Source organism: Bubalus kerabau, chromosome X, assembly GCF_029407905.1.
Source record: "Bubalus kerabau isolate K-KA32 ecotype Philippines breed swamp buffalo chromosome X, PCC_UOA_SB_1v2, whole genome shotgun sequence".
In the NCBI taxonomy this organism is placed as follows: domain Eukaryota; kingdom Metazoa; phylum Chordata; class Mammalia; order Artiodactyla; family Bovidae; genus Bubalus; species Bubalus kerabau.
The window spans coordinates 46180838-46252401 of record NC_073647.1 but is presented as its reverse complement, the minus strand read 5'-3'; the positions used below and the strand labels follow the sequence as shown (position 1 = coordinate 46252401).

Sequence of the window (71564 nt, the reverse complement as noted above, 5' to 3'; positions counted from 1 at the left end):
GACTATGCCAAAGCCTTTGACTGTGTGGATCAGAATAAACTGTGGAAAATTCCGAAAGAGATGGGAATACCAGGCTACCTGACCTGCCTCTTGAGAAACCTGTATGCAAGTCAGGAAGCAACAGTTAGAACTGGACATGGAACAACAGACTGGTTCCAAATAGGAAAAGCATATGTCAAGGCTGCATATTGTCACCCTGCTTATTTAACTTATATACAGAATGCATCATGAGAACGCTGGGCTGGAAGAAGCACAAGCTGGAATCAAGATTGCCAGGAGAAATATCAATAACCTCAGATATGCAGATGACGCCAACCTTATGGCAGAAAGTGAAGAAGAACTAAAGAGCCTCTTGATGAAAGTGAAAGAGGAGAGTGGAAAAGTTGGCTTAAAGCTCAACATTCAGAAAACTAAGATCATGGCATCCGGTCTTATCACTTCATGGCAAATAGATGGGTAAACAGTGGAAACAGTGGCTGACTTTATTTTTGGGGACTCCAAAATCACTGCAGATGGTGACTGCAGCCATGAAATTATAAAAACACTTACTCGCTGGAAGAAAAGTTATGACAAAACTAGACAGCATATTAAAAAGTAGAGACATTACTTCACAGACAAAGGTCCGTCTAGTTAATGCTATGGTTTTCCCAGTAGTCATGTATGGATGTGAGACTTGGACTATAAAGAAAGTGGAGCACCGAAGAACTGATGTTTTTGAACTGTGGTGTTGGATAAGATTCTTGAGAGTCCCTTGGACTGCAAGGAGGTCCAACCAATCCATCCTAAAGGAGATCAGTCCTGAATGTTCATTGAAAGGACTGATGTTGAAGCTGAAACTCCAATACTTTGGCCACGTGATGCAAAGGGTTGACTCATTTGAAAAGACCCTGATGATGGGAAAGATTGAAGGCAGAAGGAGAAAGGGAAGACAGAGGATGAGATGGTTGGATGGCATCACCGACTCAGTGGACATGATTTTGGGTAAACTGTGGGAGTTGGTGGTGAACAGGAAAGCCTGGCATTCTGTGGTCCATGGGGTCACAAAAATTCGGTCACAACTGAACTGAACTGGATTTGTGACTGAACTGAACTGAACTGGATTTGTCCCAAGAGGCTGACTGTGTAACTGGGAGAGAGGAAAAATGGACCAGGTGAAAGGAAGAAAGGATATAGCCAGACACAGTGCAATGCCTCGGGAGAACTTTGGCCAAGAGGACACTGATTGCTACAGAGAGGATGTGGGAAAGCTCGGAGATGCAGTCCAAACTGAGCTGAGTAAACCACAAGAGGAGACATGGAAGCAGGCGTGTTCCCTGAGTCTGTCTCCATTCTTTAACAGCATGAGTTCATGAAGCTGAGCAGACAAATTGAGCCCAGGAGGGAGCACTGGCAGACAGAGGATCAGCGTCTGAGAGCAAACTTCTGGCTAAGGGCACACTGTGTGGAGCCAGTGCTGTGGAGAAAGGAGAGGGCCACCTGTAGGCTCTGAGTGAGTGGCAAAGGTAGTCGGTTGGCATAGAGAGTGCCTTTATAAAATAAGGAGCTAACATTCAAAAACCAGGAGATCTCTTACTGAACTTCAGCTTTTTTGGCCATTCTGGACAAATCAAAAGGCCTGGCACCTGGACTGCACACCCTCCTATTGTGAGTGGCAGCTCCTCCTGGGCTAGATCATGCCCTCTCCGTGTGTTCTAGCCCCCTCACTCCCTGTGGTTTGCACCCGCTGACCTCACTTCAGGTTGCCTGCCAGGGCCCTGGAGCAGCAGGGTCACTGTCACTTGGCTGAGTCTCATGGTTAGTCAGAGGACTAAAAAGGACAACAGGTTCTGTGCATAAATCTTGTCACTACAATTTTACTACTTGTTACCTTATCTTCCTCATCTGTTAAGAGGGTGTACTAGTATACTCAATTATATAGCAACCACTCAGTATATGTAATTTGCTTAGCATAGCATCTGGACCCATCAGTTGAGTTAAGTTGCTCAGTCCTGTCCAACTCTTTGTGACCCCATAGACTGCAGAACACCAGGCTTCCCTGCCCTTCACCAACTCCCAGGGCTTGGTCAAACTCATGTCCATCGACTCAGTGATGCCATCCAAGCATCTCATCCTCTGTCACCCCCTTCTCCTGCCTTTCAGTGTTTCCTATCATCAGGGTTTTGTTTTTGTTTTTGTTTTCCAAAGAGTCAGTTCTTTGTATCAGGTGACATAGTACTGGAGTTTCAGCTTCAACATCAGTCCTTACAATGAATTTAGGACTGATTTCCTTTAGGATTGATTGGTTGGATCTCCTTGCAGTCTAAGGGACTTTCAGGAGTCTTCTCCAGCACCACAGTTTAAAAGTATCAGTTATTCAGCCTTCAGCCTTCTTTATGATCCAATTCTTACATCCATACATGACTACTGGCAAAATCATAACTTTGACTAGACAGACCTATGTCAGCAAAAAGTGTCTCTGCTTTTTACTATGTGGTTTAGATTGGTCATAGCTTTTCTTCTGAGGAGCAAATGTCTTTTAATTTCATGGCTGCAGTCACCATCTGAAGTGATTTTTGGAGTCCAAGAAAATGAAATATCTCACTGGTTCCATTGTTTCCCCATCTTTTTGCCATGAAGAGATGGGCCCGGATGCCATGATCTTACTTTTTTGAATGTGGAGTTTTTAGCCAGCTTTTTTACCCTCCTCTTTTACTTTCACCAAGATGCTCCTCAGCTCCTCTTTGTTTTCTGTCATAAGGTTTGTGTCATCTGCCTATCTGAGGTAATTGATATTTCTCCCAGCAATGTTGCTATGCCAATAGCAAACTGCTTAAAAACAGTCCCCAGAACCCCAGAGGGACATGATAGCAAGCCGGTGACAATGAAGCACTTTCTTCTGCCCTTGTCAGCCAAGGGTAGGTCCCAAAAGCAGATGAAAGACCCCAGCATAATTTTCCTGGTTGCCTTCCCCATAACATCGTTGTGCACCAAGTTTATCCCAGCCTTTCAACTCACGGAACCCTCCCTGCTTGCCTAGTGACTGTGCACTGTTACTACACTCAACATACAGATGTGAAACCTGAGGCTGAAAAGGGTCAGCCTGACGAAAAGGGTCATCACTGGCTCAAGATCTAAAACCCTGGCTTCTGAGTCACGATGCCACAATGCTAAAGACAAACTCAGGCAAGGTCACTTATCTGGACTGCTCAGACCTGCACTGTGAGGCTGATGGCCATATACCCTCATGGATAACTGGGGTACCTCAAGGGTCACTGGGGCACAGAAGCCGGCTGGGGTGGGCAAGCAAGAGACAGCTTCCAGATCATGGGCTGACCGGAAACCACAATTTTGCTCAGGGAAAACCTGGCCTTTGTAATTTAGGGTCCAGGTTAATCCTAAGAAACTGATGAGCTACCAAGCATGGAGCAAGTGAGCCCCCACTGCCACTTCCTAAAGGCAGCTTTCCATCCTGTCCAAAGTTAATGCACAGGTTTCTCAGAGACAGAGGAGGCTGCCCAGCAGGGCAAGAAGCACCAGCAGCAGCACAAAGCCCTTTCTGCTCATCTCCTCTACCTGCATTTCCTATTGGTCCTTGAGAAGTGTGCTATGAAGGCAAGTCAACCATGTGAGCCTAATGCTGCTGAGCTTCTGGTGGCATTGCCTGTATCTCAAAACCAGAGACTCCTGAATCACGTTAACATTCCAGAATTATGTGGGTCGAACAAGGTTTTCTGGGGCTGTATTGGGAGACTGCACAGGGCTCCAGATGTCCTGAAACAAGATGGTAGACAGGTTTCCAGAATTACAAATTAGTGAATACACGTGCTTGCCAAGGGTCCTTCTTTTCAGCTCTAGGTTCCACCCATTTCCACCACAGAAGACCATGGTTTGTACCAAAAGACACCACATCCTGAGGCTGTTTGGCAGACGGTGGGGTGTTTAGTTATCCAGGTTGACCTGGGGCTGGCCCACGGTCCTGCCTGTCCCAAGAAGGGCATCCCTCTAGGCTGAAGGCTGGAGGAAGGTAACACATCCTCTACCCCTGGGCCTCTGGCCGTCCTCTGAAAGGGTTCGCTCTTAAGGGACTAGGATCACTTGTTCCTAATGCTTTGTCCAAAAGCCTTGGGGGCCACGAGAATTTACAGATTTAGAAATCATTGACAGGGACACAAAGATCATCAACACCCCGGCAGGGGCTGGCAAACATTGACATGGCAGCAGTGAACCATGTGACTGTTAATACCAAGTGGGCTCAGTTCAGTTCAGTCACTCAGTAGTGTCCAACTCTTTGTGACCCCATGAAGCGCAGGACACCAGGCCTCCCTGTCCATTATCAACTCCCAGAGTTTACCCAAACTCATGTCCATTGAGTCGTTGATGCCATCCAACCATCTCATCCTCTGTTGTCCCCTTCTCCTCCTTCCCCCAATCCCTCCCAGCATCAGGGTCTTTTCCAATGAGTTAACACTTCACATGAGGTGGCCAAAGTATTGGAGTTTCAGTTTCAGCATCAATCCTTCCAATGAACACCCAGGACTGATCTCCTTTAGGATGGACTGGTTGGATCTCCTTGCAGTCCAAGGGACTCTTAAGAGTCTTCTCCAACACCACAGTTCAAAACACATGTATGCCTGTGGTGGACTCATGTTGATGTATGGCAAAACCAATACAATACTGTAAAGTAATCAGCCTCCAATTAAAATAAATAAATTTATAATTTTTTATAAAAGCATCAATTCTTCGGTGCTCAGCTTTCTTCACCGTCCACCTCTCACATCCATACATGACCACTGGAAAAACCATAGCCTTGACTAGACGGACCTTTGTTGGCAAAGTAATGTCTCTGCTTTTTAATATGCTATCTAGGTTGGCCATAAATTTCCTTCCAAGGTGTAAGTGTCTTTTAATTTTATGGCTGCAATCACCATCTGCAGTGATTTTGGAGCCCCCCCAAAATAAATTCTGACACTGTTTCCTCTGTTTCCCCATCTATTTCCCATGAAGTGATGAGACAAGATGACATGATCTTAGTTTTCTCAATGTTGAGCTTTAAGCCAACTTTTTCACTCTCCTCTTTCACTTTCATTAAGAAGCTTTTTAGTTCCTCTTCACTTTCTGCCGTCAGGGTGGTGTCATCTGCATATCTGAGGTTATTGATATTTCCCCCGGCACTCTTGATTCCAGCTTGTGCTTCTTCCAGCCCAGCGTTTCTCATGATATACCCTGCATATAGGTTAAATAAGCAGCGTGACAATATACAGCCTTGATGTACTCACTCCTTTTCCTATTTGGAACCAGTCTGTTGTTCCATGTCCAGTTCTAACTGTTGCTCCCTGACCTGCATACAGATTTCTCAAGAGGCAGGTCAGGTGGTCTGGTATGCCCATCTCTTTCAGAATTTTCCACAATTTATTGTGATCCACACAGTCAAAGGCTTTGGCATACTCAATAAATTTGGCCATGAAATACAGAATGAAGCAAAGCAAAGGCTAAAAAAGTTTTGCCAAGAGAACTCACTGGTTATAGCAAACACCCTCTTCCAACAAGACAAGAGAAGACTACACATGAACATCACCAGATGCTCAACACTGAAATGAGATTAATTATATTCTTTGCAGCCAAAGATGGAAAATTGCCGGGGTCCATTCCCGGTGGATCCAGGGAAATTCAAAGGGGAGACAGCTTTGGCGAACTGGATACAATAGCTTTAATTAAATATTAATTAGAGGTATAAAGAGTAATAGAATAAGGATAGCTCAGTAGGAAAATTCAGTGGAGAAAAGAGGCTGAATAACTTGGTTTATGTGGAAAGCTAATAAAATTCCAAAATAAGGAATGTATGTCACCTACATAGGCCACAGGCGTCCTCCCATTCTCCTGAAGGAGAGGAGACACTAAGGCCTCCCTGGTCAGATCTTAGAAGCCCAGGCATAATTAGTAGGCTTGACGAGCCTCCACATTCCAGATGGGGATTCAGCCAGAAGGTGAGAGAAAGAATGACATGGGGAGACCAGTCTTTCGAGGAACTGATCCCATTTTTTTATTTTTCCAGGGTCTGTTTTTATACACTGAGATGTTATACAAAAGTCACCCAGGGTCAGCAGTCCTGGCTTTTATTAAAGTCAGGTGCTTCACACAGATGTATACAGAGGTCTTAGGGGTGTTACATCATCTTCTGGCCAGGGGGCCTGCTGACAATTTATGACCCTCTCCTTGTGACAGCAGTCAGTCAAACAGAACACTTATTTCTCCAGGGGTGATTATTCTTAAAACAGATGCCACCTTCCGAAGGCACCAGATAAAGTTACATTCCTATAGGGTGAAGGTGCAGTGGGTTTTAATTAAGGAAAGAATTTGCTTAGCCTAAGGTCTGACGTGATTAATATCAAAGGTTAATACTTATTTCTTCTATATATTCATTAATGTGTATAAGGGCAGGGGATGTGGAGACTTAGCAGCAAACATTGGCTCAACAAATGAAAAACCCTTCACCGATACAATTTCTAATCAGCCCACTATACTATACTAATAGTTTTCTAACTTCTCTAAAAAACCTGTCTTTAGGAGGTTTAAAGCATCTCATGCCTCTCACGGTTGAGAGGCTGTGAACAATCACATGTGGCCGGACAAGCCTGTCAGGCAGGCTAGAGAACCTTCAGAGGAGTTTGTAGGTTGAAACACTCCTATCAGGCCCAGGAATTATTATTAACTGGAGCTCTTAAGTTAACTCCTTCTCCGAAAGAGGTGGTGGGGGACAGCCCCCCGTAAAGTCAGAGGTGTAGGTGAGAGCACAAGGTAGTAACGTAGGCAGACACTAGATTTGGGGGTAGATGCTCGAGAATTTCCAGAGGGACTCCTGAGGCTCGATCCCACCTTGGCGTATGTCAAACCTCCTTCCTCATGACCTTTGCCACAGGCGGAGTTCCTCACACTAGCTCCCCGCAGAGAAGCGCTATACAGTCAGCAAAAACAAGACTGGGAGTTGACTGTGGCTCAGATCATGAACTCCTTATTGTCAAATCCAGACTTAAATTGAAGAAAGTAGGGAAAACCACTAGACCATGCAGTTATGACCTAAATCAAATCCCTTATGATTATACAGTGGAAGTGAGAAATAGATTTAAGGGACTAGATCTGATAGACAGAGTGCCTGATGAACTATGGGCAGAGGCTCGTGGATTCAACAGGTGTGGCTGAACCTCAAAGACACTGAACGTTCCACCAAGGCAGGATTGACCCACTGGCATTGGATGTCTTCTTGGGAAAACATGCATCACTGACATGAAGGCCAGAGAGACTGGGAGGCAGGCCCCAGAAGACTGGGACATCCAAGACGTCTCTGAACTTCTGAGCCTACAACAGCAGCCCACCTCTCCCACCCCATAAAGAGCTGGTGCCCCCACCCTCAAGGGAGCAAACTGGACCAGAGGCCTCCCTCACAGGTGCCCTCCATCCCAGGAAGCAGGGGAGCTGGCTGCCCTGATCTGTGGCAGGACACACGGTACTGCCATGGTGAGAACCAAGGAAGCATGGGAAGAGCTGGTCACCTACTGCCCGGCCGCCAAGAAGAGTGAAGTCACTGTACAACACAGGTCGGGCTTATCCGGCCTGGTGATGGAGGAAGATGGACGACACACCCCTCCATCCATCCCTGCTGCCCAGGGACGGCAGCAGAGGCCTTGGGGTTGCACTGAGCTGCCTGGAGCCAGGGACCATGAAGAGGGCTGCCACCTCCCAGGAGGCGGGAGCCACAGAGGAGGGAAGGTGGTCCATACAATGCAGCCTCCCAGAGCTTTGATAGGTGGGCAACCAACCAAGGTACAGTCCAAAATGACACTGAGGCCAAAGGCAGCCACCCCAGTAAAAAGGTCAAGATCCCTCGCCCAGGTTTGGCCCCTGAGCCAGTTCTCAGGTCTGCAACTGAGGAACAGGGATGGGGAAGGTCCCTGGGAGAAGGACACTGCAGCACCACAGCAAACAGACATGGGAACAACCCTAGCCCCTCCCAAAGGGACCTCAGGCACTGAGATGGTGAACCCACACAGGCAAGTGGGACCACCAGAGGAGTGGAGGTTGCCAGACACAGGGTCAACTTGACACCAACTTGAGAGACACAGTTAACTCTGACTCTGTGGCCCCTTCGGGACGACCCCCTGGGCTGGGATTTCTGGGCACAGGGGCTCAATGGTCAAGGGACACAGGGCCAGTCCCCAGGATTCATCAGTCAGTTTTGAGCTGCGAGGGCCTGGAGTCTTGGAATGCAATATCCCCCAAAGCCAGGTCCAGGGCTTAGTGAGACGTCTGTTGAGGACTCCTTCAGAATCTGGGGGATCAGCATCTGGGGGAACGTGTGATGTAAGGAAAAGATGGTAAGGCTGAATGGAAACCCTGCATGAACTCCAGTGAGTAAAAGAGAAATGCACAGAAAAAGAGAGGGGATACCCGCCCTGCTCATGAACTGAAGAACCTGCTCACCTCTGGGGGCAACTCATGGGCACCCACTCTGTGCTTGGCCAAGTCACCATGGTGGGCACACTAGTACTCAAAGGATAGCTGGACAGGTCTCCCACCCAGAGCGCGAGAGTCCCCTCACTGAAGTCCTCTCACCATGGGTATGGGATGACAATGCACACTCCAGTCCGCCCTCCCTGTTCCTTGTCCTTGAAAACTAAACAGCTGGATCCATTCTGTGAGCCGCAGCCTGGTGTCTAGAGGTCCCCTCCAGTGCTGGTGGGCGTGGCACCTGGTTCATGGCCATCCTGCCCAGATGGCGGACAGTGAAGAGCACATAGACCCCAGAGCTTGGGAGTGATGGACACATGCAAACCAGCATCTCCCACTTCCGTGTCAAATGTGATGTAAAGGCCTGTGATATGAATGACAGCAGGGCAGCAACAAAGGCTCACAGAAGCTTCCCAGGTCCCCCTGGGTGGTGCCCCATCCCCTAGGCAATCAGTACCCTGAGCAGCAGCAGCAGAGTGGCCATCCGTGTCCACGGGTCATATGTGTGCCATGTCCTCTCAAAGAACTGCAGCAGAACTGAGATGAAACCAGAAACTCGTCCGGTTCTCAGGCTGGCCCCTCCATCTGGGCTGTATGCAAAGAGGTGTGGTCAATGGGAGCTGCCCTGGGGACAGAGGGGAAGTAGGCCTGGTTGACCTCCTGGAGCTACACAGCTGCCCCTGGGTTTGTCCCGCGTGTGGGAGTCCAAGGCCCAGAACCAAAGCTAGGCAGGGACCGAGGAACTGACATGGAGGTGAAGGAGCCCTCTCTCATGGGCAGAGTGCTGGTCACCAGGGCAGCATCTCCTTGAGGACTGCTTGCCCCAGGTGCCAAGCCTGGGGGTGGATGGCAACCCCCAGTGGAAGGACCTGACAGACACATGCTGACCTGAGGGGCACTTACAGCTCCGAGACAGCAGGCAAATACTGAGTCCATTGCTAGCCTGAAAACAGAAGAGAACGAATCTGCAATACAAACACCAGGGCGGGATGAGTTCCCAGACCCCAAAAGAAGTGCCCACAACTCAGCACAGAAAGGACACACAGCTCAGTGGAGATATGGGCAACAGGCATTTCAGAGAGGAAACCACATTGGCCAAGGAGGACATGAGGGAAACCAAGAATCTGTGTCAAGCCCTTCCAGGTCAGCGCTGTCTGCAAACGCAGAACAGGAGCAAAGTAGAACCCTCACCAAGCCTCAGAGACCCAGGTGGGGAAGGAGGCAGCACCCCCTGTGGATCAGTCTACACATCTGGGCAAGTGAGGAGAACTGGTGCCAGCAGCAGGGATGGGACTGGTGTGGAGAAATGCCACGGAGCAGGGCCTCACAGCTGCCCCCATCAGCAGCCACACATCATAGGTGTCCAGTTCACTGGGCAAGGTCTAGTTCATAACCAGGATGCAGAAAGAACAGCAGCAGCCTACCTACCATTCACAGGATGCTCCCTCATGATCTGAGACCACTACCAGGAGATTCTGGGGTGTATGGAGGTAGCTGATAACCACTCTTGGAGCAAGGATCGGGGCACCAGCATGAGGGAGTTGGGTGTGGTATTCGCTCAGGTCCCTGCAGCACTGAGGCCTCAAATCCAGGAGGCAGCCTCTGCCCCTCAATTCATAGCCGGGAGAGTTCTGCAAGGAGAGAGCATGCTAGAAGGGAAAGTACTGCTCGGAATAACATTCCCAGGGCAGCAGTTGCATGGGTGCCTGGCTAATGGGAACCAGTGAGACATCGACCCTGCCTTTTTGGGACTTGGTGACCCTTGGCAGTCCAGACTTGTGCACAGCAGCCACAGTCTGGATGGAGGAACAGGGCAATGGCTTCAACAGGAAGATGCAGGGTGCCCCAGAACTACCAGATGAAAGCACGTGACACTCGGACAGACGGAAAAGGGATGTTACAGCTGTGCTTGGAAGGAGGACAGTAGGTTGTCAGGACAAGAGGAGCCAGCAGTCCAGGGGCAGGATCTGCACTATCTGAAGTGTGGGGTCCCAGATGTACTCTGCACAGAGCCCAGGGCCAGCACAGCCATCCAGAGTGCTGGGAAATGAGGAAGGAGACCTGGGACCACAGGAAGCCTCCCAGGGCACCATGGATGGGTTGGGGCTTGGGTTCAGCTGTACTTCCCATCCAGGGTTGAGGAAAGATGTGTGCGCGGTGTGACACACATGGACTGAATCTATAGAGTGTGCAACACTGGGTGGAAGAGGAGACAAGAGGGGTCCAAGCTGGTGGGGGCAGCCTAGGCTGACAGCACTGGCCCCAGGCCATGAGGCCTGAGCTCAACTAGTAGCAGTGGGGACAGGAAGAGGAGCATTTACTGTGATCAGGCACTTGGGAGGCAGGGACACAGCAGCCAGGGCGGCGGTCAGGAGCAGAATCAGGTGGTTGCCCTGGGTGGGCTGAGCCCCCAGACAAGAGCAAGAGTTCAGGAAACAGTTTTGAAGGCAAAGGTGCCTTTCTCTGAGACATCTCAGGTCCCAGGGGCAGCAGGTAACACAGGGAGGATTTTCTTCCGCATCTGCAAAAAAACAGATAGACTGTTGCTCAGCACTGGGCCAACAGTCCCAGGGTGGCTTGGAGGGGAGACAGCCCGGGTTTTCAGCCCAGAGATGGGGGACTCTACCCAGAGGTCATGCCTCTCTCTGCTTCCCTGGCCCCTGGGGTCCACTCTGAAGCTCAGATGCAGTCACTGAAGACACTGGGTCACGGAAAACTTTGACTCTAACCGATTCTCACAGACTGGACGCCTATGGCAAGGACTCAAAAGGGCACAGTCTGGCCTCTGCCATGAAGCTGGACAGGCTCACTCTCCGTGGGTTTCCTGGGCCCACAGCTCCATCCTTGTCAGCCACGCCCTGCCTCTGGTGGCTCCACCCCACCCAGAGCCATGCCCAAACCCCGCCCCAGCCCCAGCCTAGCCCCTTTCTGTCCCAGTCCCGCCCTGCCCCAGCCCTGAGTTGAGTCCTTCTCCAGAATCTCCACCTCAGCTCCGTCTTTCCCACACTCTTCCTCCCACACTGCTCCTCCCACCTCCTCCCCCTCTCTTCCACCAAGCCGCTCACTTCCTGGTCCTCCTCTGGGTCCTGCTTCAGGCTGCTGGTCTCGAGGCTCCTCCCAGCCTGACCTTCCAGGTGCCTCAGAGTGTGACGGATCTTAGTTTGTCTCCTAGCGGACAGGACCGGTGAGGGAATGCACCTTTGTTCGTACTTGTGTGTCTATGTAACTGCGTGCCTACGTGAGTAATGGCAGCCATACACACCGGAAATGACGTGTCAGTGTTTGTGGGCACGATGAAACTGAAGCCAGCCAGTGCTGTCAGCTGTCTTGGTCCTAGTGGCAGACCACTGTCCTGCCTGGTGGCCACAGCCCAACCATCCCAAAGTGCCCACGACTCGCTCTGCTTGCAGGAAGGCGGGACCTGCCTCGTGCATAGATGGTACCTCCAGGCAGGGGTTTCCAGGTTCTGGGACCAGGAGTGCCTGCCAGGAGGCCAAGCGGGACCTTCTGGCCCCCTCCACAGCCACAGTACCCTCCCCCCCACCACTGCTTTCTTTCCACATGTGCATCCCAGCAATGCCCTGGGACACATGGGAAGATGCCCCAGACCTGCCATCCAACCTCTTACCCCGCCCCTGGACTATGACCTAACACTAGCCCCACCCTCCCGCTGGAAGTCGCCCCCACCCTCCCTGACCCTGCAGGGCTCAGCTGCTTGTCCACAGTTCCCCTCCTGGTGGGGCCCAACCAGGAGTCCATGGAGGGCGGCCCACTGACTGTTGCGGCTCCCAGATCCTTCCAGAGTGGCAGTGTGAGGGGAGGAATCATTTTCTCTTGTTCTTTGCGGGGTCTCCTGGGCTGTAAATCACAATCACTCCTGGGGTATGGGTTTATGTGCTGCAGACTGAGACATTGTGGGGTCCCTGTCCCAGCCCGGTGAGGACAGGCCAGCTGCTGTGATGAGCAGAACCCACCCTGAGGGAACCTGCACGTGTGTTTCTCATGAGTTGGGCCCTCCTGGCACCCCGTTGTCTGAGGCCCCTGGTGAGGAGAAGACGGTGGTGGCTTGTTGTCCAAGATTGCTGTATTGTCACTGGTGACTTTCTCCCTGTTCCTCTGGTCCTCGTGCAGGGGAAGATGCCCAGTCAAGCAAACAGAAGAGTGTTTTCTCCTCTGGCCACCAAGCAGGCACCTTCTGCTTCAGGCCATAGGAGTGCTTACAGCCACTTCTTGCTCAGGGATTCCATCCACACAGGTGAGATTCAGAGGCTCTCAGGAGGAAGGGGTTGGGTTGGCTGAGATACTGAATGGCACAAACTGGGCAAGCATGGAATCCAGTCACATACCCTAGTAGAAGACATAGCAATGGCAAAGTCCCAAGGGTCAGCCTTGTAACCAAGCCAGACCCAATGAACAGTGTAACCCTTTGTCACCCAGCACATGGGCAAACGTTCATCCGAATGATGATGCTCGGGACCAGGCAGTGCACGAGGACATGACCCCCTTGCCTGTGGTTGGTGGAGTGGAAACAGGGGAAGCCTTTGTGGAAGGCTGTCTGCTGGCATGTGTCAGCACCTCGGGTGTGTGCCATGTGCACTGGGCCGCTTCCTGCATGGTTCTTCAGTGAGTGTGTGGTCACATGGAGTGGCTATATTGGCATAATGAGTTTTCCCTTCCCTTCCATCAGGAGGGAAGCATCAGTAAATTGTGGGACCCCCGACAATGGGAGGTGTAAACAGACACCGTGTAAGGGTGAAAACAGACACATGAATTTTGCAGATGTGGAGGAATGTGCTCGAGGTGCCGGGAGTGGAGAAGCCATCCCCCACTCCCCCCTTACCCCTGTGGAGAGATGTCCCGACAGACCTGACCCTATGGCTTCATTTGCCAGCAGTCACATCAGGATTGCACCGGGTGGCTCATACTAGGAACCGTGTTGGTTCAGGAGGCTCGGCAGCCGAGGTCGAGATGTCAGCTGACGTTGGCTCTCATGAGGGCTGTGGAGTCTGTCCTATGTCTCCCCCCTCACTTCCAGGGCATTGCTGGCCTTGGTGGGTGTGTCTGGGCTTGGAGAGCTCCGCCTTCCTCTTCACCCCAGTTTCCCCGTGTCCCTGTCTGTCTCTAAATATGTCCTTTGTATGGGGACAGCCATCCTGTTAGAGGAGGGTCCATCCTAATGAGCACACTTGACCCCCGTCAGCTCTGTGAAGACCTTTCCTTTGTCTGTAAGGTCACACTGAGGTGCAATGTGAGTCCTCACACCCTGCAAAGGGTCTGAGGTAGGAACACACTGGAAGGTTCCAAGGATGGAAGGATGGCCTTCATGGCTACAGGAGGTGAATCAAAGGGCGAGGAGAGCAGGCCAGTAGGGTGGGAGCCAGATCATGTGGGACCTTGTGGGCCTGTGAGAACTGTGGCTCTGCTGTGCCAAATGAAGGAAAGGCCCAAAAGGCCCTGGGTTGGGTGCCCCTGGGACTTTGTTCCTGTCCTCATATCCATGTGGAAATGGAGGCCCCTTGCGAGGTGCTGAGACCCTGCTGAGGTTCAGGCTCATGGCTCTGCTCCTCTGCCTCCAGCTCCCTCCAGTGAACGGGCCCCCCCCCCTCCAGGTACAGGGAAAGAAGTGCAAATGGAGATGTGTGTGTTCAGGTCCCCTGCAGTCTATGCCTCAGTGCCACCTCAGCCATTGTATGAGGTGATGGTAACCTAGTGTATTATTTGAGGTCTGAATTCTGTGATACCTGAATGGTGCCGACCCAGGCCCTGGTAATGACATGGAGTGCACCCATCCCATTAGTTTCTGTTCCCCTTGGTTCTTTCTTGAGGCTCTGGGCAGGGGCCAGGGCATCTGCTGACAGTGGAGGCAGTGGTATGGGAAGGGCTAGGAGGAAGGTGGCTCCCAAAGGCATGGGGAAGACACTTGGCAGGGCCATCTGAGGTCCAGGGTGCCCCAGGGCCGAGTCCAGATTGGTTAGCATGGATATGCCCTTAGCATCCCTGGGCTAAGATGGGGGATCTGCAGAGCATGGGCAGTGATGGGGTTGTGGAGCTGAAGGGTGGGATGGTGGCAGGGAGTGGGGGAAGCCAAGCCCAGGACAATGCCTGTCTGTGCTGGGAGAGGACCAGAGCCCTCTGGGCTGTGAAACCAGGGGGCTTGCCCTCCCTCTTCAGTGCTCGCAGGGTTTCAGGGCTCTCTGTCTTGGAACTCACCTTGTGCCTCTCTCACACTGTCCCACCCTCCTTGCTGACCTCCCCACAGACTGCATGTAATGGATGGGTCCTCTGGGTCACCACCCCCCTATCAGTGGACTCTGTGGAGATGAATGGAATGAGCCAGCTCTCTCTGACCCCTGCATTCTGTGTCAGCAGATTTGGAGGGTGCTCCGGCTCGTGGGGCTGAGGTCCAGCCCAGGGCTGTGAGCTTGCAGGCCACTAAATCACACTCCTGACCTTTGTGGTTTTGTGTTTCCGCAGCCACATGAGGCCCTGGGAGCCCTAGGAGCCCTGGGAGATGAAGTTCGGCTATCTGTTCTTCCAACAGCCTTATGCGGGTTTTGTTTTAAATGGTGTCAAGAACCTGGAGATGCCATGGTGGCCCGTGCTACATGGTCACTGGCACTGTACCCTGGCCATCCACATGGTGTACCACGACTGGAAATACTCGGGCTAGTGGGAGCTGCTGGAGCGGAGGCTCAGAATGAGCCCCACCCAAATCCAGGCCTTGCCGGGGAAACGTTCGGCCATGGAGTGATTGTGGGATAGTGACACCCTGCCCCCTGCTTCCCACATGGGCCCTGGCACTGCCCTGGATCTCAGGTGGGTTGTACTTGTTTGTTTTCTGTTGAACTAGTTGGTGGGGTTGGGCGTGGGGGCTGAGGTTTCTTCAGAGGGACAGCAAGGGTCCATGGGCTGGGAACTGGTGGCACAAGGTGCCTGATCACCACTCTGGGCCTCAGTCCCCGTTTGTGCTTGAGGCAGAGGTGCATCCAGGACTGCACATGGCACTTGTCTGTGTGTATGTGTGTGTCCCCACATGTGTGTCTGTGTGCCTGGCAGAGACCATGAGAAGTAGTAAAGCACCCAGCCTGGGTTCCATCCCCACATCGCCTGAAGCTGGGCCTGAACAAGTCCCCTGACTCTCCAGGGATAAGGCCCCACAGCAATGCCTGTCTGCTGGTAAATCCCTTGGGGACCTGATGTCTGCTGGCCCCCGCTGTGGACCTCATGCTCTGTCCCTGCGGCCTGCAGTGGGCAGACTGAAAGCTGCCCGTGTCCTGGTGCATTCCTGGAGCACCAGGCCTCTCCCTTTCATTTCACACCCTCCCTCGCTTGGCCTCGCCCCAAGTTCCCTTTGCTGTGGTGAGCCCTCAGCCAGAGAACCCAGTTCACCTCAGGTTCCCTCTATGATACAGTCTTAGTCTCAAGAAGGTGCAACTTTGAATGACCTTGTTCTCATTCTGTGTCCTGTCTTTGCACGCAGGTCTTGTGGTCATTGGGGGCACTTTGCTGTGCCTAGAAAACCTAGGTCCCAACCAGGTGCAGGAGCTGGAGAATCAAGCCCTGCTACCCAACCTGCGACAGAAGTACATGACTGCGCTGGCCAACCCCCGCTGGCTGCTGCAGCCCGTCCCTGGGAGAGGCAGGAAGGACATCTTCCAGGTGGACATCCTCCAGCACCTGATCCCCTTTGGGCAGGAGGCCTGTCAAGACTGGGCTTTCGAGAGGAAGATGACCAAGAGACCAGCACAGGGTAATACCATGCAGTCAGCACCACGCTCTGGACTTGCCCATCTGGTTGTGTCTGAATTGGCCCTGCACTGCAGTGCCCAGTTGGTGCGGGGCTGGGGGCAGGGTCTCCCCTTGCTTGATGCTGCTCTGGACTCAGTGAGAGACTCCAGGACTCTGAGCTCTACGAATTGATGGTGTTGCCACTCATTTTGGCCCTGCTGAGACTGGGTGGTTGAGAGAAATGTGTTGTTAGGAAACTGATTAGTGTTTTTCCCTCTCTGTTCTGGTGCAAATTCCTAATGTTGGAACAGTGTCCAGGGGATGATAGGGGAAGGCCGGGGGCGGGGCTGAGCATAAGCAGGCAGAGAGGCCTGCAGGCCCAGAAACAGGCCATGGTTTGTCCTTGCATGTGACACTTGTCCTACTATAAAGTGTTCCTTGGCTCTCAAATTATGTGTGTTGGACGCAGTGCCTGGCCGCCTCACATCCAAAGATAGGCTTCTTTTTTTTTTTTTTTAATTTTATTTTATTATTAAACTTTACATAATTGTATTAGTTTTGCCAAATATCAAAATGAATCCGCCACAGGTATACATGTGTTCCCCATCCTGAACCCTCCTCCCTCACCATACCATCCCTCTGGGTGGTCCCAGTGCACCAGCCCCAAGCATCCAGTAAAGATAGGCTTCTAAATACAGCCGTGAGGGCAGAGTGACAAGGGCTGGTGTTCACCTTGTGGAAACCTTGTACTTGTCTTTGGCTTTGGGGTAATGTGTTTGCAAGGCACTTAGTGGCTGGGCTGACCCTGCTTTCCAGTGAGCCTCTTGAGGAGGCCCCTGGATAGGGAGCTGGGATGCTCAGCTGCTGATCAGAAACTTGTGGCATCACTGGGGGATCCTTGAGGAGCCTCTTCTGCTGCAGGGTGTATGACTCATGGAAGGTGACACACCCAAGGTCAGGAGCCCAGCTGAGCCATCTGCTGAGCAACAGGCAAGGCCCAGGGACCAGTCCATCCTGGGTTCCCCTCAGCACTCGGCTCATGGGTCAGACCCTTGGATGAGCCTGTGAAATGCTGCTGTTTCAGATGAAAATGGACCATGGGGACAAGACTGAAGATTGCCTGGGGCATGGGCTTCCAGCCTCTTCGAGCTCACCCTGTGCCATGTGTGAATACAATGGACAGATAGAAAGAACACAGACTCGTAGTTCTCGTTTGATAGTTTATTTACTCCAATGGAGTTTTGCTTGACTTTATTAGAGCCAGAAATCTATTTTTAATTATAAGAGAGTGCTTTTGAGTGTCCCTAGGGATCTGGCAGCTCAGGGATTGGGCTTGTTCTTGAGCTGCTCACAGAGGGCACACTTATAATCTGAGGACTCTCCCTGCTCATCCTCCGCTCAGGGGCCTCATCTGGTGCCATGACTAAAAGGCCCGCCATCAGGATGGAGTAACAGGTGTTCTACAAAGTCATCACCAATTTGTAATCTGGGTACACCAGGGGGCTCTCGGGCAGTTTCCCTGGGCTGTCCCTTTCAGCAGTAGCTGAGGGCACAGATATGGCATTGCTGGATGTGCCCTCTCCAGCCGCCCTGCTGGGGCTGCCCTGCTCATTGGGGAGATGGTTTCCCCCAGTCCACTTGGCTACACTGCCCACAGACCAAAGGTCAGAAAACACAAATGAGCACTGGCTGGGGGTTCTGCGAGCAGTTGGCATCCCCTTCTGGACTTTGTTGCCAGCCTTTTGGGTGAACTCGTTGTGGTGGAATTGAGGACAGTGTCTGGTTGCCACCACTCGCTTCTTTCTCTTTGGAGTTGTTGTTGTGCCAGTGGCAGGCTGAGAAGTTGTTCTGGGGTTGCCTCTCCTCTGGATGTTCTGCAGAAGCAGAGGCTTGTCTCTCTGAAAATTGAAGTTTCGATAGATCTGAAAGGAAATTAATCACTTTAGGCATGAGAGGGGAGAAGAGCCCTTCCTCACCACCCTCCTCCCCACAACAGTCCGGGCCATGCCTAAGTATGAAGACAAGATCTCTTCATTCCTGGCAGCTTATGAGGCCCTAGCATGTCACTCTCTAGAGCTCGCCCAGGGCCGTCTTCACTTGAGGTGTTACTGGCCCTCCCTGACATCAAGTGGCCCCTCAGTGTCTGGAGTCACCCCCATGGATCCTGTCTAAGAGGGGTGGTGGAACACAACAGATCCTGCTTTCTCTTCTTTCCTTAACCACCCTCTCATGAGAACAACATTCTCCTGGGAAATGAAACCCGTCCAGCACTCAGCTCATCTAGTGTAGTCTCCACAAAAGGGCTTTCTACGTTACCAGGAGCTTCTTCCCTGCAGAGTGACTCGAAGGGCGGACTTTCCTGAACCCGTACAGGTTCAGTTCACGGATGAAGCTCTTGATGCTGTCTGTCTCGAAGACCTGGTCTGTGCCTCTGCGCTGGAGTACCTCCATCTGGAAGAGATCTGCCTCGATGACCACTGTATCTCCCTCATCGTTCCAGTGCACAGAGGTGAAGGCTGCATCCTCCACAATCCTCCAGAGCTTCCTGGGGAAGGACAGCCCGAGGATGGCATTGTTCTCTTCCTCTTTGGCCATTTCTGGGTTCGGGCGCTGTGGGTGCGGATTGTCATAGAGGCCTGGATCTGGGCTCTTGGGCTGGTCACCCTGCTTCTCCAAAGCCTCCCCTGAATTCAGGGTTGGATCTGGGGAGGAATCATGGGTGTCCCCTGCTGCAGGCTCCCCGTCAGTTGATAGGATCAGCAGGGCTGCCTGTGACTCATGGGAACTCTGACTAGCCATGGAGCCAGTCTAGCTAAGGAGCACTATCTATCCAAGCAGCGAGTGCTCAGGGAAAACGGGCCTCAGACCATGGTCGGGGTGCCCCATAAATACTCTCTGGAGATTCTAGAATCTGGGTCTTGGGAAAGGCAGCCAATTAAGTGGTCAGCTTCCTTAACTGTTTCATGATGTCACAGAGGCTATGTGGAGAGGCAGCCCTGGACCTGTGTGGGGGAGGGGGTCTGGGGATGGAGATGGGATCCCCAGCTTGGCTGTTGTCTGACAGTACAGAAAAAGTATTTTTCAGGTTGCCTACAAGGGCTCCCTTCTGCTGCCAGGCACATTGTTTCAGGGGCCAGGCCCTGGCTGGGTTGACAAATGTGTCCCTAACTTCACTCCCCTCACTAACAACATACAGGCCTGTGGCTGGCTTTTGCTGAAGGGCCAGGCCCTAGCGAGTCCTAGGTCTGCTACCACCAAGAGAGATCCCAGGAGTCAGATGGGCCCCTGGTGACTGTCCCTCCCAGAAGATGGGGTCCATAGCAGGCTGATTACCCTTACCTGAGTTGGTGGCTCCCCCATCCTTCCCCCTCTTCTAGCTTTGTTGTCTTCTGGCTGTTGCTGCTGGTTGGTTGGTCCCGCTCAGTTGGCCCCAAAGCCAGAGTCCTGTTGTCCTGCCCCCACCTCCACCCAGGTCGAGCTCTCCCCATAGTAGGGCTGTGCTCGAGCACAATGGAGCAACCTCATATTCCACTTGACTGTTCCCAAGCACCTGAGACACAGATTCCCCAGGATGTCGTGTGGGAGGGCAAAGCTAGGTGCTCCGCTGAGCTCACAGCCTCCTGAGCTCTGCCCACCCACAGGTATCATCCCACTGCAGATGATAGACTGTTGTCTTCAGTTTCCAATTTTTCCCATAAACACCACTCTGGTGGCCCTAGAGTATTCTCTTTGGGAACACCTGCATGTGCTTTCCCCCTCCCCTTCCCAGAGCCTCAGATTCAGCCTCCCTGCAGGCTGTTTCAAAAGCCCTGTTTCCTTTCCTCAGTGGGGTGGTTGGGCTTCTGCTACCCCTGGTCCTGGCAATCCATGTCCAATTTGGGTCACTTTGGGCACCTTCCCTTTGAAGGACTTGATTGGGGGCTCAAGGTACAGCCAGTTCTGTTGAAAACAGCCACTTCACTGGTCCTCTCCAAGGCCAGCTCTGATCTTCCCCACCCCTGCCCCTGTCCCCACCACCACTGTGGACCTGTTCTCTGTTACCCAGATGGCAGGCCCATCGAATGATTTTATGGGTTAGGTGCTTTTCAAGGGCCTTCCTTTACACACTCACTCCAAGGAACATGTCTAAGTTGTTGAGCTGGATGTGACCAAAGGAAGCCCCCATCAACCTGTATTTGAAAAAGTATGAGAATCCAGGTGTGGGACTGGATGAAACCTGAGTGAGTCACCGGTCTTTACCACATGTGGGCAGTAGAGCAGTGGGTCTGGAGATGCGTGTTCTCTGGTATTTGTGGGCCACTGTTCTTGAAAATCACTGTGTAGGAAACAGACTGGTACCTTGGAAAGGCCCGTATTTGAGGACCCTAGGGCATTGTCTCCCAGTTCTGCCAGCAGCAGGGTCATTTTCCCTGTGTGAGGACCACAGCCTGGTATCTGAAAGGGGAGAGCTAAGAGGGTGTGGAAGAAGCTCTCCCAGAGGCCTTTCTGCCTAATGACTGGCGGCATGGATGAGATTCAGGGTTCGACTTGAGCTTCTTCATGGCCTTTCTGCTTAAAAGCAGGTTGACAAAGCTTTGCTTCCAGCCAGTTCATCTGACTGGGACATGACTCTGGAGGCTATAAACGTTGGTGGGGGCCCCTGGTGGTTCCTCTGAAGGCGACAGAAGGTCCTGGTATCTGTGGGCAGCCTGACTAGCTGGTCTTTCTTGCTCCCTCCCACGCTTTGGGCCCCTCCTCACCCGCTGGGTCCTGAGGGAGCTGCCTTTTCTGGTCCCCCTCCTCCAGGAAGCACCCAGGCCCTGGCAGTGTGTTTGTGTGTCACCAAGGGGGTCTTTGTCAGCCGTGGCTCGGGACACTTGTGTTGTGCGCACACAAGCCCTCCTGACTTCCAAGGCCTGCCTTTCTCTGCCTCACTCTCCTGCCCCTGTGCTTAGTGTCCACCCCCTGGTTTCCCCAGTCCAAAGGCCCTCCAACTGCTCCCCTCCCTCACTGCAGCTTGGGAGACCTGGAGCCTCAGGGATCCACCTGTGTTCCCTTACCTCCAATATCGGAGGAGCCTCCTGTAGGGTCTTATCCCAGTGGGAACTGGGACCATACAGTCAGGCTTTCCCTCCCTCCTGCTCAGTGATGAGCTGATCAGCCTGGCAGGTTCAGTTGGCAGGAGGCCCCATGGCAGCAGCAGGGACAAGGCGCCACCCTCAGGCTGGAGGCGCTGGGACTGGACAGAGATGCCGGCTCTGAGCAGAGTCAGTTCTCAGCAAGGCACAGAGCAGCCCCACAGGGCTTCTGATTCTCCTTGTCCCCTTCCCTCCACAGGCCTGATTTTTGTCACCTCAGAGGCATCGTGAAGCACTGAGAAGAGGAAGGTATGAGAAGTCGCAAGGTCAGGTGGTGGCCTGGGGTGGGCGGGAAAGGTGGGGGCTCCAGAGGAATAGAGAACATGGCTTTGATCCCACCGCGGCCCTCACTAGCACGTGATCCTGGGAAGATGGCCAAGCCCCGTGGCCTCAGTTCTTCATGTGGGAGGCGAGCGGGTGTGAGGAGCCCCATGTATTGGGTTGCAGGATGGACATAAGGGATGAGACAGAGCTTGCAGGGCCTGGCAAGAGTTGACCCTGTGATAAGAGGGCAGGAATCTTTCACACTGTTGCCCCCAGAAAATCCTCCACTGTCCACTGGATGGGTTTGGCTACTTTGTGGTCCAGGGAAGGTTAGAGAATATGCACCTCAATAGGATGTGGAATTCCTAATTAGCCAAACAGGATGTTTCATAAATAAAACTAAGAAACTTTCCACTTAGACTGTAGTGGACCATAGTGTTAGTCGCTCAGTCATATCTGATTCTACAACTCCATTGACTATAGATTGCCAGGATCCTCTGTCCATGGAATTCTCCAGACAAGAATAGTGGAGTGAGTTGCCATGCCCTTCTCCAGGGGGATCTTCCTGACCCAGGGATTGAACCCAGGACTCCCACAATGCAAACAGATTCTTCATTGTATGGGCTACCCAGAAAGGCCCATTTCCAGTTAAAGGACCTGTAAAATTTGGGTGTGGAGGAGTGTTCCAGCAGGATCCAAGCAGCTCCAGGAAACAGAAGCAGGAACCACTCTTTGCATGAGTCCCAGGTGGTTTTGCATCCAAACACTTACCTTCCATCATTGCACCACTAATAAATGTTGAGTCTTTGATTACAATGCCCAATTACAATGAAGATAATTGAAAGCTAGTTAACACCTTGAGTTCTGGGCCCCCAGGACCAGGAAAGAGAGGGTCAGTCCGTGGATTTCTGGGCATCACTTCAAGGGAGTGAGATGGGAGTTCTTCGGGATTCCTAGCAGATAATGGGTAGAAAACACCTGTGCCATCCTTGTGGTCAGCAGCAAAGTGACAAGAGCTAGGACCCTTTCCATGCTGCCCCCAAAAGAGATCTCTCTGGGCTTTATTCAAGAGCCAAAAGGACACCTTACAGCAATGTCCCATTTCCCCTCCCTCCCATGTGGGATGCACCTCATGTGACTGTGGCTCCTAGACCATCGCTCTAGGTATGGGAGTGTCCTGCTTCTCCCAGTGTCCCCACTGCTAACACAGGGCCTTTCATGGAGCAGAGGCTCCATAAAGGTTTTTTCAATAAATGTGCCAGTGAGGAGGGGGCTGCTTGACTCAGATGAATTGCTACTTCTTTTGATAACCCAGGAAAATCCACATAAACTGAGATCCCTTAGCTGTACCAAATGAACACACCCAAGGTATAAGAAGAAAGAATTCACTACTATCACTTTTTATTTTCTAATTTTTCCACCACCTGTATCACTGCTAAATAGACTCATATTTCCAAAATCATTCTAAATCTAATTCCATGTTATCTTGTGCAGGACCACAGAATAAAATGGAAGTGTTCCTACTCTCACAGAACAGGAAAACTCTTCATCTTGAACTGGTTAAGTACAAACACAGTGTGATGATCAACGTCATTGACATTGTTAGATACTGGAATGCATTGTCTTCTATAAAAAAGAATAACATTTGAAAGATTCCTAAAGAAAACAAAGATGAGCCTCCATGTCATTGTAGAGAACAGGAACACAAAGATGCCACACACCGGGTTCCCCCAATGGGCCAGGACCTTCACTGCTGAGAAGGCTGACTGTTTCCTCTTCAATAACAAAGGGAAGAATCAGCCTCCTTTCCCGCCCCCTAGGACAAGCTGTTGGACATGGGCCCAGAAGGAGCCTGGCTGCTGCTCTGGCTCAGAGTCCTCTTTCCTCCTCCCTCACAGCCTTTGCAGAGGGTTTGGAAGGAGCTGGGACCCCTTCAACCAACTCTGTCCAGATATTCCAGGTCTTTAAACTTGCTGGTCTCCACATAGCCCTGGGGACCCCACAGGAGCTCGTAGCAAGCAGGGTCTTCATCAGGCACCTGCTGGTACACCAGGTACCCCTCCTGCACCCACACTTAGGTGAGCAGCTCCCTGGGCTCCCCATAGATGAAGTGTTCTTACCGAGACACACCCTCATCCTGTTGAGTGCTCCCCAGATCTCCTCAGGGGCGTTCCCGTCCTCCACAGCGATCAGGCACAGGATCACCACCAGGAGGCCGGCCTTGGGCAACCTCTGCCCATCGCTCAGCATCTCACTGAGGGTGAGGCCCAGGGAGGGGACCAGGATATCGGTGTGCTCACTGGGGTCCACCTCCTTCACCTCCAAGCCAAAGACCAGCTGCAAATACTCTGAGGCTTGACCGAAGACCACCAGGAAATGGTCCTGGTAATCTTTGAGCACACTGTTCAGCACTTCTGCCTTTGTGATCGGCTCCTTAGCAAGACACCTGCTGAGCAGGAATTGCAGCAGCTCATTCTTCTTCACCCGCAGTGCATCTCAGAGCCAGGATCTGGCATCTTCCTGGTCACGTGAGCTGCTTAGCACTTCATCTTGCCTGCTGAGGCCATGCTCTTCATATTGGGTCCCGGAGTAGCAGCCATGGCATTGGGAGAGGGCCAGACACCCAGAGGGCTCTGGGGGAGACTGGGTGTTGCAGCAGCAGCCACTTCCTCCAGGGTACCCCGGACCAGGAGAAGGAGAAGGTAGCTGCATCTCCTTCCTCTACTTGCTCCTCCTCCCTCCACCTGCTGCTGCTGCTGGTCCTCCTCCTCCTTCTCCACATTCTGCTCCTCTTCATCCTCCTCCTCCACCTCCTTCTCCTCAACCCAAATGAACTGTGCCTCCATCAGGCCCTCTTCCTTTCTTGGATCCTGAAAGACTCTCTCAGGCTGGAAGAGCTCATGCATCCCTTGCATGATGACCAGGGTTGACGTGCAGACAGGAGTGAAGCAGGGGGACAGATGGGGATCCTGGGCCTGCGGGAGAGGGTGGTTGTGAGTGTCCTCAGGTGAGAAACCCACCCTGGGCGGTCTGATTCAGGCCACTTACAAGTCTCCCCTTGAGGGGTGCTCTCAGGCCTCATAGAGGAGCTCCTCCTAAGCTGCCTAACCCCTGGCTACCTGAAGGAGGACGTGAGGTGGCTCACCAGTGTGCAGTCAGCACAGCTTGAGGTTGTGGGGCTGACATGGTGGGGAGGATTAGGGCCTTTTGGGGTCCCCACTGTTCTGGGATGTGGAGTCCCTGGTGCACACTCAGGGTAGCCAACTCACCTTGACTCTTGGCACTGCCTGGACCTCCTCAGCTCTCTGCCCTATGGACTCGGGCCTCAGACATCTGCCTTTGCCTGCTGGTTCCTGGAGGCCCTGTGAGAGAAATGGAGGGACAACTCGGGAGTAGATTGTGGCACAGACTTGGGCCTTCTGTGTTGGTAGGAGGGGTGGACACTGTGAGGCCCCCACAGGCCACCACCCACAGGGTGGGTGGTCCTCTTGGGGCTTTCTTGTAGTGCCCCCTTTCCCCTGGCACGGGCTGTACCCTCCCCTATGGGCCTTGCAGGGTAGTGACCAGCTGTGAGGGACCAAGAGGTCTCAGACCAGAAGGTATGTTTAAGCGGGGCAGGAGACGCTACTGATGGTGATGGCACAGGTGGCACGTTGGAGGTAGCCTGGAACCTGTAAGCAGCCAGCCTAGAGATTTGCTCCTTTTGTTATTTTTCTAACCAGAACATGCTCCTCTTGTCCCTCTGTGGCAAGGGTTGCAGTGCTGGGAGAGGGGAGTGTACATACTTGAGGAGACACAGCCAGATCTGGCCTGATATTCAGGGCTTCTGCTCCAGAAACTTAGAATCCCACCCTGCCCCCAATAGGACAGTGAAAGCCAATGAGGAAAAGGAAGTCTCTGCCTCACATCTGGCTTCAGACGTGATACCACTGAACTTCCCAGCCATAGGTGCTGGCACACCCTATGGCAAGATGTGACTTGTGGTCCATCAAATCCAGCCCCATCCCCACCCCCACCCCCCTCTGATGATGGTACAGACTGTACAGTGATGCTCCCCCACAAGATCACCCCTTCAAGACCATAATAGATAATTGATGTACTTAAATGCAGATAGGCAGAGAAAAATGGGAAGACAAAAGGACTCGTCTCCACTGAAAGACTGAGAGGAAGTCAGTTCAGTTTGTCAGTCGTGTCTGATTCTTTACAACACCATGAATCGCAGCACCCCAGGCCTCCCTGTCCATCACCAACTCGAGGAGTCCACCCAAACCCATGTCCACTGAGTTGGTGATGCCATCTAACCATCTCTTCCTCTGTCGTCCCCTTCTCCTCCTCTGTCAATATTTCCCAGCATCAGGGTCTTTACCAATGAGTCAACTCTTCACATCAGGTGGCCAAAATATTGGAGTTTCAGTTTCAACATCAGTCTTTCCAATGAACACTCAGGACTGATATCCTTTACGATGGATTGGTTGGATCGCCTTTCAATCCAAGGAACTCTCAAGAGTCTTCTCCAACACCACAGTTCAAAAGGATCAATTTTTGGCACTCAGCTTTTTTATACTCCAGCTCTCAATCCTTACCTGACCACTGGAAATACCATAGCCTTGACTAGACAGACCTTTGTTGCCAAAGTCATGTCTCTGGGTCTTTTTTATTTTTATTTTTAATATAAATTTATTTAATTTAATGGGAGGTTAATTACTTTACATATGGTATTAGTTTTGCCATACCTCAACATGAACCTGCCACAGTTGTGCATGTGTTCCCCATCCTGTACCCCCCTCCCACCTCCCTCCCCTTACAATCCCTCTGGGTCATCCCAGTGCACCAGCACCAAGCATCCTGTATCATGCATCGAACCTGGACTGGCGATTTTTTTCATATATGATATTGTACATGTTTCAACGCCATACTCCCAAATCACCCCACCTTCTCCTACAGACTCTCTGCTTTTTAATATGCTGTTTGTCTGCTCATAACTCAACTTCCACGGACTAAGCTTCCTTTACTTTCATGGCTGCAGTCACCATCTGCAGAGATTTTGGAGCCCAGAAAAATAAACTCAGCCACTGTTTCCACTGTTTCCCCATCTTTTTCCCATGAAATGATGGGACCAGATGCCATGATCTTTGCTTTTTGAATGTTGAGCTTTAAGCCAACTTTTTCACTCTCTTCTTTCACTTTCATTAAGAGGCTCTTTAGTTCTTCACTTTCTGCCATAACGGTGGTGTCTTCTGCATATCTGAGCTTATTGATACTTCTCCCGGCAATGTTGATTCCAGCTTGTGCTTCCTCCAGCCTAGCGTTTCTCATGATGCACTCTGCATATAAATTAAATAAGCAAAGTGACAATATACAGCCTTGATGTACTCTTTTTCCTACTTGGAACCAGTCTGTTGTTCCTTGTACAGTTCTAGCTGTTGCTTCCTGACGCGCATAGAGGTTTCTCAAGAGGCTGGACAGATGGTCTGGTATTCCCATCTCTTTCAGAATTTTCCACCGTTTACTGTGATCCACACAGTCAAAGGCTTTGGCATAGTCAATAAAGCAGAAATAGATATTTTTTTATGGAACTCTCTTGCTTTTTCCATGATCCAGCGGATGTTGGCAATTTGATCTCTGATTCCTCTGCCTTTTCTATAACCAGCTTGAACATCTGGAAGTTCATGATTCACATATTGCTGAAGCCTGCTTTGGAGAATTTTTAGAATTACTCTACTGGCATGTGAGATGCGTGCAATTGTGCGGTAGTTTGAGCATTCTTTGGCGTTGTCTTTCTTAGGAATTGGAGTAAAAATTGACTTTTTCCAGTCCTGTGGCCACTGTTGAGTTTTCCAAATTAGCTGGCATATTGAGTGCAGCACTTTCACTGTATCATCTTTCAGGATGTGAAATAGCTCGATTGGAATGTCATCACCTCCACTAGCTTTATTCCTAGTGATGCTTCTAAGGCCCACTTGACTTCACATTCCAGGATGTCTGGCCCGAGGTGTGTGATCACAAAATCATGATTATCTGGTTCATGAAGTTTTTTTTGTGTGTGTACAGTTCTTCTGGGTACTATTTGCGCCTCTTCTTAATATCTTCTGCTTCTGTTAGGTCCATAGCATTTCTGTCTTTATCGAGCCCATCTTTGCATGAAATGCTCCCTTGCTATCTCAAATTTTCTTGAAAAGATATCTAGTCTTTCCCATTCCGTTGTTTTCCTCTACTTCTTTGCATTGATCACTGAGGAAGGCTTTCTTATCTCTTCTTGCTATTTTTGGAACTCTGCATTCACATGCTTATATTTTTCTTTGTCTCCTGTGCTTTTCACTTCTTTTCTTTTCACAACTATTTGTAAGGCCTCCCCAGACAGCCCTTTTGCTTTTGGCATTTCTTTTCCAAGGGGATGGTCTTGATCCCTGTCTCCTGTACAATGTCATGAACCTCCAACCATAGTTTATCAGGCACTCTATTTGTCCGGTCTAATCCCTTAAATCTATTTCTCACTTCCACTGTATAATCATAAAGGACTGGATTTATGTCATACCTGAATATTCTAGTGGTTGTCCCTACTTTCTTAAATTTACATCTGAATTTGGCAATAAGGAGCTCATAATCTGAACCACAGTCAGCTCCCAGTCTTGTTTTGCTGACTTTATAGAGCTTCTCCATCTTTGGCTGCAAACCATATGATCAATATGATTTCAGTGTTGATCATCTGGTGATGCCCATGGTAGAGTCTTTTCTTCTATTGTTGGAAGACGGTGTTTGCTATGACCAGGGTGTTATCTTTGCAAAACTTTATTAGCCTTTGCCCTGCTTCATTCCATACTCCAGAGCCAAATTTTCCTGTTACTCCGGGTGTTTCTTGACTTCCTACTTTTGCATTCCAGTCCACTATAATGCAAAGGACATCTTTTTTGGGTGTTAGTTCTAAAAGGTCTTTTCAGTCTTCAAAGAACCGTTCAACTTCAGCTTCTTTTTCATTGATTGTTGGGACATAGATTTGGATTACTGTGATACTGAATGGTTTGCCTTTGAAACGAACAGAGATCATTCTATAGTTTTTGAGATTGCATCCAGCTACTGCATTTTGGACTCTTTTGTTGACCATGATGGATACTCCATTTCTTCTGAGGGATTTCTGTCCGCCATACTAGATATAATGGTCATCTGAGTTAAATTCACCCATTCCATTCCATTTTAGTTCACTGATTCTTAGACTGTTGACGTTCAATCTCCCCATCTCCTGTTTGACCACTTGCAATTAGCCTTGATTCATGGACTTAACATTCCAGGTTCCTATGCTATATTGCTCCTTATAGCATTGGACCTTTCTTCTGTCACCAGTCACATCCACAACTGGGTATTGTTTTTGCTTTGGCTCAAACCCTTCATTCTTTCTGGAGTTATTTCTCCATCAATCTCCAGTAGCATATCGGGCACCTACTGACATGGGGAGTTCCTCTTTCAGTATCCTATTGTTTTGTCTTTTCATACTGTTTTTGCGGATCTCAAGGCAAGAATACTGAAGTGGATTGCCCTTCCCTTCTCCAGTGGACCACATTCTTTCAGACCTCTCCACCATTACCCGCCCAATTTGAGAGGCCCCACAGGGCCTGGCTTAGTTTCATTGAGTTAGACAAGGCTGTGGTTCTAATGTGATTAGATTGACTAGATTTCTGTGATTATGGCTTCCGTGTGTCTGCCCTCTGTTGTCGTCTTGCAACACCTACCGTCTTACGTGTGTTTCTCTTACTTGGACGTGGGGTATCTCTTCATGGCTGGTCCATCAAAGCGCAGCCACTGCAACTTACCTTGGACGAGGTATATCTCCTCACTGACACCACTCCTGACCTTGAACGTGGAGTAGCTTCTCTAGTCCCTCCTGAGCCCATGCAGCCACCACTCCATGGACGTGTGATATCAGTCTTGATTATTCACTAGAAAGACTGACGCTGAAGCAGCAACTCCACTTCTTTGTCAACCTGATGCAAAGAACTGTCTCATTGGAAAAGATCCTGATGCTAGGAAGGAATGAAGGCCAAGGACAAGGGGATGAGAGAGGATGAGATGGTTGGATTCCATCGGGGATTCCATGGACTTCAGTTTCAGCAAGCTCTGGGAGTTGGTGATGGACAAGGAATCCTGGTGTGCTGCAGTCCATGGGGTTGCACACAGTCGGACACAATTGAACAAATGAAATGAACTGAAGGCTATAGGGAGAATGCTTTGAACACAAGTTCTTAACGTATCTCAAAATGGAACAGCAAAAGATATTTCCTTAACATGATAGATAAGGAGCGTGCACAGCAACGATGTGTGTGTGTGTAAGTGTGTGTGTGTGTGTGTGAGATGGGGAAAGAGGTGGGGATGAATGAACAGACAGCCTGATGGAGCAGTTTGAAAAGAAGTGTTTCTTTCTGTAGTGAGCTGATTTTTAGAATGAGCTGTTAAAGGAGTCAGAATTGCCTGAATCTTAGAGGTTGCTCAAGCGTGGGGGAAAGCTGAAGTTCAGAGCAGAGAAGCATGGCTATTGTTTAGCCAAGCCTAGTCAGTGGGTATGTTATGGATGACTGTGAGCACTTGGCCAGTCTCTGATGTTGTTTACAATAGGCCAAGTCAGCCCTTCGACAGTATGGTTGTTATCAAAACTGCAAATTCATGTGCTTGATGCGGAATGAGGCCCATCAAAACTAAATGTTAGAGTTTGGAACAGTGAAAGGTTTATTACAGATTCATACAAATATGTGTGTGGCTCTTTCCCTAAGAACTCAAAGTAAATGAAGTTTTTCAGTTAAGTATATTTAAAAGAAAATGTCAGAGAGAGTTTTGGTAAGTTTTTGCAGACTTCTTATTGTCACATCCCTTGTGCTCAAAGTTAGGTCATGGCCAGGTAAGAATGTTCCTATGTATCTCTACCAGATGAATGTTTTTTTTTTTCTGTCATTCTTGCCCTGTCAAGAGAGAGCAAAGTCTCAAGGCACAACTTTCACTTGAAATGTCCCATCCTGGATAAGCAGAAAGAGATCTCATTTGGCAGCTCCTTAGGGGCAAGGTTCCCACATTCTGCCCAGCTCTCATCCTTGATGGAGCCAGGCACCCAACCCAATAGGTCCTGTCTCCTCAGGCTGTCCAAGTGAGGAGACCAGTTCTCAGAGGCTGAGGCCCAGGGAGATGGCCACTGCTAGTAGGTTGCAGAGTCAGGGATGGGGGAGAGTTTCACCACTCCTCAAGGCCTGGGGCAAGGCTACTGGAGGGCAATAGTGAGGGCTCTGGAGCACTACAGGATGTCCTCCCCAGTCAATTCCCTGGGACCTCCAGCTCACCCACTGGCCCAAGGCTGGGTGATCTCCAGGTCCTCCAAAGGAATGCCTGAATTTGCCTCTTCTCTCACTTTCCAGCTGATGACCACCATATCACCCTTCCTTAATCACTTCCCCAGTACTCCATTCTTGACAGTAACTGGGGGGTAGGGCCCACTGTGGTGCTGATCAATAGCTGAGCAGGACAACGAATGGTCACTCATTGACAGTTGGCTGCTTGTGAATGGGGCCATCTGATGCACCAAGCAAGGCTGAGCTACACCTGTTGCCTAGGAACAGGGTGGGTTGAAATGAAACACAACAATGGCTAACTGCATAGGGCTGTGCTCACTCTGCTCTGTTACATTGTGAATAGAATAAGAATCACTGTAAGGATAAGGTATGTTAAAGAAGTTCTCAAGCTGGGCTGGCTTTGACATTCTTGTTGGCTTTGACATATTAGCTAAAATATATGCGGCACATGCAATCAAGTGGCAGCTGTTGGAGGGGCATATTGATAAGCACTGTTGACTGCCATGTTTACTGGCATTCCCAGTACATGACTGGGAATACAATGAAAAGAAAGATGTACAAAAGTTAAACAAGCATGTGAAATCAAAATCTGCAGTGGGAAAGAAGTCCGTCAAAAAGATTAAAGCACACTGGACCCAACGTATCCTTATGGAACAGAGCAGCATGAGCACAGCCATTAGCAGGTAGCCATTGCTTTGCCGTATTACTCCACATCCTGTTACTAAGCATCAGGTATTGGCCAGCAATTGGACAGTGCATCGCTCGACCCTGCCAATAATCAACCAAGTATCAGTGAAATACCTGCTGGTACTTCTCCTGCTCAGCTATTGTTCAGCTCCACATTGGGCCCTACCTGATGAAAACTGTCAATGAGGGACCACTGGGGAAGTGATTCAGTCAAGAGACAGTGCTGCATTGGTCATCTGATCCTGACCTTTGGACAAATTATTATTTTTTGTTTGTTTGTTTTAATCGGGAATGTATTTCTGGTAGATGGGGCTAGTTGAGTTTCCCTACTCAATATGAGAGCTCAAGTGTCCCCAGCAATATTAGTGGAGGAGACATGTATGACTTTCTTGGCTCTGATGTGTAATTTTATGGAGATGGTGTATAGACCCTGGGGCAACAGACTGAGGATTCACCAAGTCTTGGGGTCTCTACAGCTCATTGGAGTAGCAAAAACATCCAAGCTGCTATTAACTACCTTTATCCATGTTAAGTTCTTGCTTTTAAGTTCCTTAAGCCCCTCAAGAACCCCCACTAGGAAGAGAGTGGGCGAAAGAGGAAATGACAAGACAACTCTGGGGGACAGATTTGGAATGAAAAGTGTTTGGTAGAGGTTCATACAGGGATGGAGGAGGCAGGAGTGTTAAAGGGGGACATATAAGTCAAAAAATAAAGGGCACTGAAGGAAAGTCTGAGGGTCATGAGAAGAAACACCATGCCCCTGAAACACCACTCCCCAGAATCAGACACACAGAGGTGTCAGGGGTGAGAAAGTTGTATCATGGCCTCCCTCAGAATCCACTAACCCATGTTGATGGGCACAGTGGTGCATTGTGATGTCTAAGAACCCAAAGCCACCATTGGCTGGGGGAGTGCCCAGCTGACCAATCAGATTGAAGTGTGTGGCTCCTCATTGTCCTGAGAAGGTATATATAGGGAGGTCAGAGGCAAAGATTCTGGGTTAGACCATTTCATGCTATCATCATAAGGTAACCAGGAAGCCACGGCAGCCAAGAAGAGTTCCAATGCGGTGTGCTTCAAGGGTGAAAGGACGAAAGAAGACCCTTTGTTCACAGAGATACAGAGGCAATGGGAAGGTAAGATTATTTCATCTATGCTCCCCATGTTTTCCATTGACTTTGCTGCCCAAGACCTCTACACTGCCCTTGCCTGCCAAAAGCCCTCATCAGCCCACATCCCTTTTCATGAAGTCTCCCTTCCAACTCATATGTTATACACTTTCTCAAAATTAATACCCTTATCTTGTCTTTCAAGGCACGGAATATGACCTTGAGGGTCAGAAGACTTCTAAAAGGAACCTTGAGAAAGAAAATCCGATCATATGCCACTCAGTCGAAGAAGGTAAAGAAAACAAGAAAACCAAAATGTTTTTTCTCCTGCTGTGCACATAAGAAACTGAATGAAAGCCGAAAAGGGTACCAAAATATGAGGCAGAGTCAAAGAAGGAGGCAGAATCAAAAGAGAAGGTAAGCTCAGCCACTGCAGAATGAGAGACCCTGGAGAAGTATAAGCTGGGCAGACAGTAACTGAATAGAAAAGGTCAGACAGTTTACAATTGTGTCTCCAGAGGTCTGCTTTCTTCGAAATGGCCAACCAGGAAAAGACTGACTCTCACACTAACATAGTAAACTGAATGCTGTGATTAAAATACACATCAAATGGTGAAAAGATATTTGCGTGTGTGTGAATTTTCTGATGGGAAGGGAGTGAAGGAAGAAAAGAGGTGGGCACCTGAATGGGGAGGGATATGGGGTCCCAAGAGCTGCGGGAAAAGACCCTCAGGTCCCAGTTAGTCAGAGAGTAGAGGTCCGACTGGGTCAGGAGTCTGCACTGAAGGTGAATAACCCTGCTTAACCATTGATCTCAGTGGCAAGGAGTTTTGATGCAGTGTTACTGCCATTGTTTGGGGTGTGCAGTGATATCAGGGTCTAGATTGCCACAACCCAGATGAGAAGAGGGCTTCACATGGGGATGGTGAATGTCAGACTTCCCCTGATTTAGGCAGGCAGACATCACCTCCTGGCCATTTACGTCTTAATGGGCTTTGTTGCATCACTCACCTATGCTGTCAGCTAAAGATGCTCAGGAGGCACAAAATGCTGATGCAACTAAAACCCACCGTTAGCACTCCCAAAGATTAAAATAATGTTTGGAGGAATCAGACCAAATATCAATTAGGCCACTGTAATCTTAAGAAATTTGGGGGAGCACTATGATCCCAAGGGCAGGGCAGTGGAGGTGGCCAAATCCCGGTGCAGATGACTAACAGGATCACGACACACAGATAATGTTTTTGGGTATGGGGCACCATGCAGTTTGTGGGATCTCAGTTCCCTGACCAGGGATTGTACAAGTTCTGCTTCTACTGAAAGCATGAAGTCCAAACCACTGGACAGCCAGAGAAGTCAGGACAGAGACTTTTGATAAAATATCAATATAAGACTGTGTAAAAGCTGGTATTTTATTTATCACCATGCCCTGGTATTTCTAAATAACTACAGTCATAAAACATTCTTCCCCAATAACCTCTTCTGTTAGTTCAACTTCTGCAAGTTTTCGTGGTTTAAAAAAGAAGAGTTTCGAATATTTAATTTCGTGTTCACTTTAATTTTGAAGTGTTTGAATAGTTTCAAGGAGTAGTCAATCAAATATGGAGATATATAAAGCCAAGTCTCTACCAGAGGAAGCCCGTGTGTTTTCAGAAAACTTTTTAGAAACAATTAAAACAGAGATTCACCATCAGCATCAAAAGAGCTGAGTTCAGATTTTAAGTAAATGCTACAGTATCTTTTATCTGGACTTCAGCTCCCTAGTTAAATCTTTCTGGCACTTTAACTCCTGAGAGACACAGTTGATGATTGAAAGTCAGTCACAGAATGTGATTTAAAATCATTAAGAGTGAAGGAGACCCTGGGTTTGTTGTCCTTTCAAAGGAAGTAGGAGAACTATCAACTCTGCCTGTGAAGATTAGTCAGGTAAGCAGATATCAAGATGATATGGAGAGAGAGCCCTGATAGGTGGGTGCTGTGATTCCAGATCTGTATATATTATCACCATTTAACACTATCACACTTTAATGCCCTGTTGTAGGACTGACTAAAATAATTGCTGTTAGGGGAAGGTAACAGATTACTAGGCCTGAAGAGCTGAAAGTGAAAGTTACTCAGTCACGTCTGACGGTTGGCTACCCCATGGACTATACAATCCATAGAATTCTGCAGGCCAAAATACTGGAGTGGGTAGCCTTTCCTTACTCCAGGGGATCTTCCCAAACCAGGGATAAAGCCCAGGCATCCCACAGTGAAGGAGGATTCTTCACCAGCTGAGCCACAAGGGAAGCCAAAGAATGCTAGGGTGGGTAGCTTATCCCTTCTCCAGCAGAGCTTCCCTACCCAGGAATTGAACTGATGTCTACAGCTTTGCAGGCAGAATCTTTCCCAACTTAGCTATCAGGAAAATCCTGAGGTGGACCAAAAGTGGAGGTTAGAGGGCCTTGTTTCCCTAAAGTAGCGCTGGTATATATTTTAATATTCGTGGATATACTGCCACCTTGCAGAAAGAATTGAGGATGCATAAAGTTTAAAAAGGATTCAAAAACTCTTAGAGTTGAAAGAGAAAAACATAAACATTAAGTCATGAGTTGAGAAAGGGTATATCCATTTAGATCAACAACAATAAATCAATATCAGAAGTCTGTAGCTGTCCTGGAAAAGGACAGTATATTGTGATTCAAACATGACAAGTCCTATTGCAAATGCTGTGTTGTATGCGGGTTGGGGGTTTGCTCATTAGCACTCACAAAGAGTAGTAGAAACTCTTTATACTTCCACTTATACAGGTTCGCTATGAAGAGATTGCAACTGACCCCTCAATCTGTGGCCATAACAACCTCTATTGATTGATACAATGATTTCCCTAAGACCTTCTAATTTCCTCTATGCCTGTGTCCATCCTATCTTCTGTGACTCAGAGACTAGCAACCATCTGAGGCTAGCCTAATAGTCACCTCCCAAGCAAATGTTCTTAATCATTCTCTTGTGCATTAATATTTTCACGTTCTCTAATCACTTGTAGTTCATTACATGCGGTTTGTAGGATAGATTTTTGAGTATGTATCTTCTCAGAAATGCATGCCAGAGAGGTAAACAGATTAGAAATCAACAGGGTGGTAATATAAAATATTATCAGAAGTTGGATTATCTAAGACTGTAAGGGAGAGAATCACTCTCTTCTGCAAAGTATGTCCAAGAATCTGTTTGAAAATATAGTAAAAACCATGAACTAGAGAGTGGATCAGAAGTCAAAGGAACTTAAATGAGAAGCTTATTTTTTCAGTAGTCAAGAGGAACTCTATGTCTTTGTATTAAGACCACCCATTTACATGACACCAAATGCAAAAGCCAAAGCATTGCCCATGGACTCATGATGAGTGCAGAATCCTGCTGGCCCAGAGGCTTCTCTTGATTGGCAGAGGTCAAGATTAAGTGTTTTTGCCTAGGGTCAGAATGTATTGCCTAGGGTCAGAACGTATGTGCCCAGGATCACATCCACGGATCAGCAGGAATCAAGTGGGATTCCCCAAACTTTACATGCCCCTGGCCAAGTCCCTTACTCCAGTGCCTTTCCTACAGGCTTGTCATTCATTACTGCCTTGAGATGAACATGATTAAGTTTCCCCTCACCATCTCTTCAATTACCTGCCGTGTGTAACTAGAAATCTGAATGCAAAAGATTGAAAGAGGACCCTTACCTTATACCTAATAATAAACTAAACTCAGAGTTGATTAAAGGTTTAAATGCAAGATCTGAAACTGTAAATCAACTAGAAGAAAACATCCTGGAGAAGTTGTAAACATTGGTTTTAGTAGTGATGTTATATATGTGACACCAAAATCATAGGCAAGAAAAGCAAAAATAGAAAAGTAGGACGACTTCAAAACCATTAAACTGCCTCCCCCAAAGAACATCAAAAACACCCCTAAATAGAAGGTAAGCTGATGCTTACCAAATGGCAAGTTAGGGCGAGGGGAGGAATTGGGAGTTGGGGATTAACATATATATAGACACCACTATATATAAAATAGATAACCAACAAGGACCTACTACAAAACCACAGGCAACTCTGCTAGAAATTCTGTAACAACATTAATGGAAAAATAATTTGTAAAGGAATAGATATATGGATGTGTGCCTGTGCAAACTCAGTTGATTTAGATGTTCCCTACTCATTGTGACCCTATGGACTGTAGCCTGCTAGGCTTCTCTGTCCATGAGATCCTCCAGGCAACAATATTGGAGAGGCTCGTCATGTCCCTCTGAGCATATCTTCCCTACCTAGGCATTGAACCCAAATCTCCTTCATTGCAGGATGATTCTTTAACAACTAAGCCAAGTGGGAAGCCCAAATATATGTATATGTAAAGGCAAATCATTTTGCTGGACACCTGAAACACAACATGGTAATTCAAATACCCTGGAATGAAAAAAAAAAAAAAAGAATCCATCAAAATGTAGAACAATTAGCTCCAAAAACTGATTGGAAAATGCAGAAAGATTCCCAAACTTACTCTCAAAGAAAGATCCACAGGGAATAGGGTATGAAGAGAAAAGGAGGGAATAGGGTATGAAGAGAAAAGGATGATTCAAGTCCTGACGTGTATCCATGGGAGAGGTCTCAGAAAATGAGGGAGATTACACGTTTGGAGATATGCCCTGGGTGTGAGTGTTTCGAGCCATATATTGGACACACAAGTCATGGGGTCTGACACAGGGAAGTGAAACACCCTTAAATGGTTGCAGGGCTATGTGGACTAACAGGAGGTCTGTGGGAAGCCCGGACTCCCCCTCCAGGAGCATGTGCTCAGGGGCTTGCTCCCAAGACACAATGAAGAGGACAGATAGAGACCGAATTTGTGGATGCCTATTTTCCCAACAACTGCCCACACTTAAACACTCCCTGCTTACTTGTGTGGTCGATCTGCACTGGAGCAGGGGCTGCCATGTCCAGGCAGACAGCTGGGATGTGGGAAACAGAGGTGCATCTGGCCCAGGGCAGCATGTCGGTGGAAGTGCTTGGGTCATGCTCCTGAAGGTCACTTATATAGGCAGCGTATTAGGAGAAGTCCTGATATCTGACAGAGGCCAAACTGCCACAGCAGATGATTCAGTAGGTGCCAAGAGCCCAAGAGGGCCTCACCTGCCCAATAGCACCCCTCTTCAACAGGGCAGGGAAAGCAGAAGCTGGGGGAAGTGATCAGCTGTGAGGAACCAAGAAGTCTCAGACCAGAAGGTATGTTTAAGCAGGGCAGGAAACGCTACTGATGGTTATGGCACAGATGGCATGTTGGAGGTAGCCTGGAACCTGTAAGCAGCCAGCCTAGAGATTTGCTCCTTTTGTTATTTTTCTAACCAGAACATGCTCCTCTTGTCCCTCTGTGGCAAGGGTTGCAGTGCTGGGAGAGGGGAGCGTGCATACCTGAGGTAACACAGCCAGATTTGGCCTGATATTCAGGGCTTCTGCTCCAGAAACTTGGCATCCCACCCTGCCCCCAATAAGACAGTGAAAGCCACTGAGGAAAAGGAAGTCTCTTCCGTACATCTGGCTTCAGACGTGGTACCACTGAACTTTCAAGCCATAGGTACTGGCACACCCTAAGGAAAGTTGTGACTTTTAATCCATCAAATCCAGCCCCACCCCCACCTCACCCCAGGGTGACTATGATACACACTATACAGTGATGCTCCCCCACAAGATCACCCCTTCAAGACCATCATAGATAATTCATGCATTTAATTCAGAAAGGCAGAGACAAATGGGAAGACAAAAGTACTGGTCTCCACTGAAAGACTGAGAGGAAGTCAGTTCAGTTTCTCAGTCGTGTCTGATTCTTTGCAACACCATGAACCGCAGCACATCAGGCCCCCTTGTCCACCATCAACTCGCGAGGTTCACCCAAACCCATGTCCATTGAGTTGGTGATGCCATCTAACCATCTCTTCCTCTGTCGTCCCCTTCTCCTCCTGCCCTCAATATTTCCCAGCATCAGGGTCTTAACAATGTGTCAGCTCTTTGCATCAGGTGGCCAAAATATTGGAGTTTCAGTTTCTACATCAGTCTTTCCAAAGAGCACTCAGGACTGATATCCTTTAGGATGGACTGGTTGGATCTTCTTGCAGTCCTAGGCACTCTCAAGAATCTTCTCCAACACCACAGTTCAAAAGCATCTATTCTTTGGTGCTCAGCTTTTTTATAGTCCAACTCTCAATCCATACCTGACCACTGGAAAAACCATAGCCTTGACTAGACAGACCTTTGATGCCAAAGTAATGTCTCTGCTTTTTATTTTTTATTTTTAATATAAATTTATTTATTTTAATGGGAGGTTAATTACTTTACATATGGTATTGGTTTTGCCATATATCCACATGAACCTGCTTCAGGTGTACATGTGTTCCCCATCCTGTACCCCCCTCCTACCTCCCTCCCCATACCATCCCTCTGGGTCATCCCAGTGCACCAGCCCCAAACATCCTGTATTATGCATCGAACCTGGACTAGCAATTCGTTTAATATATGATATTATTCATGTTTCAATGCCCTTCTCCAAAATCACCCCACCCTCTCCCACACAGTCATTGCTTTTTTATATGCTGTCGAGGTTAGTCGTAACTCTACTTCCAAGGTGTAAGCTCCCTTTAATTTCATGGCTGCAGTCACCATTCTGCAGTAATTTTGGAGCCCAGAAAAATAAACTCAGCCACTGTTTCCACTATTTCCTCATATACTTCCCATGAAGTGATGGGACCAGATGCCATGATCTTCGCTTACTGAATGTTGAGCTTTAAGCCAACTTTTTTCACTCTCTTCTTTCAGTTTCATCAAGAGGCTCTTCAGTTCTTCCTCACTTTCTGCCATAACGGTCATGTCATCTGCATATTTGAGCTTAATGATATTTCTCCTGACAATCTTGATCCCAGCTTGTGCTTCCTCCAGCCCAGCGTTTCCATTATGCACTCTGCATATAAATTAAATAAGCAGAGTGACAATATACAGCCTTGATGTACTCTTTTTCCTACTTGGAACCAGTCTGTTGTTCCATGTCCAGTTCTAACTGTTGCTTCCTGACCTGCATAGAGGTTTCTCAAGAGACAGGTCAGGTGGTCTGGTATTCCCATCTCTTTCAAAATTTTTCAGTTTCTGTGATCTACACAGTCAAAGGCTTTGGCATAGTCAATAAAACAGAAATAGATATTTTTTATGAAAACCTCTTGCTTTTTCCATGATCCAGCGGATGTTGGCAATTTGATCTCTGATTCCTCTGCCTTTTCTATAACCAGCTTGAACATCTGGAAGTACATGATTCACATATTGCTGAAGCCTTTTTTGGAGATTTATAAGAATTACTTGACTGGCATGTGAGATGAGTGATATTGTGTGGTAGTTTGAGCATGCTTTGGCGGTGCCTTTCTTGGGGATTGGAGTGAAACCTGACCTTTTCCAGTCTTGTGGCCACTGCTGAGTTGTCCAAATTAGCTGGCATATTGAGTGCAGCACTTTCACTGCATCCTTTTTCAGGATTTGAAATAGCTCAACTGGAACGCCATCACCTCCACTAGCTTTGTTCGTAGTGATGCTTTCTAAGGCCCGCTGGACTTCACATTCCTGGATGTCTGGGCATAGGTGCGTGATCACAACATCATGATTATCTGGGTCATGAAGATTATTTTTTCTATAATTCTTCTCGGTATTCTTAGCACTTCTTAATATCTTCTGCTTCTGTTAGGTCCATGCCATTTCAGTCTTTTATCGAGCCCATCTTTGCATGAAATGTTCCCTTGGTATCTGGCATTTTCTTGAATAGATATCTAGTCTTTTCCATTCCGTTGTTTTCCTCTACTTCTTTGCATTGATCACTGAGGAAGGCTTTCTTATCTCTTCTTGCTATTCTTTGCAACTCTGCATTCAGATGCTTATATTTTTCCTTTTTTCCTGTGCTTTCTGCTTTTCTTCTTTTCACAACTATTTGTAAGGCCTCCCCAAACAGCCCTTTTGTTTTTGGCATTACTTTTCCATGGGGATGGTCTTGATTCCTGTCTCCTGTACAATGTCACGGAGCTCCGTCCATAGTTCATCAGGCACACTGTCAGGTCTAATCCCTTAAATCTATTTCTCACTTCCACTGTATAATCATAAGGAATTGGATTTACGTCATACCTGAATGGTCTAGTGGTTTTCCCTACTTTCTTCAATTTAAATCTGAATTTGGTAATAAGGAGCTCATGATCTGTGCCAGAGTCAGCTCCCAGTCTTGTTTTGCTGACTGTATAGACCTTCTCCATCTTTGGCTGCAAGTGATATAATCAATCTGATTTCAGTGTTGACCATCTGGTGATGTCCTTGTGTAGAGTCTTTTCTTGTGTTGTTGGAAGAGGGTGTTTGCTATGACCAGTGTGTTCTCTTTGCAAAACTCTATTAGCCTTTGCCCTGCTTCATTCCATACTCCAGAGCCAAATTTTCCTGTTGCTCCAGGTGTTTCTTGACTTCCTACTTTTGCATTCTAGTCCACTATAACGTAAAGGACACCTTTTTTGGCTGCTAGTTCTAAAAGGTCTTGTCGGTTTTCATAGAACCATTCAACCTCAGGTTCTTCATCATTACTTGTTGGGGCATAGACTTGGATTACTGTGATATTGAATGGTTTGCCTTGGAAACGAACAGAGATCATTCTATAGTTTTTGAGATTGCATCCAGCTACTGCATTGTGGAATCTTTTGTTGACCTGATGGCTAATCCATTTGTTCTGAGGGATTTCTGCCCACTCTAGTAGATATAATGGTCATCTGACTTAAATTCACCCATTCCAGTCCATTTTAGTTCATTGATTCCTAGAATGTTGACATTTACTCTTGCCATCTCCTGTTTGACCACTTCCAATTTGCTTTGATTCATGGACTTAACTTTCCATATTCCTATGCTGTATTGCTCTTTCTAGCACTGGGCCTTTCTTCTGTCACCAGTCAGATCCACAAATGAGTATTGTTTTTGCTTTGGCTCAATCCCTTCATTCTTTCTGGAGTTATTTCTCCACCGATCTCCAGTAGCATATTGGGCACCTACTAACCTGGGGAGCTCCTCTTTCAGTATCCTATGATTTTGCCATTTCATACTGCTCATGCGGATCTCAAGGCAAGAATACTGAAGTGGTTTGCCCTTCCCTTCCCAGTGGACCACATACTGTCAGTCCTCTTCACCGTGACCCAACCAACGTGGGAGGCCCCACAGGGCCGGGCTTAGTCTCATTGAGTTAGATAAGGCTGTGGCTCTAGTGTGATTCGATTGACTAGATTTCTGTGATTCTTGTTTCAGTGTGTCTGCCCTTTGATGCCGTCTTGCAACACCTACCATCTTACATGGGTTTCTCCTTACCTTGGACATGGGGTATCTCTTCAAGGCTGCTCCAGCAAAGTGCAGCCACTGCTCCTCACCTTGGACGAGGTATATCTCCTCACTGCCACCACTCCTGACCTTGAACGTGGAGTAGCTCCTCTAGTCCCTCCTGTGCCCATGCAACCAGCACTCCATGGACGTGTGGTATCAGTCCTGATTATTCACTAGAAGGACTGACAATGAAGCTGCAACTCCAGTACTTTGTCCACCTGATGCAAAGAACTGTCTCATTGGGAAAGATCCTGATGCTAGGAAGAAATGACGGCCAAGGAGAAGGGGATGAGAGAGCATGAGATGTTTGGATGCCATCGGGGATTCCATGGACTTGAGTTTCAGCAAGCTCTGGGATTTGGTGATGGACAAGGAATCCTGGTGTTCTGTAGCGCATGGGGTTTCACACAGTCGGACACAACTGAACAATTGAAATGAACTGATTGCAATAGGGAGAATTCTTTGAACACAAGTTCTTAAAGTGTCTTAAAATGGAACAGAAAAAGATATTTTGTTAACATGGAAGATAAGGAGGGTTCACAGCAACTATGTGTGTGTGTGTAAGTTTGTGTATATGTGCGTGTGTGTCTGTGTGAGTGAGATGGGAAAGATGTGGGATGGATGAACAGACAGCATGATGGAGCAGTTTGGCAAGAAGTGTTTCTTTCTGTAGTGAGCTGATTCTTAGAAGGAGCTGTTAAAGGAGTCAGAAATCTCTGACTCTTAGCGCTTGCTCTAGCGTGGGGGAAAGCTGAAGTTCAGAGGACAGAAGCATGGCTAAAATTTAGCCAAGCCTAGTCAGTGGGTATGTTATGGATGGCTGTGAGCACTTGGCCAGTCTCTGCTGTTGTTTAAGAGAGGCCAAGTCAGCCCTTCCACCGTATGGTTGTTATCAAAATTGCAAATCCATGTCCTTGATGCAGAATGAGGCCCATCAAAACGACATGTTAGAGTTGGAACAGGAAAAGGCTTTTTACAGATCCATACAATGATATGCGTGGCTCTTGCCCTAAGAACTCAAAGTTACTGAAGGTTTTCAGTTAAGTACATTTAAAATAAATGTCAGAGAGAGTTGTGGTAAGTTGTTACAGAATTCTTGCTGTCACATCCTTTGTGCTTAAAGTTAGGTCATGGTCAGGTAATAATGTTCCTATATATCTCTACCAGATGAATGTTGTTTTTTATCATTATTGCCCTGTCATGAGAGGGCAAAGTCTCAAGGCAGAACTTTCACCTTGAAATTTCCCATCTTGGATAAGCAGAAACAGATCTCATTTGGCAGATCCTTCAGGGCAAGGTTCCCACATTATGCTCAGCTCTCATCATTGATGGAGCCAAGCACCCAACCCAACAGGTCCTGACTCCTCAGGCTGTCCAAATGAGGAGACCAGTTCTCAGAGACTGAGGCCCAGGAAGATGGCCACTGATAGTAGGTTGCAGAGACAGGGATGGGGGAGAGGTTCACCGCTCCTCAAGGCCTGGGCCAAGGCTACTAGAGGGCCTTAGTGAGGGCTCTGGAACACTACAGGATGTCATCCCTATTCTTTACCCTGGAACCTGCAGCTCACCCACTGGCCCAAGGCTGGGTGATCTCCAGGCCCTCCAAAAGAATGCCTGAATCTGCCTCTTCTCTCACTTTCCAGCTGATGACCACCACACCATCCTTACTTAATCACTTCCCCAAGACTACCTTCTTGACAGTAACTGGGGGCAGGGCCCACTGTGATGCTGATCAATAGCTGAGCAGGACAACGAATGGTCACTCATTGACAGTTGGCTTCTTGTGAAGGGGCCATCTGAGGCACCAAGTAAGGCTGAGCTACACCTGTTGCCTAGGAACAGGGTGGGTTGAAATGAAGCACATCAATGGTTAGCTCCATAGGGCTGTGCTCACTCTGCTCTGTTACATTGTGAATAGAATAAGAATCACTGTGAGGTTAAGGTTTGTCAAAGTAGTTCTCAAGGTGGGCTAGCTTTGACATTCTTTATGGCTTTGAAATATTAGCTATAATATGTGCGGCACATGCAATCATGTTGCAGCTGTTGGAGGGGCATATAGATAAGCACTGCTGCCTGGCATGCCTGGGAATACAATGAAAAGAATGATGTACAAAAGGTAAAGAATCATGTGAAAAAAAAATCTGAGGTGGGAAAGGAGTCAGTCAAAAATATTAAAGCAGGAGGAGGAGCTAAGATGGCGGAGGAATAGGAAGGGGAGAACACTTTCTCCCCCTCAAATTTATCAAAAGAACATTTAAACGACGAGTAAATTCCACAAAACATCTTCTGAATGCTGGCAGAGGATGTTAGGCACCCAGAAAAGCAAACCAAGTCTTCTAAAGGAGGTAGGAAAAAATATAAAAGACAAAGAAAGAGACAAAAGAAGAATGGATGAACTTCCGTCCCGGGAGGGGAGTCTTAAAATGAGAGAAGTTTCCAAACACCAGGAAACCTTCTCACTGCCGAATCTGTGCCGAGCCTTGGAAGCACAGAGGGCAACATAACAGGGAGGAAAAATAAATAAACAATTAAACCCCGCACATTGCAAGCCCTACGGTTACTTCCCCAGTGAAGAAGCAGCACAGAGGCCTGCATCTGCCATTAGCAAGTGGGGGCTGGGCAGGGAGGCACGGCGGGGACTGCATCACAAGGATCTGGCCTGAATACCCCGAGCGCTATCTGAGCGAAATAATTTGGGCTAGCAAACCAGACTGTGGGATATCTACCACGAGAAAAGCCAGCCCTAACCTAAGACACTGCCAGGCCCATGCACGGAACAAAGGACTGAAGAGAGATAGCAGGCGGCAGACCATCCCCCTCCAGTGATAGGCAGCCAGAGCTGGAAGGGGACAATCGCAGACCCAGAGAGACATTATCTATAAAACCGTAAGCAGGCTTCTTTGCTAACTAAAACTTCTTGGGGGTCTGGACGGTCAACATTTGCCTGAGAAGGTGCGCCGGTGCACACCCAGATAACTGAGCGGCGGGGAGGCGATAAGTCGCAGCAATCGCACGCGCCAAACACCTCATCACCTGAGCTGCTGGGATTTGGGAAGGGCACAAAACGCAGGCCCTACCAAGAGTCTGCGCCTCTGAGGATGACCCGAGTGCCTGAACCTGAACGGCTTGGACCTGGAAGTGCAGGCAGCCCAGGGCTGGCCACGGATGGGTCCCGGCGGAGCAACCTAGAGCCTGAGCAGAGTGGGCAGGGAGGCTACATGCGCTGTGAATGGGGGGCACACCTAGTGTGGCTGAGGCACTGCGAGCACACGCCAGTGTTATTTGTTTGTAGCATCCCTCCCTACCTCCTCTCAGCGCAACTGAATAAGTGAGCCTAAAAAAAAAGTGTCCTCCACCATCCCCTTTGTATCAGAGTGGAAACCAGACACTGAAGAGACCAGCAAACAGAAGAAGCTATAACAGAGGGAACTGCCTTGGAAGCTACAGGCAATAGATTAAAACCCTGTGGTGGGTACCAACTATATAGGAAGGGGCCTATAGATCTTGAGAAATATAAGTCGGACCAAGGAACTAGCCAAAAATGAACTGAACCCGCAATACTCACAACAAAACCAGAGAAAGTTCTAGATATATTTTTACTATTTTTACAATCATTCTTTCTTTCCTTTTTTTTTGTTATTTTTTTTGAAGTTTAAGTTCCCTATTATTCCTTTAATTTTCACTTTGATAATCATTTACTTTGAAAAAAAAAAAAGAAGACACATTTTTTTAAATCAAATTTCATATATATATATATGTATTACCTTTTTTTTTCCTTCTTTTCTTTAACATTGTATTTTTGAAATTCCAATCTCTACTGTAGATTTTTAATTTTAGCTTTTTGGTATTTGTTATCAATTTTGTACCTATAGGTTTTTTTTTATAACTTCTGTGACCCATTTTATTTTCTCTTTTTCTTGTTCTCTATTTCTTTTTCTTCTTCTTTTAAATATCATTATGTATCTGAAATTCCAAACTCTACTCTAGATTTTTAATTTATGCTTTTTGGTATTTGTTATCAATTTTGTACCTGTATTTTCTTTATAATTCATGCGACTTTGTTTGTTCTTGATTTTTTTTTCTCCCTCTCTTTTTTTTTTTTCTTCTTTTTTTAACATTCTATTTTTGAAATTCCAAGCTCTACTCTAGATTTTTAACTTTTGCTTTTTGATATTAGTTATCAATTTTGTACCTATATTTCCTTTATAATTTTCACGACTTTGTTTGTTTATGTTTGTTCATTTTTTCTCTCTTTCTTTTCCTTCTTCTTTTCTTTAACATCGTATTTTTGAAATTTAAGCTCTACTCTACATTTTTAATTTTTGTTTTTATGTATTTGTTACCAATTTTGTACCTTTAAGAACCCAATCTTCAGTACCCATTTATCACTAGGGAGCGAGATTACTGGCTTAACTGCTCTCTCTCCCTTTGGACTCTCCTTTTTCTCCACCGTGTCCGCTGTGTCTCCTCCCTAACCCCTCTACACTCTACGAACTCTGTGATTTTCTGTGTGTTCCATATGGTGGAGAACACTTAAGGAACTGACTACTGGCTGGATCTGTCTCCCTCCTTTTCACTCCCCTCTTTTATCCTCCTGGCCACCTCTGTCAACTTCCTCCTTCTTCTCTTCTCTGTATAATTCCGTGAACAACTCTGAGTGGACCAGTTGAGGAGTGCACATAAGGAAGAGATTACAGGATAGCCCACACTCTCCTCTAGTGATTCCACCTCATCTCATTCGGGACATCTCTAACTCCCTCCTCCCTCTTCTTTGCTCCATATAATGCTGTGAACCTCTCTGGGTGACCCTCACAGTAGAGAAACTTTTCATCTTTAACGTAGATGTTTTATCAATGGTGCTGTATAGAAGGAGAAGCTATGAAACTACTGTAAAAATAAGACTGATAACTGGAAGCAGGAGGCTTAAGTCCAAACCCTGACTCCAGGGAGCTCCTGACTCCAAGGGACATTAATTGACAGGAACTCATCAAATGCCTCCATACCTGCACTGAAACCAAGCACCACACAAGGGCCAACAAGTTTCAGGGCAAGACATACCAAGCAAACTCTCCAGCAACAAGGAACACAGCCCTGAGCTCCAAGATACAGGCAGCCCAAAGTCACCCCAAAACCATAGACATCCCATAACTCATTTCTGGACATTTCATAGCACTACAGAGAGAAGAAATACAGCTCCCCCCACCAGAACTCCGACACAAGATTCCCTAACCAGAAAACCTTGACAAGCCACCTGTACAAACCCACACAGAGCGAGGAAATGCCACAATAAAGAGAACTCCACAAACTGCCAGAATACAGAAAGGACCCCCCAAACTCAGCAATTTAAACAAGATGAAGAGACAGACGAATACCCAGCAGATAAAGGAACACGATAAATGCCCACCAAACCAAACAAAAGAGGAAGAGATAGGGAATCTACCTGATAAAGAATTCCGAATAATGATAGTGAAATTGATCCAAAATCTTGAAATCAAAATGGAATCACAGATAAATAGCCTGGAGAAAAAGATTGAGAAGATGCAAGAAAGGTTTAACAAGGACCTAGAAGAAATAAAAGAGTCAATATATAATGAAAATGCAATAAATGAAATTAAAAAACTCTGGAGGCAACAAATAGTAGAATAACAGAGGCAGAAGATAGCATTAGCGAATTTGAAGATAGAATGGTAGAAATAAAAGAATCTGAAAGGATAAAAGAAAAACGAATTAACAGAAATGAAGACAATCTCAGAGACCTCCAGGACAATAGTAAACACTACAACATTCGACTCATAGGGGTCCCAGAAGAAGAAGACAAAAAGAAAGACCATGAGAAAATACTTGAAGAGATAATAGTTGAAAACTTCCCTAAAATGGGGAAGGAAATAATCACCCATGTCCAAGAAAACCAGAGAGTCCTAAACAGGATAAACCCAAGGCGAAACACCCCAAGCCACATATTAATCAAATTAACAAAGATCAAACACAAAGAACAAATATGAAAAGCAGCAAGGGAAAAACAACAAATAACACACAAGGGAATTCCCATAAGGATAACAGCTGATCTTTCAATAGAAACTCTTCAAGCCAGGAGGGAATGGCAAGACATACTTAAAATGATGAAAGAAAATAACCTACAGCCCAGATTATTGTACCCAGCAAGGATCTCATTCAAATATGAAGGAGAAATCAAACGCTTTTCAGACAAGCAAAAGCTGAGCGAATTCAGCACCACCTAATCAGCTCTCCAACAAATACTAAAGGATATTCTCTAGACAGGAAACACAAAAATGGTGTATAAAATCGAACCCAAAACAATAAAGTAAATGGCAACGGGATCATACTTATCAGTAATTACCTTAAACGTAAATGGGTTGAATGCCCCAACCAAAAGACAAAGGCTGGCTGAATGGATACAAAAACAAGATCCCTACATATGTTGTCTACAAGAGACCCACCTCAAAAGAGGGGCACATACAGACTGAAAGTGAAGGGCTGGAAAAAGTTTTTCCATGCAAATAGGGAACAAAAGAAAGCAGGAGTAGCAATACTTATATCAGATAAAATAGACTTTAAAACAAAGGCTGTGAAAAGAGACAAAGATGGTCACTACATAATGATCAAAGGATCAATCTAAGAAGAAGATATAACAATTATAAATATATATGCACCCAACAAGGGAGTGCCGCAATATGTAAGACAAATGCTAACAAGTATGAAAAGAGAAATTAACAATAACACAATAATAGTGGGAGACTTTAATACCCCACTCACACCTATGGATAGATCAACTAAACAGAAAATTAACAAGGAAACACAAACTTTAAACGATACGATAGACCAGTTAGACCTAATTGATATCTACAGGACATTTCATCCCAAAACAAAGAAATTCACCTTTTTCTCAAGCCCACATGGAACCTTCGCCAGGATAGATTACATCCTGGGCCATAAATCTAGACTTGGTAAATTCAAAAAATAGAAATCATTCCAAGCATCTTTTCTGACCACAATGCAGTAAGATTAGATCTCAATTACAGGAGAAAAACTATTAAAAATTCCAACATATGGAGGCTGAACAACACGCTGCTGAATAACCAGCACATCACAGAAGAAATCAAAAAAGAAATCAAAATTTGCATAGAAACTAATGACAATGAAAACACAACCCAAAACCTATGGGACACTTTAAAAGCAGTCCTAAGGGGAAAGTTCATAGCAATACAGTCATACCTCAAGAAAAAAGAAAAAAGTTAAATAAATAACCTAACCCTGCACCTAAAGCAACTAGAAAAGGAAGAACTGAAGAACCCCAGGGTTAGTAGAAGGAAAGAAATCTTAAAAATTAGGGCAGAAATAAATGCAAAAGAAAAAAAAAGAGACCATAGCAAAAATCAACAAAGCCTCAAGCCCGTTCTTTGAAAGGATAAATAAAATTGACAAAGCATTAACCAGACTCATCAAGAAACAAAGGGAGAAAAATCAAATCAATAAAATTAGAAATGAAAATGGAGAGATCACAACAGACAACACAGAAATACAAAGGTTCATAAGAGAATACTATCAACAATTATATGCCAATAAAATGGACAACGTGGAAGAAATGGACAAATACTTAGAAAAGTACAACTTTCCAAAACTGGACTAGGAAGAAATAGAAAATCTTAACTGACCCATAACAAGCATGGAAATTGAAACTGTAATCAAATATCTTCCAGCAAACAAAAGCCCAGGTCCAGACGGCTTCACAGCTGAATTCTACCAAAAATTTAGAGAAGAGCTAACACCTATCCTGCTCAAACTCTTCCAGAAAATTGCAGAGGAAGGTAATCATCCAAACACATTCTATGAGGCCACCATCACCCTAATACCAAAACCTGACAAAGATCCCACAAAAGAAGAAAACTACAGGCCAATATCACTGATGAACATAGATGCAAAAATCCTTAACAAAATTCTAGCAATCAGAATCCAACAACACATTAAAAAGATCATACACCAGGACCAAGTGGGCTTTATCCCAGGGATGCAAGGATTCTTCAATATCCACAAATCAATCAATGTAATACACCACATTATCAACCTGAAAAATAAAAACCATATGATTATCTCAATAGATGCAGAGAAAGCCTTTGACAAAATTCTACATCCATTTAAGATAAAAACTCTCCAGAAAGCAGGAATAGAAGGAACATGCCTCAACATAATAAAAGCTATATATGACAAACCCACAGCAAACATTATCCTCAGTGGTGAAAAATTGAAAGCATTTCCTCTAAAGTCAGGAACAAAACAAGGGTGCCCACTTTCACCATTACTATTCAACACAGTTTTGGAAGTTTTTGCCTCAGCAATCAGAGCAGAAAAATAAATAAAAGGAATCCAAATTGGAAAAGAAGTAAAACTCTCACTATTTGCAGATGACATGATCCTCTACATAGAAAACCCTAAAGACTCCACCAGAAAATTACTAGAACTAATCAATGATTAGAGTAAAGTTGCAGGATATAAAATCAACACACAGAAATCCCTTGCATTCCTATACACTAACAATGAGAAAACAGAAAGAGAAATTAAGGAAACAATTCCATTCACCATTGCAACGGAAAGAATAAAATACTTAGGACTATATTTACCGAGAGAAACTAAAGACCTATACATAGAAAACTATAAAACACTAGTGCAAGAAATCAAAGAGGACACTAATAGATGGAGAAATATACCATGTTCATGGATTGGAAGAATCAATATAGTGAAAATGAGTATACTACCCAAAGCAATTTATAGATTCAATGCAATCCCCATCAAGCTGCCAACGGTATTCTTCACAGAGCTAGAACAAATAATTTCACAATTTGTATGGAAATACAAAAAACCTCGAATAGCCAAAGCTATCTTGAGAAAGAAGAAGGGAACTGGAGGAATCAACCTACCTGACTTCAGGCTCTATTACAAAGCCACGGTTACCAAGACAGTATGGTACTGGCACAAAGACGAAAATACTGATCAATGGAACAAAATAGAAAGCCCAGAGATAAATCCACGCACATAGGGACATCTTATCTTTGACAAAGGAGGTAAAAATATACAATGGATTAAAGACAATCTCTTTAACAAGTGGTGCTGGGAAAACTGGTCAACCACTTGTAAAAGAAGAAACTAGAACACTTTCTAACACCATACACAAAAATAAACTCAAAATGGATTAAAGATCTGAATGTAAGATCAGAAACTATAAAACTCCTAGAGGAGAACATAGGCAAAGCACTCTCCAACATTCATCACAGCAGGATCCTCTATGACCCACCTCCCAGAAAATTGGAAATAAAAGCAAAAATAAACAAATGGGACCTAATTAAACTTAAAAGCTTCTGCACAACAAAGGAAACTATTAGCAAGGTGAAAAGGCAGCCTTCAGAATGGGAGAATATAATAGCAAATGAAGCAACTGACAAACAACTAATCTCGAGAATATACAAGCAACTCATAGAGCTCAATTCCAGAAAAATAAAGGACCCAATCAAAAACTGGGTCAAAGAACTAAATAGACATTTCTCCAAAGAAGACATACAGATGGCTAACAAATACATGAAAAGATGCTCAACATCACTCATTATCAGAAAAATGTAAATCAAAACCACTATGAGGTAGCATTTCACGCCAGTCAGAATGGCTGCTATCCAAATGTCTACATGCAATAAATGCTGGAGAGGGTGTGGAGAAAAGGGAACCCTCTTACACTGTTGGTGGGAATGCAAACTAGTACAACCACTATGGAGAACAGTGTGGAGATTCCTTAAAAACCTGGAAATAGAACGGCCTTATGATTCAGTAATCCCACTGCTGGACATACACACTGAGGAAACCAGAAAGGAAAGAGACATGTGTACCCCAATGTTCATTGCAGCACTGTTTATAATAGCCAGGACATGGAAGCAACCTAGATGCCCATCAGGAGATGAATGGATAAGAAAGCTGTGGTACATATACACAATGGAGTATTACTCAGCCATTAAAAAGAATACATTTGAATCAGTTCTAATGAGGTGGATGAAACTGGAGCCAATTATACAGAGTGAAGTAAGCCAGAAAGAAAAACACCAACACAGTATACTAAGGCATATATATGGAATTTAGAAAGATGGTAACAATAACCCTGTGTACGAGACAGCAAAAGAGACACTGATGTATAGATCAGTCTTATGGACTCTGTTGGAGAGGGAGAGGGTGGGGAGATTTGGGAGGATGGCATTGAAACATGTATAATATCATGTATGAAACACGTCGCCAGTCCAGGTTCGATGCACAATACTGGATGCTAGGGGCTGGTGCACTGGGACGACCCAGAGGGAGGGTATGGGAAGGGAGGAGGGAGGAGGGTTCAGGGTGGGGAACACAGGTATACCTGTGGCTGATTCATTTCGATATTTGGCAAAACTAATACAGTGTTGTAAAGTTTAAAAATAAAATAAAATTAAAAAAAAAAATTAACTAGGGAGCTGCAGTCCAGATAAAAGATACCATAGCATTGACTTAAAATCTGAACTCAACTTTTTTGATGCTGATTGTGCAACTCTGTTTTAATTGTTTCAAAAATGCTTTCTGAAAACACACGGGATTCCTCTGGTAGAGACTCTGCCTTATATATCTCCATATTTGATTGACTACACCTTAAAACTATTCAAACACTTCAAAACTAAAGTTAACACCAAATTAAATACTCGATACTCTTCTTGTTAAACCACGAAAACTTGTAGAACTTGGACTAACAAAAGAGTTTATTGGGCAAGAATGTTTTATGACTGTAGTTATTTAGAAATACTATGGGATGGTGATAAATATAAGACCAGCTTTTACACAGTCCTATATTAATATTTTATCAAAAGTCTCTGTCCTGACTTCTCTGGCTGTCCAGTGGTTAGGAATCGATGCTTTCACTAAAAGTGGAACCGGTTCAATCCCTGGTCAGGGAACTGAGATCCCACAATCTGCATGATGCCCCCCAGTCAAAAATATTATCTGTGTGTCGTGATCCTTTTAGTCATCTGCACCAGGATTGGACCACCTCCACTGCCCTGCCCTTCGGAACACACTGCTCCCACAAATTTCTTAGGATAACAGTGGCCAAATTGATCTTTGGTCTGATCCCTCCAAACATTATTTTAATCTTTGGGAGTGCTAACTGTGGGTTTTAGTTGTATCTGCATTTTGTGCCTCCTGAGCAACTTTAGCTGACAGCATAGGTGAGTGATGCAACAAAGCCCGTTAAGACGTAAATGGCCAGGAGGTGATGTCTGCCTGCCTAATTCAGGGGAAGTCTGACATTCACCATCCCCATGTGAAGCTCTCTTGTCATCTGGGCTGTGGCAATCTAGACCCTAATGTCACTCCACACCCCAAACAATGGCAGTAACACTGCACCAAAACTCCTTGCCTCTGAGATCAATGGTTAAGCAGGGTTATTCACCTTCAGTGCAGACTCCTGACCCAGTCGGACCTCTACTCTCTGGCTAACTGGGACCTGGGGGTCTGCTCCCGCAGCTCTTGGGACCCCATATCCCTTCCCATTCAGGTGCCCACCTCTTTTCTTCCTTCACTCCCTTCCCATCAGAAAATTCACACACACACACACACACACACACACAAATATCATCTTTTCACCATTTGATGTGTATTTTAATCACAGCCTTCAGTTTACTATGTTAGTGTGAGAGTCAGTCTTTTCCTGGTTGGCCATTTCGAAGAAAGCAGACCTCTGGAGACACAAATGTAAACTGTCTGACCTTTTCTATTCAGTTACTCTCTGCCCAGCTTATACTTCTCCAGGGTCTCTCATTCTGTGGTGGCTGAGCTTACCTTCTCTTTTGATTCTGCCTACTTCTTTGACTCTGTGTCATATTTTGGTAGCCTTCTCGGCTTTCATTCTGTTTCTTACGTGCACAGCAACGGGAAAAAGTTTGCTTTTCTTGTTTTCTTTACCTTCTTCGACAGAGTGGCATATGATCGGATTTTCTTTCTCAAGGTTCCTTTTAGAGGTCTTCTGCCCCTCAAGATCATATTCCGTGCCTTGAAAGACAAGAGAAGGGTATTAGTTTTGAGGAAAGGGTATAACATCTGAGTTGGGAGGGAGACTTCATGAAAAGAAATGTGGGCTGATGAGGGCTTTTGGCAGGCAAAGGCAGTGTAGAGGTCTTGGGCAGCAAAGTCAATTGAAAACGTGGGGAGCATAGATGGAATCATCTTATGTTCCCATTCCCTCTGTATCTCTGTGGAAAAAGGGTCTTCTTTTGTCCTTTCACCCCTGAAGCACACCACATTGGAACTCTTATTGGCTGCCATGGCTTCCGGGTTACCTTATGATGACAGCATGAAATGGCCTAACCCAGAATCTCTGCCTCTCACCTCCCTATATATACCTTCTCAGGACAAAGAGGAGCCACACCCTTCAATCTGATTGGTCAGCTGGGCACTCCCCCAGCCAATGGTGGCTTTGGGGATCTTAGACATCACGGTGTACCACTGTGCCCATCAACATGGGTTAGTGGGTGCTGAGGGAGGCCATGATACAACGTTCTCACCCCTGACACCTCTGTGTGTCTGATTCTGGGGAGTGGTGATTCAGGGGCATGGTGTTTCTTCTCATGACCCTCAGACTTTCCTTCAGTGCCCTTTATTCTTTGACTTATATGTTCCCCTTCAACACTCCTGCCTCCTCCATCCTTGTATGAACCTTTACCAAACACTTTTCACTCCAAATCTGTTCCTCAGAGTTGTCTAGTCATTTCGTCTTTCGCCCACTCTCTTCCTAGTGGGGGTTCTTGAGGGGCTTAAGGAACTTAAGAGCAAGCACTTAACATGGAAAAAGGTAATTAAGAAGAGCTTGGATGGTTTTCCTACTTCACTGAGCTTTAGAGACCCCAAGACTTGGTGAATCCTCAGTCTGTTGTGCAGAGGTCTATACACTGTCTCCATAAAATTACACATCAGAGCCAAGAAAGTCATAAATGTCTCCTCCACTAATATTGTTGGGGACACTTCAACTCTCATATTGAGTAGGGAAACTCAACTTACACCATCTACCAGAAAAACATTCCCGATTAAAAATAATAATAATAGTAATTTACCCAAAGGTAAGTGTCAGATGACCAATGCACCACTGTCTCTTGACTAAATCACTTCCCCAGTGGTCCCTCATTGACAGGTATCATCAGGTAGGGCCCAATGTGCAGTTTACCAATAGCTGAGCAGGAGAAATACCAGCAGGTATCTCACTGATAGTTGGTTGCATATTGGCAGGGTCGAGCGATGCACTGTCCAATTGCTGGGAAAGACCTGATGCTTAGTAACAGGATGTGGAGTAATATGTCAAAGTAAAGGCTACCTGCTAATGGCTGTGCTCATGCTGCTCTGTTCCATAAGGATACGTTGGGTCCAGTGTGCTTTAATATTTTTGACGGACTTCTTTCCCACCACAGATTTTGATTTCACATGCTTGTTTAACATTTTTACATCTTTCTTTTCATTGTTTTCCCAGTCATGCCAGTCAACAGTGCTTATCTATATGCCCCTCCAACAGCTGCCACTTGATTGCATGTGCCGCATATATTTTAGCTAATATGTCAAAGCCAACAAGAATGTCAAAGCCAGCCCACCTTGAGAACTTCTTTGACAAACCTTATCCTTACAATGATTCTTATTCTATTCACAATGTAACAGAGCAGAGTGAGCACAGCCCTATGCAGTTAGCCATTGATGTGCTTCATTTCTATCCACCCTGTTCGTAGGCAACAGGGGTAGCTCAGCCTTGCTTGGTGCCTCAGATGGCCCCATTCACAAGCAGCCACCTGTCAGTGAATGACCATTCGTTGTCCTGCTTAGCTATTGGTCAGCACCACGGTGTGCCCTGCCCCCCAGTTACTGTCAAGAAGGGAGTATTTGGGAATTGACTAAATAAGGGTGGTGTGGTGGTCATCAGCTGAAAAGTGATAGAAGAGGCAATTTTAGGCATTCTTTTGGATGTCCTGAATATCACCCAGCCTTGGGCCAGTGGGTGAGCTGGAGGTCCCACGGAATAGACTGGGGATGACATCCTGTAGTGCTCCAGAGCCCTCACTAAGGCCCTCCAGTAGCCTTGGCCCAGGCCTTGAGGAGCGGTGAATCTCTCCCCCATCCCTGTCTCTGCAACCTAGCAGTGGCCATCTTCCTGGGCCTCAGTCTCTGAAAACTGGTCTCCTCACTTGGACAGCCTGATGAGACAGGACCTTTTGGGTTGGGTGGCTGGCTCCATCAAGGACGAGAGCTGGGCAGAATGTGGGAACCTTGCCCTGAAGGAGCTGCCAAATGAGATCTGTTTCTGCTTTTTCAGGAAGGGACATTTCAAGGTGAAAGTTGTGCCTTGAGACTTTGGCCTCTCTTGACAGGGCAAGAATGATAGAATATAAGACTCACCTGGTAGAGATAGATAGGAACATTATTACCTGACCATGACCTAACTTTAAGCACAAAGGATGTGCCACCAAGAAGTCTTTAACAACTTACCACAACTCTCTCTAACTTTTGCTTTTAAATGTACTTAACTGAAAACGTTCAGTAACTTTAGGTTCTTAGGGCAAGAGCCACCCACATCCTTGTATGAATCTGTAATAAAACTGTCCCTGTTCCAAACTCTAACATTTAGTTTTGATGGGCCTCATTCTGCTTCAGGCACATGGATTTGCAATTTTGATAACAACCATACAGTTGAAGGGCTGACTTGGCCTCTCTTAAATAACAGCAGAGACTGGCCATGTGCTCACAATCATCCAAATATACCCAAAAACTAGGCTTCGCTACACTTTAGACATGCTTCTCTTCTTTGAACTTCAGCTTTCCCCCACGCTTGAGCAAGAGCTAAGAGTCAGACATTTCTGACTCCTTTAACAGCTCCTTCTAAGAATCAGCTCACTACAGAAAGAAACGCTTCCTGTCAAACTTCTCCACCATGCTGCCTGTTCATCCATCCCCAACTCTTTCCACATCTCACACACACACACACACACACACACACACACACGCAGACTCAAACTTACACACCCACACATAGGTGCTGCGCACCATCCTTATTTTCCGTGTTAACGAAATGTTCTTTTCTGTTTCATTTTGAGACACGTTAAGAACTTGTGTTCTAAGCATTCTCCCTATTGTAATCATTTCATTTCATCTGTTCAGTAGTGTGCGACTGTGTGCAACCCCATGGACTACAGCACACCAGGATTCCTTGTCCATCACCAACTCCCAGAGCTTGCTGAAACTCAAGTCCATCGAATCCCCGATGCCATCCAACCATCTCATCCTCACTCCACCCCTTCTCCTTGGCCTTCATTCCTTCCTAGCATCAGGATCTTTTCCAATGAGACACTTCTTTGCATCAGGTGGGCAAAGTACTGGAGTTGCAGCTTCAGTGTCAGTCTTTCTAGTGAATTCAGGATTGCTAACACATGTCCATGGAGTGGAGGCTGCAATGGCACAAGAGGGACTAGAGCAGCTACTCCACGATCAAGGTCAGGAGTGCTGGCAGTGAGGAGATATACCTCGTTCAAGGTAAGGAGCAGTGGCTGCGCTTTGCTGGAGCAGCAGTGAAGAGATACCCCATGTCAAAAGTAAGAGAAACCCACGTAAGAAGGAAGGTGTGGCAAGACAGCATCAGAGGGCAGACACACTAAAACCAGAATCACAGAAATCTAGTCAATCTAAACACACTACAACCACAGCCTTGTCTAACTCAATGAAACTAAGCCAGGGCCTGTGGGGCCTCCCAAGTTGGCCGGGTCATGGTGCAGAGGTCTGACAGAATGTGGTCCACTGAAGAAGGGAAGGGCAATCCACTTCAGTATTCTTGCCTTGAGATCCACATGAATAGTAAGAAAAGGCAAAATGATAGGATACTGAAAGTGGAACTCCCCAGGTCAGTGGGTCCCCATATGCTACTGGAGATCGATGGAGAAATAACTCCAGAAAGAATGAAGGGATTGAGCCAAAGCACCAACAATACCCAGTTGTGGATGTGACTGGTGACAGAAAAAAGGTCCAATGCTATAAAGAGCAATATAGCATAGGAACCTGGAATGTTAATTCCATGAATCACGACAAATTGGAAGTGGTCAAACAGGAGATGGCAAGAGTGACCGTCAAAATTCTAGGAAACTGAACTAAAATGGACTGGAATGGGTGAATTTAACTCAGATGACTATTATATCTACTACGGCGGGCAGGAATCCCTCAGAGGAAATGGAGTAGCCATCATGGTCAGCAAAAGAGTCCAAAATGCAGCAGCTGGATGCAATCTTAAAAACTATAGAATGATCTCTGTTGTTTCCAAGGCAAACCATTCAATATCACAGTAATCCAAGTTTATGTCCCAACAAGGAATGATGAAGAAGCTGAAGTTGAACGGTTCTATGAAGACCGACAAGACCTTTTAGAACTAACACACAAAAAAGATGTACTTTACGTTATGGTGGACTGGAACGCATAAGTAGGAAGGCAAGAAACACCTGAAGTAACAGGAAAATTTGGCTCTGGAGTATGAAAGGAAGCAGGGCAAAGGCTAATAGAGTCTTCCAAAGAGAACACACTGGTCATAGCAAACACCCTCTTCCAACAACACAAGAAAAGACTCTACACATGGACATCACCAGTTGGTCAACACTGAAATCAGATTGATTATATCGTTTGCGGCCAAAGATGGAGAAGCTCTATACAGTCAGCAAAACAAGACTGGGAGCTGACTGTGGCTCAGATCATGAGCTCCTATTGCCAAATTCAGATTTAAAATGAAGAAAGTAGGGAAAACCAATAGACCGTTCAGGTATGAGGTAAATCCAGTTCCTTATGATTATGCAGTGGAAGTGAGAAATAGATTTAAGGACTAGACCTGACAGATATAGTACTTGATGAACTATGGACGGAGATTTGTGACACTGTACAGGAGAAAGGGATCCAGACCATCCACATCGAAAAGAAATGCCAAAAAGCAAAAAGGCTTTCCGGGTGGGGGGGCGGGGGGTCTTGCAATTAGTTGTGAAAAGAAGAGAAGCATAAAGCACAGGAGAAAAGGAAAGATATAAGCATCTGAATGCAGAGTTCCAAAGAATAGCAAGAAGAGATAAGAAAGCCTTCCTCAGTGATGAATGCAAAGAAATAAAGGAAAACAATGGAATGGGAAAGACTAGACATCTCTTAAAGAAAATCCAAGATACGAAGGGAACATTTCATGCAAAGATAGGCTCGAAAAAGGACAGAAATGGTATGGACCTAACAGAAGCAGAAGATATTAATAAGAGGTGGTAAGAATACCCAGAAGAACTGTACAAACAAAAATCTTCATGACCAAGATAATCATGATGGTGTGATCACACACCTAGGGCCAGACATCCTGGAATGTGAAGTCAAGTGGGCCTTAGAAAGCATCACTATGAACAAACTACTGGAGGTGAAGGCATTCCAGTTGAGTATTTCAAATCCTGAAAGATGATGCAGTGAAAGTGCTGCATTCAATATGCCAGCTAATTTGAAAAACTCAGCAGTGGCCACAGGACTGCAAAAGGTCAGTTTTCCCTCCAATCCCCAAGAAAGGCAACACCAAAGAATGCTCAAACTACCACACAATTGCACTCATCTCAGAGGCCAGTCAAGTAATTCTTAAAATTCTCCAAATCAATTCAGCAATATGTGAATCATGAACTTCCAGATGTTCAAGCTGGTTATAGAAAAGACAGAGGAATCAGAGATCAAATTGCCAACCTCTGCTGGATCATGGAAAAAACAAGAGATTTCCATAAAAATATCTATTTCTGCTTTATTGACTATGCCAAAGCCTTTGACTGTGTGGATCACAGTACACTCTGGAAAATTCTGAAAGAAATGGGAATATCAGACCACCTGACCTGCCTCTTGAGAAACCTCTATGCAGGTCAGGAAGAGCAGTTAGAACTGGACATGGAACAACAGACTGGTTCCAAGTAGGAAAAAGTGTACATCAAGGCTGTATATTGTCACTCTGCTTATGCAATTTATATGCAGAGTGCATCATGAGAAACGCTAGGCTGGAGGAAGCACAGGCTGGAATCAAGATTGCTGGGAGAAATATCAATAAGCTCAGATATGAAGAAGAACTAAAGAGCCTCTTGATGAAACTGAAAGAAGAGAGTGAAAAATTGGCTTAAAGCTCAACATTCTGAAAGCGAAGATCATGACATGTGGTCCCATCACTTCATGGGAAGTAGATGGGGAAACAGTGGAAACAGTGGCTGAGTTTATTTTTCTGGGCTCCAAAATTACTGCAGATGGTGACTGCAGCCATGAAATTAAAGGAAGCTTACTCCTGTAAGTAGAGTTACGACTACCCTAGACAGCATATTAAAAAGCAGAGACTCTGTGGGAGAGGTTGGGGTGATTTGGGAGAATGACACTGAAAATTGTATAATATCATATATGAAACGAATTGCCAGTCCAGGTTCGATGCATGATACAGGATGCTTGGGGCTGGTGCACTGGGATCACCCAGAGGGATGGTACAAGGAGGGAGGTGGGAGGGGGGTACAGGAAGGGGAACACATGTACACCTGTGGCAGGTTCATGTGCACGTATGGCAAAACCAATACCATATGTAAAGTAATTAACTTCCCATTAAAATAAATAAATTTATATTAAAAATAAAAAATAAAACATAGACATTACTTTGGCAACAATGGTCTGTTTAGTCAAAGCTATTGTTTTTCCAGTGGTCAGGTATGGATTGAGAGTTGAAGTATAAAAAAGCTGAGCGCCAAAGAATTGATGCTTTTGAACTGTGGTGTTGGAGAAGACTCTTGAGAGTCCCTTGGACTGCAAGAAGATCCAACCAGTCCACCCTAAAGGATATCAGCCCTGAGTGTTCATTTGAAAGACTGATGTTGAAACTGAAACTCCAATATTTTGGCCACCTTATGTGAGGCTGGGAAATATTGAGGGCAGGAGGAGAAGGGGACAACAGAGGAAGAGATGGTTAGATGGCATCACCAACTCAATGGACATGGGTTTGTGTGGACTCTGCAAGTTGGTGATGAACAGGGAGGCCTGGTGTGCTGCGATTCATGGTGTCGCAAAGAATCAGACACGACTAAAAACTGAACTGACATCCTCTCAGGCTTTCAGTGGAGACCAGTCCATCTGTCTTCCCATTTGTCTCTGCCTATCGGAATTTAAGTGCATCAATTATCTATTTTTATCTTAAAGGGGTGATCTTGTGGGGGAGCATCACTGTACAGTCTGTACCATAGTCAGCGGGTTTGGGGTTCAGGGTGGGGCTGGATTTGATGGACCACAAGTCACATCTTGCCTTAGGGTGTGCCAGCACCTATGGCTGGGAAGTTCAGTGGTACCTGGTCTGAAGCCAGATGTGAGGCAGAGCCTTCCTTTTTCTTATAGGCTTTCACTGTCCTATTGGGGGCAGGGTGGGATCCCAAGTTTCTGGAGCAGAAGCCCTGAATGTCAGGCCAGATCTGGCTGTGTTCCCTCAAGTATGTACTCTCCCCTCTCCCAGCACTGCAACCCCTGCCACAGAGAGACAAGAGGAGCATGTTCTGGTTAGAAAAATAACAAAAGGAGCAAATCTCTAGGCTGGCTTCTTAAGAGATCCAGGCTACCTCCAACGTGCCATCTGTGTCATCACCATCAGTAGTGTGTCCTGCCCTGCTTAAACATACCTTCTGGTCTGAGACCTCTTGGTCCCTCACAGCTGGTCACTACCCTGCAAGTTCCCATAGGGGAGGGTCCAGGCCATGCCAGGGGAAAGGGGGCACTACAAGAAAGCCCCAAGAGGACCACCCACCCTGTGGGTGGTGGCCTGTGGGGGCCTCACAGTGTCCACCCCTCCTACCAGCACAGAAGGCCCAAGTCTGTGCCACAATCTACTCCCGAGTTGTCCCTCCATTTCTCTCACAGGGGCTCCAGGAGCCAGCAGGCGAAGGCAGATGTCTGAGGCCCGAGTCCATAGGGCAGAGAGCTGAGGAGGTCCAGGCTGTGCCAAGAGTCAAGGTGAGTTGGCTACCCTGAGTGTGCACCAGGGACTCCACATCCCAGAAGAGTGGGGACCCCAAAAGGCCCTAATCCTCCCCACCATGTCAGCCCGACATCCTCAAGCTGTGCTGACTGCACACTGGTGAGCCACCTCACGTCCTCCTTCAGGTAACCAGGGGTTAGGCTGCTTAGGAGGAGCTCCTCTATGAGGCCTGAGAGCACCCCTCAAGGGGAGACTTGTAAGTGGCCTGAATCAGACCGCCCAGGGTGGGTTTCTCACCTGAGGACGCTCACAACCAGCCTCGCACGCAGGCGCAGGATCCCCATCTGTCCCCCTGCCTCACTCTTGTCTGCACCTCAAACCTGGTCATCATGCAAGGGATGAATGAGCTCTGCCAGCCTGAGAGAGTCTTTCAGGATCCAAGAAAAGAAGAGGGCCTGATGGAGGCACAGTTCATTTGGGGTGAGGAGAAGGAGGTGGAGGAGGAGGATGAAGAGGAGCAGAAAGTGGGGAAGGAGGAGGAGGACCAGCAGCAGCAGCAGGTGGAGGGAGGAGGAGCAAGTAGAGGAAGGAGATGAAGCTACCTTCTCCTTCTCCTGGTCCGGGGTACCCTGGAGGAAGTGGCTGCTGCTGCAACACCCAGTCTCCCCCAGAGCCCTCTGGGTGTCTGGCCCTCTCCCAGTGCCATGGCTGCTAGTCCGGGGAGCCAATATGAAGAGCATGGCCTCAGCAGGCAAGATGAAGTGCTAAGCAGCTCACGTGACCAGGAAGATGCCAGATCCTGGCTCTGAGATGCCCTGCGGGTGAAGAAGAATGAGCTGGTGCAATTCCTGCTCAGCAGGTGTCTTGCCGAGGAGCTGATCACAAAGGCAGAAGTGCTGAACAGTGTGCTCAAAGATTACCAGGACCATTTCCTGGTGGTCTTCGGTCAAGCCTCAGAGTATTTGCAGCTGGTCTTTGGCTTGGAGGTGAAGGAGGTGGACCCCAGTGAGCACACCGATATCCTGGTCCCCTCCCTGGGCCTCACCCTCAGTGAGATGCTGAGCGATGGGCAGAGGTTGCCCAAGGCCGGCCTCCTGGTGGTGATCCTGTGCCTGATTGCTGTGGAGGACGGCCATGCCCCTGAGGAGGTGATCTGGGGAGCACTCAACAGGATGAGGGTGTGTCTCGGTAAGAACACTTCATCTATGGGGAGCCCAGGGAGCTGTTCACCCAAGTGTGGGTGCAGGAGGGGTACCGGGTGTACCGGAAGGTGCCTGATGAAGACCCTGCTTGCTACGAGTTCCTGTGGGGTCCCCAGGGCTATGTGGAGACCAGCAAGTTTAAAGACCTGGAATATCTGGACAGAGTTGGTTAAAGGGGTCCCAGTTCCTTCCAAACCCTCTGCAAAGGCTGCAAGGGAGGAGGAAAGAGGACTCTGAGCCAGAGCAGCAGCCAGGCTCCTTCTGGGCCCATGTCCAACAGCTTGTCCTAGGGGGCAGGAAAGGAGGCTGATTCTTCCCTTTGTTATTGAAGAGGAAACAGTCAGCCTTCTCAGCAGTGAAGGTCCGGGCCCGTTGGGGGAACCTGGTGTGTGGCATCTTTGTGTTCCTGTTCTCTACAATCACATGGAGGCTCATCTCTGTTTTCTTTAGGAATTTTTCAAATGTTATTCCTTTTTATAGAAGACAATGCATTCCAGTATCTAACTATGTCAATGACGTTGATCATCACACTGTGTTTGTACTTAACCAGTTCAAGATGAAGAGTTTTCCTGTTCTGTAAGAGAGAGTAGGAACACTTCCACTTTATTCTGTGGTCCTGCACAAGATAACATGGAATTAGAATTAGAATGATTTTGGAAATATGAATTTATTTAGCAGTGATATAGTTGGTGGAAAAATTAGAAAATAAAAAGTGATAGCAGTAAATTCTTGCTTCTTATACCTTGGGTGTGTTCATTTGGTACAGCTAAGGGATCTCAGTTTATGTGGATTTTCCTGGGTTATCAAAAGAAGTAGCAATTCATCTGAGTCAAGCAGCACCCTCCTCACTGGCACATTTATTGAAAAGACCTTTATGGAGCCTCTGCTCCATGAAAGGCCCTGTGTTAGCAGTGGGGACACTGGGAGAAGCAGGACACTCCCATACCTAGAGCGATGGTCTAGGAGCCACAGTCACATGAGGTGCCTCATGGGAGGGAGGGGAAATGGGACATTGCTGTAAGGTGTCCTTTTGGCTCTTGAATAAAGCCCAGAGAGATCTCTTTTGGGGGCAGCATGGAAGGGGTCCTAGCTTTTGTCACTTTGCTACTGACCACAAGAACGGCGCAGGTGTTTTCTACCCATTATCTGCTAGGAATCCCGAAGAACTCCCATCTCACTCCCTTGAAGTGATGCCCAGAAATCCACGGACTGACCCTCTCTTTCCTGGTCCTGGGGGCCCAGAACTCAAGGTGTTAACTAGCTTTCAATTATCTTCATTGTAATTGGGCATTGTAATCAAAGACTCAACATTTATTAGTGGTGCAATGATGGAAGGTAAGTGTTTGGAGGCAAGGCCACCTGGGACTCATGCAAAGAGTGGTTCCAGCTTCTGTTTCCTGGAGCTGCTTGGGTCCTGCTGGAACACTCCTCCACACCCAAATTTTACAGGTCCTTTAACTGGAAATGGGCCTTTCTGGGTAGCCCATACAATGAAGAATCTGTTTGCATTGTGGGAGTCCTGGGTTCAATCCCTGGGTCAGGAAGATCCCCCTGGAGAAGGGCATGGCAACTCACTCCACTATTCTTGTCTGGAGAATTCCATGGACAGAGGATCCTGGCAATCTATAGTCAATGGAGTTGTAGAATCAGATATGACTGAGCGACTAACACTATGGTCCACTACAGTCTAAGTACAAAAGTTTCTTAGTTTTATTTATGAAACTTCCTGTTTGGCTAATTAGGAATTCCACATCCTATCGAGGTGCATATTCTCTAACCTTCCCTGGACCACAAAGTAGCCAACCCCATCCAGTGGACAGTGGAGGATTTTCTGGGGGCAACAGTGTGAAAGATTCCTGCCCTGTTATCACAGGGTCAACTGTTGCCAGGCCCTGCGAGCTCCGTCTCATCCCTTATGTCCATCCTGCAACCCAATACACAAGGCTCCTCACACGTGCTCGCCTCCCAGATGAAGAACTGAGGCCACGGGGCTTGGCCATCTTCCCAGGATCACGTGCTATTGAGGTCCGCGGTGGGCTCAAAGCCCTGTTCTCTATTCCTCTGGAGCCCCCACCTTTCCCACCCACCCCAGGCCACCACCTGACCTTGCGACTTCTCATACATTCCTCTTCTCAGTGCTACACGATGCCTCTGAGGTGACAAAAATCAGGCCTGTGGAAGGAAGGGGACAAGGAGAATCAGAAGCCCTGTGGGGCTGCTCTGTGCTTTGCTGAGAACTGACTCTGCTTGGGGCTGGCATCTCTGTCCAGTCCCAGCGCCTCCAGCCTGAGGGTGGCACCCTGTCCCTGCTGCTGCCATGCGGCCTCCTGCCCAACTGAACCTGCCAGGCTGACCAGCTCATCACTGAGCAGGAGGGAGGGAAAGCCTGACTGTATGGTCCCAGTTCCCACTGGGATAAGACCCTACAGGAGGCTCCTCCGATATGGGAGGGAAGGGAACACAGGTGGATCCCTGAGGCTCCAGGTCTCCCAAGCTGCAGTGAGGGAGGGGAGCAGTAGGAGGGCCTTTGGGCTGGGGAAACCAGGGGGTGGACACTAAGCACGGGGGCAGGAGAGTGAGGCAGAGAAAGGCAGGCCTTGGACGTCAGGAGGGCTTGTGTGCGCACAACACAAGTGTCTCGAGCCATGGCTGACAAATACCTCCTTGGCGACACACAAACACACTGCCAGGGCCTGGGTGCTTCCTGGAGGAGGGGGACCAGAAAAGGCAGCTCCCTCAGGACCCAGGGGGTGAGGAGGGGCCCAAAGCGTGGGAGGGAGCAAGAAAGACCAGCTAGTCAGGCTGCCCACAGATACCAGGACCTTCTGTCTCCTTCAGAGGAGCCACCAGAGGCCCCCACCAACGTTTATAGCCTCCAGAGTCATGTCCCAGTCAGATGAACTGGCTGGAAGCAAAGCTTTGTCAACCTGCTTTTAAGCAGAAAGGCCATGAAGAAGCCAAATTCGAACCCTGAATCTCATCCATGCTGCCAGTCATTAGGCAGAAAGGCCTCTGGGAGAGCTTCTTCCACACCCTCTTAGCTCTCCCCTTTCAGATACCAGGCTGTGGTCCTCACACAGGGAAAATGACCCTGCTACTGGCAGAACTGGGAGACAATGCCCTAGGGTCCTCAAATACGGGCCTTTCCAAGGTACCAGTCTGTTTCCTACACAGTGATTTTCAAGAACAGTGGCCCACAAATACCAGAGAACACGCATCTCCAAACCCACTGCTCTACTGCCCACATGTGGTATAGACCGGTGACTCACTCAGGTTTCATCCAGTCCCACACCCGGATTCTCATACTTTTTCAAATACAGGTTGACGAGGGCGTCCTTTGGTCACATCTCGCTCAACAACTTAGACATGTTCCTTGGAGTGAGTGTGTAAAGGAGGGCCCTTGTAAAGCACCTAACCCATAAAATCATTCGATGGGCCTGTCATCTGGGTAACAGAGAACAGGTCCACAGTGGTGGTGGGGACAGGGGCAGGGGTGGGGAAGATCAGAGCTGGCCTTGGAGAGGACCAGTGAAGTGGCTGTTTTCAACAGAACTGGCTGTACCTTGAGCCCCCGATCAAGTCCTTCAAAGGGAAGGTACCCAAAGTGACCCAAATTGGACATGGATTGCCAGGACCAGGGGTAGCAGAAGCCCAACCACCCCACTGAGGAAAGGAAACAGGGCTTTTGAAACAGCCTGCAGGGAGGCTGAATCTGAGGCTCTGGGAAGGGGATGGGAAAAGCACATGTGTTCCCAAAGTGAATACTCTAGGGCCACCAAAGTGGTGTTTATGGGAAAAATTGGAAACTGAAGACAACAGTCTATCATCTGCAGTGGGATGATACCTGTGGGTGGGCAGAGCTCGGGAGGCTGTGAGCTCAGTGGAGCACCTAGCTTTGCCCTCCCACACGACATCCTGGGGAATCTGTGTCTCAGGAGATTGGGAACAGTCATGTGGAATATGAGGTCGCTCCATTGTGCTCGAGCACAGCCCTACTATGGGGAGAGCTCGACCTGGGTGGAGGTGGGGGCAGGATAACAGGACTCTGGCTTTGGGGCCAACTGAGCGGGACCAACCAACCAGCAGCAACAGCCAGAAGACAACAAAGCTAGAAGAGGGGGAAGGATGGGGGAGCCACCAACTCAGGTAAGGGAAATCAGCCTGCTACGGACCCCATCTTCTGGGAGGGACAGTCACCAGGGGCCCATCTGACTCCTGGGATCTCTCTTGGTGGTAGCAGACCTAGGACTCGCTAGGGCCTGGCCCTTCAGCAGAAGCCAGCCACAGGCCTGTATGTTGTTAGTGAGGGGAGTGAAGTTAGGGACACATTTGTCAACCCAGCCAGGGCCTGGCCCCTGAAACAATGTGCCTGGCAGCAGAAGGGAGCCCTTGTAGGCAACCTGAAAAATAATTTTCTGTACTGTCAGACAACAGCCAAGCTGGGGATCCCATCTCCATCCCCAGACCCCCTCCCCCACACAGGTCCAGGGCTGCCTCTCCACATAACCTCTGTGACATCATGAAACAGTTAAGGAAGCTGACCACTTAATTGGCTGCCTGTCCCAAGACCCAGATTCTAGAATCTCCAGAGAGTATTTATGGGGCACCCCGACCATGGTCTGAGGCCCGTTTTCCCTGAGCACTCGCGCTTGGATAGATAGTGCTCCTTAGCTAGACTGGCTCCATGGCTAGTCAGAGTTCCCATGAGTCACAGGCAGCCCTGCTGATCCTATCAACTGACGGGGAGCCTGCAGCAGGGGACACCCGTGATTCCTCCCCAGATCCAACCCTGGATTCAGGGGAGGCTTTGGAGAAGAAGGGTGACCAGCCCAAGAGCCCAGATCCAGGCCTCCATGACAATCCACGCCCACAGGGCCCGAACCCAGAAATGGCCAAAGAGGAAGAGAACAACGCCATCCTTGGGCTGTCCTTCCCCAGGAAGCTCTGGAGGATTGTGGAGGATGCAGCCTTCACCTCTGTGCACTGGAACGATGAGGGAGATACAGTGGTCATCGAGGCAGATCTCTTCCAGATGGAGGTACTCCAGCGCAGAGGCACGGACCAGATCTTCGAGACAGACAGCATCAAGAGCTTCATCCGTGAACTGAACCTGTACGGGTTCAGGAAAGTCCGCCCTTCGAGTCACTCTGCAGGGAAGAAGCTCCTGGTAACGTAGAAAGCCCTTTTGGGGAGACTAGACTAGATGAGCTGAGTGCTGGACGGGTTTCATTTCCCAGGAGAATGTTGTTCTCATGAGAGGGTGGTTAAGGAAAGAAGAGAAAGCAGGATCTGTTGTGTTCCACCACCCCTCTTAGACAGGATCCATGGGGGTGACTCCAGACACTGAGGGGCCACTTGATGTCAGGGAGGGCCAGTAACACCTCAAGTGAAGACGGCCCTGGGCGAGCCCTAGGAAGTGACATGCTAGGGCCTCATAAGCTGCCAGGAATGAAGAGATCTTGTCTTCATACTTAGGCATGGCCCAGACTGTTGTGGGGAGGAGGGTGGTGAGGAAGGGCTCTTCTCCCCTCTCATGCCTAAAATGATTAATTTCCTTTCAGATCTATTGAAACTCCAATTTTCAGAGAGACAAGCCTCTGCTTCTGCAGAACATCCTGAGGACAGGCAACCCCAGAACAACTTCTCAGCCTGCCACTGGCACAACAACAACTCCAAAGAGAAAGAAGCGAGTGGTGGCAACCAGACACTCTCCTCAATTCCACCACAACGAGTTCACCCAAAAGGCTGGCAACAAAGTCCAGAAGGGGATGCCAACTGCTCGCAGAACCCCCAGCCAGTGCTCATTTGTGTTTTCTGACCTTTGGTCTGTGGGCAGTGTAGCCAAGTGGACTGGGGGAAACCATCTCCCCATTGAGCAGGGTGGCCCCAGCAGGGCGGCTGGAGAGGGCACATCCAGCAATGCCATATCAGTGCCCTCGGCTACTGCTGAAAGGGACAGGCCAGGGAAACTGCCCGAGAGCCCCCCGGTGTACCCAGATTACGAATCGGTGATGACTTTGTACAACACCTGTTACTCCATCCTGATGGCGGGCCTTTTAGTCATGGAACCAGATGAGGCCCCTGAAGCGGAGGATGAGCAGGGAGAATCCTCAGATTATAAGTGTGTCCTCTGTGAGCAGCTCAAGAACAAGCCCAATCCCTGAGCTGCCAGATCCCTAGGGACACTCAAAAGCACTCTCTTATAATTAAAAATAGATTTCTGGCTCTAATAAAGTCAAGCAAAACTCTTTTGGAGTAAATAAACAATCAAACGAGAACTACGAGTCTGTGTTCTTTCTATCTGTCCATTGTATTCACACATGGAACAGGGTGAGCTCGAAGAGGCTGGAAGCCCATGCCCCAGGCAATCTTCAGTCTTGTCCCCATGGTCCATTTTCATCTGAAACAGCAGCATTTCACAGGCTCATCCAAGGGTCTGACCCTTGAGCCCAGTGCTGAGGGGAACCCAGGATGGACTGGTCCCTGGGCCTTGCCTGCTGCTCAGCAGATGGCTCAGCTGGGCTCCTAACCTCGGGTGTGTCACCTTCCATGAGTCATACACCCTGCAGCAGAAGAGGCTCCTCAAGGATCCCCCAGTGATGCCACAAGTTTCTGATCAGCAGCTGAGCATCCCAGCTCCCTATCCAGGGGCCTCCTCAAGAGGCTCACTGGAAAGCAGGGTCACCCCAGCCACTAAGTGCCTTGCAAACATATTACCCCAAAGCCAAAGACAAGTACAAGGTTTCCACAAGGTGAACACCAGCCCTTGTCACTCTGCCCTCACGGCTGTATGTAGAAGCCTATCTTTGGATGTGAGGCGGCCAGGCACTGTGTCCAACACACATAATTTGAGAGCCAAGGAACACTTTACAGTAGGACAAGTGTCACATGCAAGGACAAACCACGGCCTGTTTCTGGGCCTGCAGGCCTCTCTGCCTGCTTATGCTCAGCCCCGCCCCCGGCCTTCCCCCATCACCCCCTGGACCTTGTTCCAACATTAAGAATTTGGACCAGAACAGAGAGGGAAAAACACTAACCAGTTTCCTAACAACACATTTCTCTCAACCACCCAGACTCAGCAGGGCCAAAATGAATGGCAACACCATCAATTTGTAGAGCTGAGAGCCCTGGAGTTTCTCGCTGAGTCCAGAGCAGCATCAAGCAAGGGGAGTCCCTGCCCCCAGCCCCGCACCAACTGGGCACTGCAGTGCAGGGCCAATTCAGACACAACCAGATGGGCAAGTCCAGAGTGTGGTGCTGACTGCATGGTATTACCATGTGCTGGTCTCTTGGTCACTTTCCTCTCGAAAGCCCAGTCTGGACAGGCCTCCTGCCCAAAGGGGATCAGGTGCTGGAGGATGTCCACCTGGAAGATGTCCTTCCTGCCTCTCCCAGGGACGGGCTGCAGCAGCCAGCGGGGGTTGGCCAGCGCAGTCATGTACTCTGTCGCAGGTTGGGTAGCAGGGCTTGATTCTCCAGCTCCTGCACCTGGTTGGGACCTAGGTTTTCTAGGCACAGCAAAGTGCCCCCAATGACCACAAGACCTGCGTGCAAAGACAGGACACAGAATGAGAACAAGGTCATTCAAAGTTGCACCTTCTTGAGACTAAGACTGTATCATAGAGGGAACCTGAGGTGAACTGGGTCCTCTGGCTGAGGGCTCACCTCGGCAAAGGGAACTCGGGGCGAGGCCAAGCGAGGGAGGGTGTGAAATGAAAGGGAGAGGCCTGGTGCTCCAGGAATGCACCAGGACACGGGCAGCTTTCAGTCTGCCCACTGCAGGCCGCAGGGACAGAGCATGAGGTCCACAGCGGGGGCCAGCAGACATCAGGTCCCCAAGGGATTTACCAGCAGACAGGCATTGCTGTGGGGCCTTATCCCTGGAGAGTCAGGGGACTTGTTCAGGCCCAGCTTCAGGCGATGTGGGGATGGAACCCAGGCTGGGTGCTTTACTACTTCTCATGGTCTCTGCCAGGCACACAGACACACATGTGGGGACACACACATACACACAGACAAGTGCCATGTGCAGTCCTGGATGCTCCACTGCCTCAAGCACAAAAGGGGACTGAGGCCCAGAGTGGTGATCAGGCACCTTGTGCCACCAGTTCCCAGCCCATGGACCCTTGCTGTCCCTCTGAAGAAACCTCAGCCCCCACGCCCAACCCTGCCAACTAGTTCAACAGAAAACAAACAAGTACTACCCAGCTGAGATTCAGGGCAGTGCCAGGGCCCATGTGG

The 71564-nt window shown here is 47.7% G+C and overlaps 1 protein-coding gene and 4 pseudogenes across 1 annotated transcript; 2 read left to right on the top strand and 3 right to left on the bottom strand.

Moving 5' to 3' along the window:
* Window positions 1–14992: 14992 nt before the first annotated feature.
* LOC129639978 (EOLA-like protein) lies at window positions 14993–16401 on the top strand (annotated as a pseudogene).
* Window positions 16402–17271: 870 nt separating this feature from the next.
* Window positions 17272–19008, bottom strand: LOC129638520 (heat shock transcription factor, X-linked member 3-like; annotated as a pseudogene).
* A 4515-nt stretch (window positions 19009–23523) lies between these two features.
* LOC129639977 (melanoma-associated antigen 1-like) lies at window positions 23524–57197 on the bottom strand. The gene is made up of 6 exons (XM_055565266.1): window positions 57170–57197; window positions 54037–54167; window positions 24860–24952; window positions 24426–24565; window positions 23721–24036; window positions 23524–23652 (listed from the first exon to the last, which is right to left on the bottom strand). The coding sequence occupies exons 1-6, from the start codon at window positions 57195–57197 to the stop codon at window positions 23524–23526; spliced, it is 837 nt and encodes a 278-aa protein (XP_055421241.1).
* Window positions 57198–68007: 10810 nt separating this feature from the next.
* On the top strand, window positions 68008–69487 carry LOC129640336 (heat shock transcription factor, X-linked member 3-like; annotated as a pseudogene).
* A 941-nt stretch (window positions 69488–70428) lies between these two features.
* The window catches only part of LOC129639976 (EOLA-like protein), a 1408-nt pseudogene continuing 272 nt past the window's right edge, over window positions 70429–71564 (bottom strand).

Coding starts and splice junctions, on each gene's coding strand:
- LOC129639977 (XM_055565266.1), bottom strand. CDS start 57,197: ATGGTGCGCAGCACCTATGTGTGGGTGT. Junction 54,168..57,169: donor CAGCACCTATGTGTGGGTGT/GTAAGTTTGAGT, acceptor TTGTCTTTCAAG/GCACGGAATATGATCTTGAG. Junction 24,953..54,036: donor TTTTTCCCGTTGCTGTGCAC/GTAAGAAACAGA, acceptor TTTCTCTCACAG/GGCCTCCAGGAACCAGCAGG.